Source organism: Papaver somniferum, unplaced genomic scaffold (assembly GCF_003573695.1).
Source record: "Papaver somniferum cultivar HN1 unplaced genomic scaffold, ASM357369v1 unplaced-scaffold_76, whole genome shotgun sequence".
Classification (NCBI taxonomy): domain Eukaryota; kingdom Viridiplantae; phylum Streptophyta; class Magnoliopsida; order Ranunculales; family Papaveraceae; genus Papaver; species Papaver somniferum.
The window spans coordinates 3,205,498-3,277,586 of NW_020650526.1; the positions used below are offsets into that span (position 1 = coordinate 3,205,498).

A 72,089-nucleotide genomic window follows, 5' to 3' on the forward strand; every position below is an offset into this window, starting at 1 on the left:
TGAACTCGATCAATTTCTTCTCTTTGGTTTGCTTTCCTTGTAACGGCTGCAATAATTTTCCTTTTGTTCAGAAAGAGGAGGAGAGGTCAGACAAACAACCACCAAAGTATTACCATTGAAGATGATCAGCAAAAGGATTAATTCATCGTTTGAAAACAAGTCAGGTAAGATTAACAACTTCCAACTTTGTTAGGTTTCCAGATTTTTTCAGTTTCATATAAACATGGAATTATTTTAGAACTCCTGATTTACAGACAAAAATTGTTTCCATGTTTGTAGGACACATCAAGCACCTTCCCTATGATATTTTGTTAGATATCTTTTCTCGGGTACCAGTTGGGTCCGTTTTAGACTGCAAACTAGTATGCAAAAACTGGCTGACTCTTCTTACTCGCAAAAGAACTTACTTTACTGGCATGCACGTGCGGAGGAAGCTTAGCCAACTTCATGATGGTGGTGATGATGCTAAAGTGGAAAGCGGTCTCCTTTGTGCTGGTAGCGTGGTTGGGAACAATCAAAAAGTTTCCCTTTATTTATGGGGGACTGTACAATGATAAGATTAATACTGATGAGAAATACACCTTCAAGACAACACTTAAAAGGATTAGACATCCTCGAATGTGCTCTCATACATCAAGGAAATACTTGGTTGGTTCACGCAATGGCTTGATTTGTCTAGGTAGACACCAGGACAAAATCAATGATCCCATCTACATTTGTAATCATGTTACCGGAGGCTATAATTATCTTCCTAAATTCGACGTACCTGTAGGAGATGGTCCCAGGGTTATACTGTTAATATTATCCTTATTTAAGAATATATATTGTTTCCTAATATATAGGGCATTTTCTTTATCATAATATTGTGCTCTATATATTCATGAGTTGTGTAACCAGAATGATATAATTATCATAATAAGAACTATTATCTCCTCGATCCTATATTTGTGAAGATGGTATCTATGAGCTAGGGTTCTTGAATCATGGGTAGTGATTCAGAATCATCTGACCAAAATAAACCAAAACAAAAAGAGCAGATGGAAAACAAATCTGCTCCTATTATCGTTCAATCTGAAGGTGCAGCATTCAAGGCAGGGATTGTTCTTGATGAAACAAACTATGATTTGTGGTCACAAATCATGGAGATGCATATCGCTGAAAAATAAAAAAGCTCCTTTATTATGGGAAAGACAAAAAAAAACTATTAAGGAAGATCCAAGATATGAGAAGTGGTACACAGATAATCAAAAGGTCAAGAGATGTTTGTCGATGTCTATGTCACTAGAAATCATGAAGAGATATATTCGGTTACCTACTGCTCGAGAAATTTGGGATGCATTATACAAAGCCTTTTATGATGATGATGAGATGCAGGTATTTACTCTAAATCGACTAGCATTTTCGGGAAAAAAAATGGCAGAGCACTCTCGATTTATTATGCGGAACTAACTGAAATCTTTGGAGAGATGGATCATCGTGACAAGGTGGTTATGGAGAATCCAAATGATATTGAATCCTATCGAAAATCAATTCAGCGCCTAAGGGTGCATATCTTCCTTGCTGGATTAGATGAAAGTTTTGAGCAGAACTGTGGTGAAATCTTGAGAAAGGATCATATTCCTGAATTGGAATCATGTTATGCACTTGTTCATCGTGAATCTGTTCGACGTATAACGATGGTAAAAGAATCAAAATAAGTTGAACCTGCTGCTATGGCAACTCGAAACCGGTACAATCAAAAAGGGTCTTTTCAGAGATACTCAAAGACTGAGGTGGACAAGTCATCACTTAAGTGTACACACTGTAATCAATCTGGACATACAATTTACATGTGTTTCGAGCTAGTTGGATATCCATATTGGTGGGATCAACATCTTGAGAGGAAGAATGAGACAAAGAAAAATTCTGGTGCTCAAATGGCTTCAACAAAGAAAGGAAAATATTCCATGGTAGCATCTGCATCAGTAGCAAGGGCAGGTAACGATGGTAAGGTTTTAAATGTTTCTTCACTTGTTTCGAATAATTCATGGATAGTTGATTCTGGTGCCACAGACCATATGACATGTGATTCAAAACAAATCTCTTCCTTAAACCAACCTTAAAAAAAACAGTCTCTATTGCAAATGGCTCACAAGCTCCAATTACTGGTGAGGGGTCAATATCTCTCACTGAAACTTTAAACTTAGATTCTGTCTTAGTAGTTCCTACATTAGATCTCCTATCAGTTTCCCTAATAACTAATACTTTACATTGTGTAGTAATATTTTGGCCTGACTGTTGTGTTTTTAAGGACATCAAAATGAAGCAAACAATTGGTTATGGTGTTAAGCGTGGGAAGCTATATTATCTGGATTTGGTGTCAAGTAATTCGGATAAACTGCGTCAAACTCTTCTTGCTGATGGTTCTGAGGGGGAGAGACAAAAATCTCAAATTTTGTTATGGCATCGACGATTGGGACATGCGTCGTTTGGTTATTTGAAAAAATTATTTCCTAGTTTGTTTGCAAAAATTGATATTTCTAGTTTTCATTGTGAAGTATGTGAACTTGCAAAAATCCATCGTGCTTCTTTTCCATTATCATTAATAAGAGTCCAGTTCCTTTTATGATCATACACTCTGATGTTTGGGGGCCATCTAAAACTACTACTCTGGGTGGTTCAAGATGGTTTGTTACTTTTATTGATGATTGCACTAGGATGACGTGGGTGTGTCTTATGAAAAACAAAAGTAAAGTTACTTCCTTGTTTCAACAGTTCCATAAGATGATTAACACTCAGTACAACAAACATATTCAAGTACTTCGTAGTGATGATGGTGGTGAATATATGGATTCTGTTCTTTAACATTATTTGGAGGGACACGGAATTATTCATCAAACTACTTGTTCTAATACGCCTCAGCAGAATGGAGTAGCAGAGAGAAAGAATCGTCATTTACTGGAAGTGGTCCGTGCTTCATTGATAGAAGCACATATACCGTTGCTGTATTGGGGTGAGGCACTTACTTCTGCATCATATCTTATAAATCGAGTGTCATCTAGTACCATTGTGTTTCAAACACCCCATCAAGCTCTTGCTAAAGCAGTTGTGGCTCCAACTGTTCCGAATCTGCCACCTCATGTGTTTGGTTGTGTAGCTTATGTTCATCTACGCAAGAACCAACGTGATAAGTTGTCTCCTAGATCTTTGAAGTGTGTATTTGTGGGATATGCAACAACAAAAAAGGGATACCGTTGCTATCATCCTCCAACCAAAAGAATGTTTGTTACTTTGGATGTTTATTTCATGAAGATTCGATGCATTTTTCATGTAAGTCTGAACTTCAGGGGGAGTACCATAAGGAAATTCAGAATCTTAACTATGATGAAGATATATCGGGAATTGATGTATTTGTTATTGCCAACTCTGATGATATGGTCAGAGAATCTGTTGATGAAGGTTCTTCAAGAGAAGAAACAGGAAGTACAGTATTGGATCTTGATATAGAGATTCAAGATGAGGTTATGATAGAAGAGATTCCAGAGTCTACGTTACCTCAAGAAGATGAAACACCAAACCAATCGTCTGCTACGGATGTTCTTTAAGAATCAAGGAAACATCTTCCACAACGTGTAAACAGGGGTATTCCTAAACCCAGATATGAACCTGAAATCTGTAGTAAGGTTAAGTACCCTATGAGTCATTATGTCTCTCACCACCGTTTGTCTAAATCTAATAACGCATTCATGAATCAACTATCTACTGTTTTTATTCCTAACAATGTGCAGGAAGCATTAGCTGATCCAAAATGGAGAGAAGCTATGGAAGAAGAAATGATGGCCCTTTTACAGAATGGTACTTGGGATTATGTTGATTGTTCTGACGGAAGAAAGATTGTGGGGTGTCGTTGGATTTTCACCATTAAATACAAGGAAAATGGTGAGATTGAACGTTATAAAGCAAGATTAGTTGCTAAAAGGTACATCCAAACTTATGGGATCGACTATACAGAAACTTCTGCTCCAGTAGCGAAAATCAATACAGTACGAGTCCTGTTATCGCTTGCTGCAAACTTGGATTGGCCTTTGCAGCAGTTTGATGTAAAGAACGCCTTCTTGATGGTGAATTAACTGAAGAAGTTTACATGGATCTCCCACCTATTATTTGAGTTCCAGGATCTCATGGTAAGAAGGTATGTAACCTAAACAAGTCATTTTATGGACTAAAACAATCTCCAAAGGCCTGGTTTGGCAGATTCACCAAATCTATGAGGAACTTTGGATATCGTCAGAGTAATTCTGATCATACTTTGTTCATAAAGAAAAGGAAGGATAAACTTACTGCTTTTATCATATATGTAGATGATATGGCGGTGACAGGAAATGATCCAGATGAGAGGAAATCTTTGCAAAGATACCTATCAAAGTAATTTCGAATGAAAGATCTTGGTTCGTTGAAATACTTCCTTGGGATTGAAGTTCCTCGATCTGGTGAAGGAATTTTCTTGTCACAAAGGAAATATGTTATTGATATGCTAAAAGAAGTGGGCATGTCAGCATGTCAGCCAGTCCATACACCTTTAGAAGAAAAGATAAATATGTGTATTGAAACTGATCAAGTTCCTGCTGATAAAAGGAGAAATCAAAGACTTGTGGGGAGATTGATGTATCTATCTCACACAAGGTCAGATCTTGCTTATGCACTCAGTGTTGTTAGTCAATTCATGCACAATCCGGGTGCATAACACATGGATGCAGTTTTACGTATTTTGAGGTATTTGAAGTCTGCTCCTGGAAAATGAATTTTATTCTCTAAAAATGAAGATTATAGAAAGGTTGTGGCATATATAGATTATGACTATGCAGGAGAAATAGATGGCAGACGTTCTACTGCAAGCTACTTTACCTTTGTGGGAGGTAACTTAGTTACTTGGAGAAGTAAGAAACAAAATATTGTTACGCGATCAAGTGCAGAGGATGAATTCAGAGGTACGGCAGATGGCATTTGTGAAACTTTGTGGTTGAAGTTTCTCCTTAAGGATTTGGGGGTCCCTCTCAAGGATCATATTACTCTGTATTGTGATAACAAAGCTGCGTGTAATATTGCTCATAATCCTATTCAGCATGATCGTACTAAACATGTGGAGGTTGACAAGTTCTTCATCAAAGAGAAGCTAGACAACAACATTATTGAGTTTCCACCGGTTCGGTCTGAAGAACAACTTGCAGATATTCTCACACATGGAGTGTCAAGCAAAGAAGTACTTGAGTTTTCTAGACAAGTTGGGCATGTGTGATATCTATGCACCAAATTGAGTTTTCTGTTAATGAATCTATCTACTAGGTCGAGGGTTCTAACATTTATGCATTCGGTTTGGTGAACGAAGAGTCCCGGATTATTCTGTACCCTCCTTGTTTCACCGATGCTATGAGTGGTGGTTACGAAAGAAGTCATTTTGGACTTGTTGTGTTGGGAGGTAATTTATGTTTCTATTATTAGAATTTGATAACTCCGGATATTGAAATATGGTCCTTGAAGAACAAGATTTGGATCAAGGATTTCAGTATAGTGTACGTGATGACTGGGAAGTATAAGTCAAGGTTTTGGCCCATATTGCTAATGAAAAAGGACGAAATTATATTTTCATTGTTAGAGTGTTGGTTTTACTGTTATAACCTAAGAACAGCGGGTTGGAAACTTCTTGTGGATAAGTCTGCACAAGAACCGAACCAGAACCGGTGAACCATACTTGAACCGGAAAAAAAGATCCGGTACCGGGGGAGCCAGTACAGGGAACGAGAATGGTTTTCAGAATCGGTTGCATACGAGTACAGGTACCGGTTCCAACCTTATTCCCGGCATGTCCCGGACTGCAATACCTGTTAGATTTGATCCACTGTTTAGACTTATCTCAGTCGTTGATGATAGGTCTTTATACTTAACCTATTTACTTATTCTCATCTCATTCTCTGTCTCATAGAGTCACAGACGACTCTAGTTTTATTCTTCTTCTTCTTCTTCTTCTTAATAATCTCTGTTCTTCTTTCTCTGGTTCTTATTTGCATCAATTGAATTGAAACAATCGGTACCGTAAGAAGTATTAGTATCACTTATAATTCTTTTCATTAATTTTAGGTTCATAGATCTAGAAATTTCATGTATGTTCTAATTAGTTTTCATTTGATTAATTGATTATTCAATTAGTTCTGTTGATACGATTTCATTCGATTAGTTTGGTTAATTTTATTTATTTTATTTAAGTTTGTTTGATGAACAAAATATTGATGAGATTATGTTTCACAGGGTACACATGGAGGAATCAGATGGAGGAATTGGTGAAAAATAATTGAAGTTAGGGTTTGAAGATTTGAAGCTCAACAGGTGTGGAAGAGGATGATTCAAGGCTTACAGGGTCTTGGTAGGTGTTGTATCAAGAGAAACACCTATGATGAACTGTATGTAGGGTTTTTCTAAGTCAATTATTGGGTCTTGTTATAACCCATTGTTTCTCTAGTCATCTGATTGTTGAATCTGTTCTCAAATTTGATTTCCTTCTCTTGGTTTTTGCTGATTTTGTTCATGTTGTTTTTTTTACTAGAAAGAAGATGCATAGTTCGTGTTGCTGTGGATGATGGGTTTAAATTAGATCGATTAGGGTTTGATAAATTAGGCATTATATATGAGTTGGTAAATTGCAGGAGTCGTCGGAGATAACAAATGGGTGAAGATGTATCTGTAACTCAATTGGAACATGGAAGAGATGATTCTGATGCTTTTGGTTTGATGATGAAGCCAGAGAAGAATTCACATACTAGTATTTCATTTGAATTAGAAATTTAGAATAGTCTCATAGATTTTGTTATCTCATGATTTTGTTGAATACGCATAAAAGTGTGAATTTTATTGCCATTCAATACTTATCAAAATTATCTGTTAAATTGATTACTCTTTTTTTTTACTCGGTCAATGAATATATTAAAAAGGCAAAAATTGTACAGGGACTAGACTACGCATTAATTAGAACCGGGGCCATATAATACTAGCCTATTTAAAACGGAAATAAACCTCACCCGCCCATTCTACAGAAAGTATAGAAACTGGCCTCCCCTCATAAAATTCAAAAGTATCTTCATCCAGCAAACATGCTTGCTTGGCCAAAGCATCAGCTGAAAAATTAACTTCCCTATATTTCTGTATATAACGAACATTAGCGTAAAAATTCCTCTCCATTTTCCACTTCTACATTAGTTGCCACGGCAATTCATCCTTATGGAAATCTTGAATGCAACTCATCGAATCCGATTGAACACAAATATTCTTAACGTTCCACCTCTTTACCAACATCACACCGTATATAACAGCGCATACTTCTGCATAATAATTGGTCTACCAACCAAGTCCAACACAAAGAGCACCAAGCACAGCCGCATTGGCATCATAAAAAGTAATCCCAGCACCCGCCTGGCCTGGATTCCCAAACGAAGCACCATCGCAACAGATCATTATTTCATCTTGATTAGGAGGAATCCAACTAACCTCTTTTGGGGTAGAAATTCTACACGATCTATGCTGCACCTTAAAATAGTTCAAGATGCGTAAATCCTCCATATTGTTATACATGTGTCCCTTCATCCTAATTGATTTATCGTGAATTACCTGATAAACTCGACCTTTAAATCCTAGCCACTGCACAACCACATCCTCAAAATATACCTTGTTTCTTAGCTTCCATAACTCAGTAACTATAGCTAAATTAGCAACCAGCCACAGATCCTTCACCATCCTGCTTCGCCCTTTGGCAGATTTATATGAAGCCACCAAATCTTCATTAGGCCGCAGATTAAAAATACGTGCAGCCCAAGCCCAAATTCTTCTTGCAAATCTGCAATGCCAAGTAATATGTCTAAGTGTTTCTGAGTCCCTTATACAAAGACGGCACATGGTAGGCATACTCCTACCAGTCTTCTTAACGATATTATCATCAGTGGCACAACACTTTTTAGCCCAAATCTTCCAATATTGAACACTCAAAGTAGGGTGCACAACTGATCTTGTAAATAAAACAGCGCTGGGAATAACTTCCATAAGCGTCTTAATAGCAGCCTTTGTAGACTTAACTGAAAAAATACCTTTATTATCCAAATCCCAAATATTGGAATCCTCCGCGCACACACACACACGCCCTCCTCCCCCCCCCCCCCCCTCCCCGGCAATAACAAACAAATTTTCCACATCAATGTTACATCGAAACATCAAATCTCTCGTATCACGAGGTATAACCCAAGCACCATCGACAATGATATCACTAACTTTAGCCTTAAAATCATTAGGGACTTCGGAAGTAATACCTAATCTTTTCGCAATTGAGAAATCACCACACCAATTATCAAAGTATAAGGAAGTATTATCACCATCACGTATAATTGACCTTGTATGTTGTTGCACAAAATCATAAACCCATCTGATTCCAGGAAAAACCGTAGAACCAAATTTATCATCAATTAGATTACCATTCACCTTGAAATACTTAGCCTTTAAAAATCTAGCCCAGGTCTTGCTAGAATCACATATAGTCACCTACAGTTTCATCAGCATCGCTTTGTTAACATCAGCGAGCCTTTTAAGGCCAAGGCCACCTTCACGCCTTGCACAACACATATTATCATGGAGAAGCGTAAAATATTTACGCTTCTCAGAATAGCCAGACCAAAGAAAAATTCTAATGGCCCTTTCCACCTGCTTAATAATAGTGCATGGACACTTGTATACTGCCATCGAATGAATAACATAACTAGAAATCACCAATATAATCAAAACAAGTCTAGCCTGAAAAGAGAGGAGCTTACCTTTCCATCCAGCCAGCTTATCCGTAATTTTTTCCACCACTTTCCGAACATGAGGAATAATATCAGGCTTCAATTGAACTCTCAAATATCTATCCGCGAATAAAGCTCTTTCCATACCCAAATAATTTGAGATGGAAATACCTCGGGAGCCTCTATCACATCCATAATAAAATTTACTCTTGGAAAAATTCATACATTGGTCCGAGGACATTTGATACATACTGAGAAAATTCTTCAAATTTTGTAAACTATGAAGATTCCCTCTGAAGAAAACAAGAATATCATCCGCAAAAAGAAGGTGTGAAGGTGCAACACTTTTCTTACTTACCATAGTGTGCATACTTCGTCTTGCAAACAACTTAGAGAGATTATGGCTTAAAACATCTTCAATAAGCACAAAAATCAAAGGTGAAAGAGGATCACCTTGCGCAGTCCCCTAGTAATACTAAAGAAACCTTCAGGACTTCCATTAACCATAACAAAAATCCGAGCTGAATTTAGAATGCTAAGAATCCATGAACACCATTGCTCAGAAAAACCATATTGGCGAAAAACCTCAGTTATAAATTCCCAATTAACCGTATCAAAAGCTTGAGCAATGTCTAGTTTAAGGCCAACATTACCAAACTTCCTCGTTGTGCTGATCTCATTGATTAGTTCAGAAGCCAGAGCTATATTCTCATGAATATTTCTTCCTTTCATAAACGCCACTTGTTCTTCAAAAATCAATCTATTCAAAACCGTACCAAGTATGGTAGCTAAAATATTTGTAATGATTTTGAAGAAAAAATTACTCAAACCAATTGGCCTATAATCCTTAATAGCATCAGATTTATTATTCTTCGGAATGAGCACAATAAAGCTAGAATTAATGCCATTAGGAATTTTCCGCATTGTCCAACAATTTGTAATGGCATTAAAAAAATCATCCGAAATAATACTCCAACATTGCCTGTAAAAGGAACCTGTAAAGCCATCTGGGCTAGGAGCAGAGTCGGCCCCCAGGTCAAAAACAGCTATCTTAATCTCCTCCAAAGTCGGCATGGAATCCATAAAAGCACACTCAGTAGGCGTGATGCTCTCATGATCAATATCAAACAACTTCGGATCAATGCTAACTGCACGACCATTGAATTTATCTTTATAATGGCTTACAATATACTCCTTGATTTCGTCCTGCAAAAACAAAGTAGTGTTAGTTGAAACCTTCAATTCTGAGATTATGTTTTGGTTACTCCGCATACGAATGCTATTGTGAAAAAATCTAGTATTTTGATTACCATCCTCCAACCAAGTTACTCTCGATTTCATCTTAAGCATAACTGCTAATTCTGTTCGCACATCATCAACAGCCTTTCTAGCATCCGCCATCTGTTAAATTGATTACTCACTGTAATGGATTTTGGACATTTTTCATTTGAGATGGAGACATAACTGCAGTGGATAAAAACTCGGGACCGGTGTTGTATCGTACCGGTACCGGTCCTCAAAATTAGATACCGGCCAACACCAATTACATGGACCGGTTCCATAAGAGAACCGGGCCGTACCGGACCATGTGCATCACTACTTGTGGATGATGATGGTGCGGATGAAATGGTAACAATCCCTCATGTCAACACCTTGTTTTTTCTTTAAAGGCTGTCGGAGAAAAGCTGAGCAGAAGGAAGAAGTAGCTGTTAAAGACTTCAGTATCCGACAAAGATGGCGGATACTTGTGAAGCTTACTCTTGTTTGTACAGGTTGAACTTGTCTTTGAATTTTAGACTTCAGTAAAATTTATGTTTATCTATTCATGCTGGTAGATAATTTTCACACGGTTTGCTTAGCATTTTTTTGTTTCTCGTCTTACCTAGATTCCTGGCTCCGCTGTTAGTTGTGTTTATGTGGCCAAGTGTAGATTGATCAGAAGTGTCATGATTGTCTTGTATAGCAACATTTCCTTTTCTGGAAGGGAAGACGAACTGCACCACCAAGTGTAGTTCCTGATAAGATAGATTGCATTGTAGCCGACAAGAAATTACTAGAATCTCTTACAGTAGTTTCCTTTATACAGTTGTAGCTCATCCCAGAACTTAGTAGTCAGAATATTGTTTTACAGCGTATGAATGAATGAGCACCAAGAAGAGAAAATCTGAACTTTTCTTTTACTATGTATTTTCACGGCCGTATTGAAAACTATTCATGTAACTTTTCCTTGTCTTAAACATTATACGATTTCTTTTGAGCTCGTATACATGTTGCATAGTTCCTAGAAAAAAAAAAAAAAAAAAAGTGTTGACAGTGGGATTTGAACCCACGCCCTTTCGGACCAGCGCCTTAAGCTGGCGCCTTAGACCAACTCGGCCATATCAACACGCTTGTCCAATTTTGGTTCTAATACTTACAAAACGATAGAATTACATGCAACGGAAAATATCCAGACCACCACATTTTATACACCTCATACAAAGATGACCTACAAAAGCCAAAATTACTTGCATAATCTTTGCCAGATTTACCTCCCATCACCAGCAATGGAGAGACCATTTGCAGCAGTGAAATGCGGTAGAAAAAATGGGATAAAACCAAAAAATCTGAGCTTGGGGCTCGAGATGCAAATTATGAATTCTGTGACATAGGATATAAAAATTCACGGCGGCGCCACATATACCCAAGCCCGTGAGAAAACAGGGAAGTCTGTTTTGTGAAATCAATCCACTAGTTTTTTTTTTACTCGGTCAACAAAAATAGAATAAAAAAGCGAAACTGTACAGGGACTAGGCTATATTAGCGCTAAGTCAAAAGGCTGTACGCCAATAAAACCTATTTAAAACGAAAATAAACCTCTCCAGACCATTCAACAGAATGAATAAAACCTGGCTTACCCTCATAAAATTCATAATTTTCCTCAGCCAACAAACAAGCTTGTTTGGCCGAGGCATCAGCTGAAAAATTAGCCTCTCTGTAGCTATGAACATAACTAATATTGTTGTAAAAAATCTTCGCCATTCTCCACTTCTGCATTAGCTGCCACGGCAACTCTCCTTTTTGGAGAGCAAAAATGCAACTCATCGAATCCGATCTGACGCATAGATTTTTGACATTCCATCTTTGAGCAACAACTGCACCATAGATAACCGCACAAACTTCAGCATAGAAGTTGGTCTGCCAGCCCAGTCCAATGCACAAAACTCCCAAAACTGCCGAGTTAGAATCACGAAAAACTACACCAGAACCAGCTTGGCCCGGGTTGCCAAGTGATGCACCATCACAACAGATCATAAGCTCACCTGGATTAGGCGGCGTCCAAGTAACTTCAATTGGAACAGAGTGTTTGCAAGATCTATGCTTCACTCTAAAGAAATTCAAAATTCGCAAATCATCTAAGGCATTATACATGTGGCCCTTCATTCTAATTGAATTATCATGAATTACCTGATGAACCCGTCCCTTAAATTCAAGCCATCGAACTCGCATGTTCTCATAATAGCCTTATTTGTCCGTAACTAGTTGTGTGACAAATAATGGGGGACAATTTTGATGGATGAGAAGCATTTTCGATAAATTCATGATAAGTTTGATAATTGTTCCTCGTTAAATTTTGTAGATACTATAGAATTTTAGCTCCCAACATTGTATACAAAAATTGTTGAGAAATACTTTACCATCACATCTGGCTCAATATCTAAGAAGTCAGATCGAAAGGAGGTTGCCCAATGGTGTTTTTTGGGTTCTGTTACTGGATCAGATTTGATTCCACTGACTCGAAATTTACGACTCGATGGTTAAATTCTATGTTGGAGGCATTGTATCCCCTGTTTCAAATGGATGCCAGCCAGGAGCTATGGTTACGTCAAATCTGACTCAAATTAAAAAAATAAACGGTCTAATATCGGTCTCATGCCGAATCAAGAGCCAAATTTGATCTTGGCCACGTTAAAAGTGTGCGAGAAAGAAATATGACGACACTTTGTTGTTGGAATTTTATTAAAGACAAGAATAATTAATTGTACGAGCGTGACTTTTCCCTGCCACCGCATACCTATATACAATAAATAAATCCCACCCACACCACCATGCCCACCTTATCTGTTTGTCAGGCCCGGAGCCTACCATACAATTTATGGTGTAGCTGTGCCAAAGAAACCTATTTAAGCAAGGCCTGTGCACACAACTGCATCAGTATCAAATTCCATTCACTACATTCCGAGAACAATTCAGTCATAAAATGGCCAAGTTTTTATCTACTTTGGTTGCCAATGCTGCATTTCTCCTGCTTTGGATTGTTCTTGTCTCTGCTTCTACGGAACAACAAAAGATCGACGACGTTGCCGCTATCTCACCTTCCTGTAAGTATCACCTGAAGTGATTTTGTTATTTTTCTAAAACATAACTAATCCGGGCTGTCGTCTGAATATTTTGTGTTTATTATGCAGTAGAGCAGGTCGCATCTCCTCAGGATACCAACATATGCGGCCCGAACGACGTATATAATAGTGAGATATGGCGTCCAACGCAGGATTGCAATATCTGTACATTCTACTGTGCAGGTGTATGTTCAGGGATGGGTACTAAACAGGTTAAAAAAGCCTGCACGCCTCGTAGACGATACGGTGAGGCGCCTTCGGTGTTTTGTCAATGTTGTTGTGCGAAACCCCGGTCTCCTCCACCTCCACCACCGTCTCCCCCTCCTCCGACTCCTTCAGGTGGTGAGTGTCAAGACGGGGACACAGAGTCGGAAACTACGCTCATCACCTCGAACTGCGCCGATTGTACAAATTGGTGCAAAGAAGAATGTGCAGATTTAGGTGCTGTTGTGGTTAATGACAAGTGCGCAATAGGTGAATCCAAGTTTGTTAGGCGTTGCAAGTGTTGCTGCCGTGCAAGCTCTTGTCCTACCCTTGGTTGTCCTGCAGACGTCACATGGACGGTACCGGGTGTATTGCCTCCTTGCAAATACAAGCTAATATCGTCATTCTCTTCGTTGCCATCATCAGGATTATCAATGTAACATGCTGAAAACTCGTAGATTGATTCAACTAAATAAAAAGCTGCTGCCCCCATGAATCAACGTTTGATTGATCCAGATTGGCACTGGCTTATTGTACCATTGCAATTGCAATTTGAGTTTTTAATGAGAATGTTTTTCTTTTGTCAACTGTTAATCAAGATGTTAAGTCCAGGCAGCTACCTTCCTCGTCGCTAGAGCTTCTGCTTCTTCTGCGATGGTTGCTGTGAAGAATCCAGAACTAGCTTTGCTAGCTTGTCGGACACCCTATCACCTTTCCTATTGATGTGATTAAAACCCGAAACAGTAGAATTTGTTGTTGATGCTAACATGATCTATGTCTTTTTAATTGCACTGAGTTTCCCTCGAGCATAATAGATAAGTCTGTTGCAGTCTGATCCTATCCAAGTGAACTACAAATATAGATGTAACGTCACTCAGCTGCTTTCCTCATCGCTATAGCTGCTGCTTTTTCTGCACTGGTTGCTGTCGAGAACCAGAACAGAGCTGTACCTGAAGAATTACGTTAATCCTACAAAAGTTAATCCAACAATCATTTTACATGAAAGAGAGCTCATCCACTGCACAACAAACAATCAATAACACAAAAAATAATAAAATTAATCCAAACAGATAAAGCTTAGCAACAGATAACCAAAACCAATTAACAACAATTCATGCCTACATCCTTAATCGATGTTTTTGAGTAATGACAGATAACCTTACCACCACAAGAAGAAATGAATCCAATCAGGAAATCAAGAAATCAAAGAGCACTATTATACCTTAGCGTGTAGGTCTTTGCAGATGATCGGATACCTTGCAGCTGCAAGAACAACAAAAAAAAAATCAGGAAACCTAAAGAGAATAAAACCCCTAAAAACCAAAATAAAATCAACATCCACTTCATCCTTGCTTGATCTTCAGAGAAAATATCATAATGCTGGTCTTCATTGTCTGACGGTTCCTTCTTCCAACACCACCGGAATCATCCCACGGAAACTAGGGATGGCCATTTGCCCTACCCAAACTCATCCCCGTGGATACCCGCTTTTATTGGGTAAGGTTTTATCCGTAACGGGATTGGGATTGGGTATGGGTAATACCCGAAATTAGTGAAGCGGGGATGGGATTTTAAGTCCCCGCCCCATACCAGCCCCGTACGTTCCCATTTTAGGATTTTATATTTTTATTAATTATTTATATTATATTTAAATTAAGATATTATATTATATTATATTATATTATAAAAGAAAAGGTAAAAGTATAAGATATCATTAATTATTTATATTATATTTAAAATAAAAAATTATATTATATTATAAAAGAAAAGGTAAAAGTATAAGATCTCATTAATTATTTATATTATATTTAAATTAAAAAATTATATTATATTATATTATAAAAGAAAAGGTAAAAGTATAATATATCATTAATAGACTTCAACGGTAGCTTCCGAATCAGCTTTTAGTACCGCAGGTAGATTTGTGAGTGTCCAACGTAATAACTTCATCCAAAAACGTTGGAAGCTTTGATGTGCGTTCAAGACTGGCTATGGGATATGCTGAATGGTAATGAAATTTTCTTTTTATTGAAATGTTTTTTTTTACATTTAATACATCATTATGGTTATATGATACTTTCTTATTTTGGCTAGGTGGATCAAAATTCGATGGTGAAACATTTTGGGAAGAAACTGAAGCAGACGATGAGGTGATCAACATGGAGGAAGATACTTGATAAGAAATAATTAAGAACTAAAATGAGTGATGCTCGTTTATAGACCAGTTTGTTTTTCTTTGCTTGTTTTACGATGAATTTATGAGTTTGAAATTTAAATTATTATTATTATTATTATTGGTTGAACTTAGGTATTGATTATTAAATTAACTCATCATATTTGAGCTTAATGTTATGGGTAACCCGTAAAAAACACGCCCCGTACGGGTATTTCCCATACCCGCCCCGTCCCAGATCAAGCGGGTATTTCCCATATTACATCTGTAACAAATAATGTTTGATCTATCCTTCTTTTCTTTCCCTTGGTTTCGATCATTCTGACTTGTTGTTCTATCTTGTGAGTTAAACCTTCCTCCCCTTCCTCGACCTCTGTTTGCTCTACCACCTCTTCCACGACCTCTTCCTCTTGTCGCAGAGTTTTGTTGGTAAGAGTTTGTGTACAAGAGTTCTCCTTGAGTTTCTCCATTGTTTTCTTCATCAAGGATTCTCTCTTCATATGCTTTCAGTCTTCCAATTATATCTTCATAGCTAGTCTTCTTTAAATCTAAGACTTGTTAGAGAGAAGCTATGATATGAATATACTTGGATCTTGGTAAACTATTGAGAAACTTCTTTACCAGTTTATCTTCATCAATGGATTGTCCAAGTGACGCAGCTTTTGAGGCTATCTCTGATAGCTTTCCATCAAAGCTATTAATAGTATCAGTGTCTTTCATCTTCACTCTTTCAAATTCAGACATTAAGGTTTGCAAACGGGCTTCTTTAACTCGATCAGCTCCGAGATTTCGTGCCTTTATTGCATCCCAAATTTTCTTTGAAGTTTCCTGTTCACCAACTTGTAGAACAAGACATTCTGGTATTGCTTGAAAGAGTAATCCAATGGCAACATTGTTTTTGTCTGGGTCCAATGTACCAGGATCAATTGTTTCCCAAACTTTGTAGATTTTCATCAGTACCTTCATTCTCATGGCCCATACTGTGTAGTTTGTGGCGTTGAGGATTGGAACTTGTATTGATGGTGGCGTGAACTGTTTTGCACCCACAATGGTGGTGCTCTCGTCTCCCATGGCTCGGTGTAGACAAGCTCTGATACCAATTAATGGCAACTGCAAGATCAATCTTAGCTTATATAAAGACAACTCTCTTTATTGATGTTTAGAAAATCTCTCAAAACTAAACACAAGCTCTAATCTTGCTCATATGATCAACCACAACTTTGGTGATCATATATATATATAACTATGAATTCCTTTTCCTAGTCCTATTACCTTATTACATGTCTTTCATTTTCTTAGAACTAGATGACTTCTAATTCCCTTATGATTACATCAATTGCCTTTTCTTATCCTAACCAACTTGTTAGAGATTATCGTAGGCTTAATGTTGAAGTTTAACCAACAATTCTCCTCCTCTTCTATAATAGAGGATGGTTTGTCTTTGTAACTTTTTATGTTTGCGTCTGTTTTTGCATTTCCCTTTCTGGACCTGCAATGGATATCTGAAAACTTTGATGTCCCTCCAAGTAGGTTGCCGAAATTATGAATAAAATCCAAAATAAAATTTCGAATATGTATATCGGAAAAATATTATGAGCTATTTAACCAATGATCATTGGCTTGTACCATACGTTAAACAACCCAAAAATAATTTGAAAATATTATCTTCACGAATACGGATATTAAAACTATGACGGACCGGAAAATTACGCCTGCTGCGCCAGATGCGTATGCCGTAGTTCCACAACGCGCCACTCTTATGTGTATAACAACGGGTAAACCTTGTCAGTCTTATCGACATTTGAATTCTTTTGGAGAGAGATGGTGGACTGTGGATAAGTGCTCGAATGGAATTGATAATATAATGTTTAAAAATAGTTATCGTCAAAGTACCGAGAAGAATTCAGATGAAGAGGGGTCTAATGCAAATGGTAAGTCATTGAATCATATTTTTTTTTTGAGGTTTAGCAGTGTCAATGTAATTTTGGAGGTGGTAATAGAGACTAGAAATGCAGAAGATGACGCACGAAAATGTTGTGTTTATTTTTCTTTTTCTGGTTTTCGGATTTTTTGTGTGGGTGAAATACTTGTAAATGGCTGATAAATTTTTCCTTAATGTTTCAGGTTTTTATGTTTTAGTTTATAAACATGTAACTGGATATGAAATGATAGTTTTGCCGTTAAACTTAATGAACAGAAAGGTTGTAACTTTTTGAAATACAATCAGATGAAGTCAATTTATTTATAAAACGAGCATAATCATATAAAATGCAAGACTAAACTGTATTGAAAACAAATGCATACCGAAAACAAGTCACTTTAGTGTATCTTAGTAGTTGCCCGATAATACTCTGGGTTTGCATAAGGTTCAGTACCGGGTCTAAGCTACCCAATTCTGAATATAGTAGATGTGAGCCAGAATCTCCTTGCGGATTTAATTCCTATGAGCACAGGAGATTGTCCTTCCGGACCTTCCCTTATAAAACTAGATTTGAGCAGAAACCGTTTCTCGGGATCCCTACCAAGTTCGATCAGTGGCCTTACAAGTTTACTTCTTCTTATGGATCTTAATTATAAGAGATAGTTTTCATCCACCAGGGGTCCCACAGCATTTATCTCTGCCGGGATATCTCAGCCCGACATATTCAGGATTATTGATTTTTATTAACTGAAATGTTAGTAGAAATTACACTCGCACATGGGTATACAGAAATTTTTAACTGTTGCAATTGTGAAAACTTGAATCGTAGAAAATGAAATATTCATAGCGATGGATGGTCTGCATGTGTCCATAAAAGTTAGCATCCCTAGGTAGCAGTAGCACTAGGCATCACGTATTGGTATTTGGTATGCGTTCCTAGAAAAAGTTCGAATTTTGAAATTTTAACAATGGCGGGAAAATATATCATGGAGAACGTGAAATAATACTATATCTCTCTAATTAGAAAGAGAATCTGAGTTCTAAATCTCAAAGAGAAACCAGATCTTATTTCTTCTTCTTTATCATACCAAGTGCAAATTAAAACCTGGGATCTGCTATCTGCTCTTAACAAATCGACTTTCTTCTTCTCATCATTGAAACCCTCTGTGCAAGGGTCCAAACCAGAACACAAGAAGACATTCTCTAATTCTCTGTGAGTTTTTGTTTTTGGCCATGTCGACTTCGATTCTTCTTGGATCATCATCAACTTCTTCTCTAAACCCAAGGAAACAAATACAACTTTTCTCAAGTCTGATGATATGATAGAAAGCTAACATAAGCTTCTTGTCAATAGGTGAGTTCATAGGATTCTTTATTAACAACAACTGATGCTTACTAGGGGTGGTCATGCTCCAGCAATGATTTGGATTTGAGAATGCTGATGATCGAGTATCCTTCCCATTTTATTCAGCTCTGGTATGTGTTAATTAGAACAACCTCTATAAGGTATCTTTACTTCTATTTTATTTCACTGTGGAACCTTTTTCTAACAAACTTATACTAATAATAGTATTGATTGCTTTCAAGTGAAGGGCCCATTCGAACTGGATCACGACTATTGCTCACCATTGCTGCTCACCATTGCCGCTCACCATTGCTGCTCACTCTTGTGTGGTGAAGGTGTTTGGCGAAATGGGGTTTGGTGAAATGGGGTTTGGCGAAATGATGTTTGGTGAAAGGGTGTGTGGTGGATGGTGCTGAACGAATTTTCTTAACATAATCTCTGAATTGTAAGATCATTTCGTGCCTTTTCAATTGTAGTACTTTAGTACTGGGTTGTTGAACCTCATTCTGCTGTTGTTTGGTGATTTAGTGGAACAGATTATTGATCTGCACATTACATGAGCGTTGAAGGAAGTTTTATATTTCTAGAGCACCTAAATCAGATGGTTGTTATTTTTACAATATACCAGGTGGTAATAATAAAAGATTCTCTGTCTTAAGTTTTAACTTTCTTAGAATCATCATGATTCAGTGGTTCTTTGTTGTGCATGCCTTTTATATTATGATCAAACACTGACTACAAATGGCCAAATGTGAACTGCAGAATGATAGCAATTTGGATTAATTTGAGAGCTGCTTGTATTACCCGGGATAAAATTAATGTATTGGCTGCTGGGAGTTCTGTTGCTGGGTAAGTACTTCAGGAATGGAATTTATTTCATCAGTCTGCAAAATAGGTTTCTCAAGTTTTTGGTTGTTACTTGTAGGAGCTGCTCTAAACGTCCATGAAGGTCCTCAAATCAAATGATTTGTTTTGGATTTAGAGGTATCTTTAGTTCAAAAGGACATGGAACCTGACTACTAGTAAATTAGCGAGTAGTGCACAATCTCATCAACACCACTATCAAACAGCAACTAAATCATACTTCTCTCCTTCCGTCAAACAAATCCTCCTTCCTGGATCCCACATTCCTACTCACTCACTTCTTCAGCTTATTAATTAACAAACAGACAAGATGTGAAGAACAAACAAACGCCTGCAGGCAGCTTCATCAATTATTTCTTCTTGTTTTTCACTTCTCAAACTAACTGTTTCATCATCAACACCAGCTAATAGAGAGAAACATCACCTAATTGTTTCATTGTCAAATATTTGAGTGTGGGATTTGATTTATTTCACTCCATGAGGTAATAACAGTTTCTATCCCTGCTATTTAGTTTTGATTTTGATAAGATTAATTCTGGGTTCCAATTGTAAATCTTCAACAAGAACTGAATAAACCATGACTGAATGAAACTAGTAGTCCAATCTATTTTCAGTCTACTTTGTTTGACTACCCAAGACCCATCTAATGTTTTTACAAAAAACTCAATTTAAGCTTGTATCTTTGTTTGGTTATTCATCTTTCTTTCCTTACAGATGTTTTCTTGTTATCTACTTTTCCTTTAGTTTTATACCTATCTTGTTTGACTACTGTGCTGGTGAAATTTCATAGAAATGCATTTTGATTCATAAATGGGGGTTTCTAGTTGTTCCTTACTTCCAATACAAAGATTCCAATTTTGGTTGTTTACTCCATTTCCCTTTGCCTTCTTTTGCAGATTTCATTCTATCTTGAATACATAAGCTAGAGAGACCGAGTTAGAGAGAGGAAGAAACAGAAACATGGAGATGGTGGTTGGGCAAGCCCAAAGCAAGAAGAGGAAGAAGTATAACGAAGATCTGGTGATGGCCATGGAAAACCAACTCAATCAAGATTCGTTAGAGAAAGTACTTCCATGGCTACGCACATCAACTTTCTACCGTTGACGTTCAGTGTGCAAGAGATGGAATTCAGTTGCAGAATATGCATCTTTCAGGCTTGCTTGTCAACAAGTTCTCTTTACGGATCCTTGGTTTTTCATGGTTGATTCTCACCTTGATCTTGTATCCGATACTTGACAAAATAATTGGAAACATCTTAACAATAAGCGCCGAAGGCATCATCGAGTACTCCGACAACAATCAAAAACTTACTCATAGCTGCAGAAGCAGCAATGATTTAATACCTGTGGCTCATCACCGTGAGTGGTTTCCGGTTTACAGCTTCTGGCCATTTCTAGTCCAACCCGGTCAGTGGTGCCTCCTGAGAGCTTCCTGCATTGCCTTCAATGTTGCAGCATCAAAACATTCATGCAATTGCTATGCATTCATCTTCAGAACCCTCTTCCAGACAAATACTTGTCTCTGGTGAGCTACCAGACCTCTCAGTCAGAGTGTAGGAATCAGGGAAAGACTACTGGGAATAAGTTAAAGAGTCAGAAAGCAACAGAGGGAGGAGTGTCAGTGTTACTCAGTTGAGCAGAGAAGAGTAGTGCAATCTCATCTAATCACCAAACAGCAGCAACTTCATATTTCTCTCTCATTCTCACTCTCCATCGTCAAATTAAGCCTCCTTGGATTATTAATTTACAAACAAGCACCTGCAGGCAGCAGCAACACTTTCCTCAATTGTATCTTCTTGTTTTTCACCTCTCAAACTCAGGACTTGGGTAACGAGCATGTATGTCGAGATTTCTTATGTTATTGTGTTATGATAGGTGTGACGACGAGGGATTAGAGACTGCCTTAGCTACCTAGTAATGTGGACGGCTTTCTTCTTCTTGTTTAATTAAGTTATCTTGTCTTCCTCTATAATCAGCAATGATACACGTACAGCAGCTATGTACCGTGATCTACACACCAAAATGATCCAACGGTTCTTAGGAAATCCCTGGGGAGATTTGCAGGGGGTGGGGTTGTTGGTGGGGCCCACCACCTTTTTTTATCTCGTCACGGTGATGAGCTGGGGTAACCAAACATTTTCGCTCTACAATCAGCAATGATACATGTACAACAGCTATGTACCGTGATCTACACAGCAAAGTGATCCAACGGCTCTTAGGAAATCTCTGGGAAGATTTGCAAGGGGTGGGGGGCCCACCACCTTCTTTTAATCTCTTTTCTGCGTAAAATAAATAAAATAACTTTTTCATGTATTACGTTGGTGTTTCCTGCATCGGGAGTAATATCGGACAGCTACGGACGAAAACCGTATCCATATTTTTCCTATTGCACTCCTGACTTCACTAAAGTTTGTGTAATGCTACAACGTCCATTTCCAGTATAAGCATCTACACCCGGAAAACAACACGCTAAAAGAAGTTCTCAGCCCAGCTTTTTGTGATTTTTCAATGCAATCACAACAATAGCTACAGCGACTAGCCGATCGAAACGGCAGTAGAACTGTAGGAGAGGATACTAAGGGACTGTCAGCAGTAGACTGCCTTAGCAATGGTCACCGCACTATAGGATGCAAGTAGGTGAGGATAATATACGGGACCGTCTGCAGCATGCGTTATATCATGATGATCACACCAAGTTGCTCACCACCACCACCACCAACTGTACCCCTATAAATACATGTATCGCAAAACATAAGAGAAGCACAATAACAATGGCTAATATCTCTTCCTTTTCTTCTTTCTCCTTTCTGATCGTTCTTTCTGTTCTTCTTGTTGCAGCTAATAATGTGCCTGTATCTCATGGGCAAACCGTTGCTGCTCTATCCATCACTGACCTCGTTGCCGAAATACGGAAATTGGATATGGCCATTGATGCAGTATTAATTATTACGACTGATGCCGTTAGTCAATCAAGATCTGTCGCACTTGTGCAGATAACTGCATCCAATCTCCTAACAGATGCGAGTAATATACTAATCATACCACCTGGTGCCATTAATCCAATCCTTCGGAGTGCGGTTGACATACTCAATCAGGCAGAGGAGAATTTATGTAACTTGCTTCGATTGTTAGACCGTATTATTCTTCTTATTGGAATAGACCCAGCTGTGATTCAGCAGTTAAATGCCTGCCGCGGCACCTAACCTCATAATCGGATATCTATCTATCTATCTTAATGGCTAAAGATTAAGGGACCATCAAGTTTTCTTATGTTATTGTGTTGTGATCAATATGACAAGGTCGATGAATTAGAGACTGCCTTAGCTACATAGTAACGTGCAAGGCTTTCTTTTTTCTTCTTACTTGTCTAATTAAGTTATCCTCCTCTATAATAGAGGATGGTCTGTCTTTGTAACTTTTTTTATGTTTGTGTCTGTTTTTGTATTTCCCTTTCTGTGTTTGTCACCGTTAAAAAGAACAAAAATAGATAAAATAACTTGTTCTTGTATTAGATTTGTGTTTCATCATTGTGAAGCAGTTGTTAGGGATTTAGTCCGGGCACTTTTAGTATGGCAGCAGCACTACTGATTCTTTTTATTGTCAAACTATTGCACTCCACTCAAGTTTATGCAGGGACGGACCAGACATTTTTACTGGGGCTAACAGTAGCAAGCAAGTGAAAAAAAAAATGGAAGAAATGAAGAAAATCAGTAGACATAGCCTTAAAGGTTACGTGAGCTAAAACTCAGGTTAGCCTTCTCATAAGTCCGCTCTGATCTTTTTTTAGTGTACAACATCCATTTTCGGTTTAAGAATCTACACCCCGAGAAATACATGCTAAAGATATTTCAAAAAAAATTTCAACCCAACTTCTTGTTCTTTGTCTATGAGTGAATTTTTGCACGACATGTCTTTTATGGACAGATTTATGGTACTGGGATGATCATGGATGATGCCTAACATCATAAGTTGTTCATTACTTGGTAGTAAGGACCATTCTATGACTAAGAGAGACAGACAGTATGTGCTGCTATTAGTTCTTAAAAGAAAACAAGGGAAATAAATGCGGTATATACCTCTTCGGTTGTAAAAAATCCGGTTAAGTCCAAACTAGAACAATTGTCCTACGGCACTCTTCAGTGCTGTAGCCATCAATCTAGCAACACATATCGTAAAGTGTTTGTCACATTCTAATGCAGACATAGGAAATTATATTTGACCTCGAACATCCTTCACGTACGTACAAAATTATATATATATATATATTAAAAGTGAAATCCTTGGATGGTTAATACATGTTCATGTTCAATATGTTTTTGTTCTTCCCAGTCACGTTCTTCTTCTTCTTCTTGTCCTAAAGATTCTTCTTACTAGTGTAGTTTGCGTTCGGCAACAAAAATAGATCTTCTTCCCTTTTCTCCAATAGTAGTTATCCCAATCAACATGTTCCTTATTCACGTTGTTTGTTGCGATGGGATTGTTTAATCACGGAAGTGGTTTAGGGTAAATAGAATGATTGGGTTTAACCACGAAATTGGTTTACGGTTAATTATGGTTATCACTAAATATGGAGTTACACTAAATGAGGGCAGATTAGTAAAAATCAGTTTTTTTGTTAGGGGGAAAGACAATTTCTACTCCTTCCCCTTATCGACCGAAAGTCAAAAAATATACCATAGTCAAAGTATTTTAGCTTTCCCTCTAAATAAATCAGCTTTCCCTATAACGAAAATCTTTGATATCCTTCCCAATATGTTGCCGAAATTATGGTAAAATCCGAAATAAGATTTCCAATACGTATATCCGAAAAATATTCTGAGCTATTTAACCGACGGTTATTGGCTTGTACCATCGGTTAAACAGCCTAAAATTCATCTTAGAATATTATCTTCACTAATACGGATATGAAAACTATTGCGGACCGGAAAATCACGCCTGCGTGGCCCAGACACGTATGTTGAAGCTCCACGATGCGCCACTCGTATGGGTATACCAATGAGTAAGCCTTATCAACATTCAAATTTTTCTGGAGAGAGATGGTGGACTTTGGATAAGTGCTCGAATTGAAACGATGATATAATGTTTAAAAATGGTTAAGAAATAGTTATCATCAAAGTATTGAGAAGAATTCAAATGAAGAGAGGTCTAATGCAAATGGTAAGTCACTGAATCACGCTTTTGTTTTTTTGGTTTGGATGTGTCAATGGAATTGTGGAGGTGGTAATGGATACTGGAAATGCAGGAGATGATCGATGCGGGGGAATGCTGTGTTTATTTTTCTTTTTCTTTTTGGTTTTTGGATTTTTTGTGTGTAAGATGGTGAAATACTTGTGAATGGCTGATCAATTTTGCCTTCATGTTTTGTGTTTTTGTGTTTTAGTTTATGAACATGTAACTGGATATGAAATGATAGTGTTACTGTTAAATGTTGCTGAACACTGAATGAACAGAAATGTTGTCACTTTTTGAAATGCAATATAATGAAGTCAATTTATTTATAAAATGAGCACAATCATATAAAATGCAAGACTAAACTGCATTGAAAACAAATGCATACTGAAAACAAGTCACCTTAGTGTTTTTTAATAGTTTCCTTGCAATACTCTGGGTTTGCATAAGGCACATCATGTTTGAAATTGCATCTTTGATTATCTATCCAGTCTAATTCACTTGACGGAGAGGCATGTACAAATTAATCTACAATCTGGTGAAGGGAAAAAATTACGAACATCTATATATGTTTGATCTTTATATCTTTTGTCAAATACATAACCAACAAAAATTGGATTGCGTTGGTTGCGTCATATTCGACTTGCACATAATTGACACAAACACTACTTGGTGGAGGCTTATGCACACCTAATTATATTCTACAATCTGATAATGAATACAAATCGCAAAGATTCCTGAAATTATCTTGATTCCTAAGATGCTGCTTTTCAAAATAGAATACAAGCTTTATTCACTAATGCTGACATCCTACTACCAAATACTATATCTGAGTCTAAGATCATCTGCCAACCGACACATAAAACTACTTGGTGGAGGCATAAAGCATGTGATTGAGATATTCATAATCACCAAAACATTCTCGAAACAGGATACAATTCACAACAACATACAAATAAACCTAAAATCTATAGCCACATATGGATCTAAAAGATACAGATGTTCATAATCGCCGTCATAAATTGCACCATTCAAAATCAGTAGTATGTAACCTCCAATTTGTAAAATTATTAAACCCCCGAATGAATGAATGAATGGGAAATATCTTTGATGAAGATGACCCAGATTTTCATTTACAAAATTATGAATCAGTATTAATAGTTCTATGAGAGATCGATTAAACTTAAATCTAAGTTTAAGTTGATGCTTCACAAAAGAATTGATTGATTCATTGTTGTTGAGGAATTTTTCCGCAGCTGAATCTCCAAATCTCTGAAGCTCAGGCAATGAAGATGAAGTGATAAATCGAAAGAGTTATGTCTCAGGCGTTGTTCCGGTCTTATTATCTTTTTTCTCTTCTGATCTAATTTTCATCCTATTAATGGATTTTTGCGGTTCATTAGTACATCTGAAAAATTGGCCGACTTCGATTTTGTGCACACTCTCTGATGAGTGTACAATTGACATGTTAATATCCACCGTTGATTTAATTTTGGGTGTTATGTAACAAGGGTGTAAATTCTAAATATGGAGGGCAATTGACCCCTTTGTTAACCAACTAAGCAATCAAATAATTATGTCAAATATATACACTGTGCTAATTTTATTTTGCTTGACCGATTTTTTTTTTGACATTTCATCATTTTAGAACTCTGGTATGGATATATCGGTTAATCGAAGATTGGGACCCATTAGCAGTATCTGAGCATTTTTGAAGTATCTGACTTTGATGGATTCCTAACGGAGAAAAAGAATTACAACCTAATATGTGTTATGGGGGGAACATGTGCATTATGCCTTAGCAAGACCCAATATGAAAGAGTATGCTTCGTAGCACCATCGCAGAAAAAAATGCCTTCCGGATTCTTTTCTTCTGTTTTCCCTCGCCCTTCTTACATTTGTTCTAGATCCGGATTCCTTAAGAAAATACTCTCTCTGTCCCAAATTAGATGAGCTAGTTGTGGTTTACACAATTCTTAAGGCAAGGAGGAAAGGAAGTATGTTTAAGTGTTTTTAACAATTATACCCTTACAAATGATAACTAGTAAATCTTAGAAATGATTTATCTCTTAAATGATACCACCGTTTTCCGTAAACTTTATACCGTTGAACAGCATTTTAAAACACCTACATAACGAATATAAACATGACTATCAAATTATACATATTTCCTATAATAATAATAATCAATTAAAATGGTGGTTTTAAAAATATACTCTTGATTAGTAAGATAACTCATATATTTATGGACAAACTTTAATAGCTCTGTTAAAGTCTGCGGACATCGAACTCAAAACCAATTGGCAATGAGTGGAGAGGCCCTAAGATATTATAAACTACAGGATCTTAGATAACCCAACAATGTAGGACTAATAATCTCAACACTCCCTCTCACGTGTATCCTCGTTGGGTCTAACACGTGGACAAATAACTCGGGTACACTCGTTGGGTCTAACACGTGGACAAATAAATCGGGTGACGGGAGTAAAGGTGCGGTCAATCAACTGATTCGACACAAATAACCTGCTCGGATACCATGTTAAAGTCCGCGGGCATCCAACTCAAAACCAATTGGCAATGAGTGGAGATACCCTAAGATATTATAAACTGCAGGATCTCAACAAGCACATCTAATTTGGGATGGAGAGAGTAAATAAAAACTCAGGTACTAAACGAGTTATAAGAAATAATTTCACCTTTAGGAAATGAGATAATTGAATTTTGTAAAATTGCAGCCATGCTGGTGGCTCACACTGACTTTGATGGACGATGGAAGCATGGGGAGACCCACATTTTTTCCTTAAACAATCAGTGGTATATATCCTTATAGCCGAGAGAGGCCGCATAATAATAGAACAGACCCTCTGCAGGAAGATTACAAACAAGGGAAGGATCTAATGACATGGTTATAATGACATAATATTGATATTTTAGTGCCATTTTCTCTACCAAGCCCAATCGGTAATGAATTTAAAGCTAATTTTTTGATGACATGTTCTTCTTATAAGTCTCTACACTCCCGCCAAAAATTAGAGCATTTAGAGATGTATAAGACCATCATCTACCATTTTGAATATCAAGCGTTAAAGATTAACGATTGAAATAAAAATTTGTGGATGGTGAAGTTTCGTATTTCAGAATACTTTCATTTTTGGTAGAAATGTAGAGATTTATAAGAGGAACATGTCGCCAAAATCTTATCTTCAAATTCATTACCAGTTGGGTTTGGTAGAAAAAATGACGCTAAAAATATCAAAATTATGTCATTATAACCATGTCAATAAAAACTACCCCTACAAACAAATATCTTCTCACAAATGAATAATTATTATTTAGAAAGAAAAGATAGAGTGCAACTACAAATACAAAATGAATAAAGGTCTGGCAGGCACATAAAAAGATATGATGAAGGCAATCAACCAAGACAGTTTACTTACTATTCCCCGCAATTCAGGTCCGTCATTACTTGTCCTAAGCCATATTTTAATTATTATAGAGAAGACAATGGGGTGCACTTGCATCTAAACCATCTTTTACTTGTCCTACCAGAGGTTTAAAATTAAACAGCACCAAAGAGTGGACGGCCCAGTAGGAATTAAGTTTTACTCCCAAATTACCTGGGCTTTGGATACTCTAGTCCTACCTCTCAAGCCCGGTACCTTCTAGTCCAAATTTTTAAGCGCGTGTACCGTTTAGTCCAAATTAGAACGGGTTAGACCAAATTTCAACCGATTCAGAAAATACGACTTTTTCTCATTACCTTCATTACCCTTTCTATCTTCTGTATTCATTTTCCAGATCGAGAATTTTTGAAAGATCCGAAAGAGAGACAAATGCGATTCAGTGTTGTTCTTTAGCAAAGATTCGTTCCTCAGGTTAGCATTTGAGCTTTTAGATTTATGTTTATTTGATTGGTTTCTTCTTCTTCGATTTTCTAGGTTGGATCCGTTTCTCAATTTTATTTTCAGTGATTTTTTCTCTTTCCTTAAATTGCTTATTTGTGTGATTAATTAACACGGAGACTTGTCGTATTGCTGATAAACTTGCTTCATGTTCTGTAAATAGTGTAATAATGTTTCCCTAATCCCATGTCTTTCTGGTTGACAGAAACTGTTCCATGTAGGATTAGAATGTAGTCCACCAAATAAACACCGAATTGTGTATATACTTTTTATTTTTTTTCTTTCTTAATTTTGAATATATTTGTGTTTCATTGATGTTGTGTACTTTAAGTAATGTACGGTTGTTTTGATGATGGGAAATTTCGGGTGTACATTTTGCATTTAGGGTGCTTGAAGACTAAATGAGATGTTGTTTCTTTGTGTTTGATTGATTTCATGAGCTTGGTGGGTAAGAGATTTAATTTTCATTTTGCCTTTAAAAATACTGGAATCCGGTGGAAATTTTAGAACAAAATTTGATAAAATGGAGTGGCGCTTGTGATTTATGCGGTTTAGTTAAATGCATATTTCTTTGTTAAATTGGAAATTTGGGGTTTACAAAACTAGTCAAGAGGTCTTATTAGTAGTTTCAATTGCTTCAGAGAGAGAGAGCATCCATTATAGTTTGTTTTTTAAACGAGATAGGTTCCCTTGAGCTGCCAAGAATGTTCATGCATTATTTCTCATTATTAGGCCAAATGCAGCAAGATTACTTTTTTAATTACAAAATGTGTCTTGATTACTTTATATGCCAATTAATGGCGGTTTAGTCCAATTTGCATCAGTGAGAACACCTGGAATTCTAGGTGTGTGATTGTTAATTAACGCACGAGTATAAGGGTTCAATTATCTTCATATGCTTTTGCTTGTAGCATGAGACTGAAATTCATGTTTGTTTATAATTAATTCCCATGCGAGTGCAGCTTTAGCGTGCATCGAGTTAATGAAAAAATGGCAGATCTTTGAAGCCAGTCCCCCATGTCTTTTTGGTGGTTCCATGACGAATTAGTATGAAGGCATTTGTGAGTCCTAACTAGATTTGTGCTATTTTTTCATCGTGCTTAGTGTAGTGAGTGCAAGACTGTTCTATATCAATGTCCTTAGTTTTTGAGAGCATGTGGTTCTCGGGTGTATGTACTTTTGCTACCTGATTGGAGCAACAATGCTAATACTCTTTTAACTTGTCAGATGAATTTAGAAGTGTTCGCTTACCTGTTTATGGCTAGGTTAATAGGTCAAATATTTTTTTCCTTGAAATCAGATTTGAGTTTGCATATTTTGTTTTTCAACATTTGTCATTTTAAACACTTGCTTTACTAATTTGTGCATTTTTTTTTTTGAATTATTAATGTGTACATATTTAGAGAAACTTACCAAATGTTAGAAAGACCACTGGTCCAAGTTCTTATCTCAATATACAGATACTTTAAACACTTTCTTTACTAGTTTGTGCACATTTTGTTTTTGAATTATCAATGTGTACATATATGTACACATGTTGATTATGTAGGTGTACAACATGTGAAGTCTAAGAAATTAGGGACAACACTAATGTGAACGTTATGTTATTTAGATGTACATAGTTGTCCACGTGTTGATAATTTAGGTGTGCATAGTTGTATTTGTGCAAAAATTACAAACCAAAAATTAGGGAAAGCACTAATGTGTACAGGTTTTGGATTTTTTTTAGGTATGTACATAGTTGTAAACCATTGTCGTATCTCAATAATATATGGTTTGTTTTGTGTGTATGGATGTTAGATTTTTGTAGGTGTGTATATAATTGTACATCATTTTGCTTTCTCAAAAGTATAAAAAAAACTAATTCTTAATAAAATCTTAAATTGTTATTTTTCGACATCATGGGATGATTTTAATAGCATGCTTGCTATGTGTTTAGGTACTTTTCGAGGGAGCTTAAGAAAGTGGAGAAGAACAGTGGAGAAGTTTCAGATATTAATGAGGTAGCTTTCAAAAATATTCCTAAATGAGCAAAATACTCATTGTTTGCTCGTGCTTCACTTTTTTTTTTATCTTGTTTTAAGCCCAAGTTATTTTCATAATAATTATAGTTATATTGAAAAGAAATGGACTATCTTTCTGCCATTGTGTGTCCTCAGATAGTGAGCTCACAGATCTATGCAGTTTTGAAGCAAGATTGCACTAATATTACTGCTGCTCTCACTTATGATATTCCATAGTGGGACAACATAAACATCAGGAGAGTTTGTGTAAGTGATATGGTGCCATTTTACGTTGGTTTTTCTGATAGTCGGGGGCATCTGATGATGTTTGTTCTACGGTTTGTTGATTTCTTTATGTTTGGTTGAATCATTTAGGACTGAAACCATACGTTGTCACAGTCGAGGTTCTTTTTACTTTTTTAAGAATTTGAATAGTTCTTACATGATTTTATTTGCAAGTGTGATGTTGAAGATTTTAATCTGGGTAACAATTATTGTAGATAGGGATTGGTAAAGAGAAAGGTGCAGAAATTACTCAAGATGTGCAACGAACGAAATGGAAAATTATTGATCTATGTGAGTTTATCTTCTTCTTCTTCTTTTTCTTCTTTTCTTATTTTCTGTAACTACGGGTACGAAGTTGCCCACATGTGAGAAAACGACACATAGTTGGTTATGGAGATTCCTGAAAGTGTTTTCGCTCACATTATTTTGTGGATACTCAAATGGTTGTCGTGTTGTTGGTGAGAGAAACTTGGGTCACAGGGTTATACACATGTTGATTCTTAATGTGTATATACTTATACACATGTTGATTCCTAATGTGTACATAGTTGTACACCTGTTGATTATTAGTGTGTACATAATTGTAAAATGTAGATTGTTGAAGTATACATAGTTGTGCCGATGTTGATTATTTCATACCCTGATGCACCTTTGGCATCCGTTTTTTTTTCTTCGTTTTATGCATCAAATTTAGGGACTCACAAGCTCAAAATGGTAGAGTGCCCAAGTCTATCACAAGGTTTATGGAGGTTGATGGTTCAAATCCATCTGAGTTTTCATGTTATGTGGTGCATTTGTGTAAATCCGATGAAATAGATTAGTGTGTAGGGGAATATGGTTGTTTGTTCCATGATTTGTATAGGTGTACATATATGTACACCAGTGTATCTTCCATGAAATATAGGTCGATGTGGGTATGTGGGTATGAATGGTCGACTTTATATGTGAGTGTTTTGTAGGGTATAAATATTGGTGCATCTGTGTAATTCCAATGAAATAAATTTGTGTGTGGTTATGAATAATCAATTTTATGCATGTATTTGTACACCCATGAAAAAAAGGTTAGGTGTGGCCATGAATGATCGTTTTTATCTATGTTTTGCAGGGATGTAAATATTGATGCACTAGGGTATTTTCCCATGAAAAAATAAATTTGTGTGTGGTTATGAATAAATAGTTGCATGCATGTTTTGCAGGGGTGTACAAATTGGTGTACCAGTGTAATTTCCATCATGAAAATTAAATTTTTTTAAAATGCAAATTATATAGTCATATGGGTACTCTTTTTGTAGCTATCGGAAAGAGCTTCCCGGATATATAAAGTTTGTGAATTTTGGACGAGCGGTTTGAAAGATAAATCGTTTTTAAATTATTTTTATACTATTGAAAATTAGTGATGTCATCATAAGTCACGGTGGACTAAAATGAAAACATTTGGATTAAATTGCAAATATGAAGGGTTATTAATGTACTTTCCACATTTCAAATAAACAAAGGACTAATTTGTACCTAGTTGAATGGGTGTGGACTAAATTATATATTAGGATGAGGTTTTGGACTAAACCGTATTTTTCCCAAAATAAATTACCTAAAATAGATCGAGAGAGCCCGGGTTGGCCTCCGTGCCATGGCACAACATTATTGCATGTCCGGATTGGGGTAATGTTCGAATTAATTAGGGTAAAATTTAAACACATCCAAATTAGTGCGCAAAGGGGTGTCTAAAAGGTGTTAAAAGACCAAATTGCCCATAATATTAATGCAATAAAACAACTATAATGACTAACACCTATTCAAACAGTTTTCCAAAATTTTCTTCAAAACTTTAATTATACATGATGAGATTGAAAAAAGAACGAAAAATGGGTCATTTGTCAAAATATTTTTAAAACATGGTTCTAATGGACGAGTAAAAATTAGTATGGGTGAAATGGACACCAAAAAAATAGCAAGAATGAAACTGGATTCATCCTAGCTTAAACTTAAAAAAGAGCGAGGATGAAACTGGATGCATCCTGATGTAAATTAAAAATAAGAAAAGTATTTAAAAATGGGTAGGATGAAACTGTTTACATCCTGGCTATTTTTACATTCTCGTCCATTTAAACAATATCAAATTTTACATATCTTTTTCACCCAGGAATTGTTGGTTTTGGTCTTTTTAACCAATTTTTCGAAAAAAAGAAAGAAATGAAGAATCAAAACAAAAAAAAGATCGAGAAAAAACTAAAAATTTAGAACATAAGGGTTTTGAGATTGGATACAAAATCATACCCAACATGAAATCATGTATGATTTCAAAATCCTATGAAAAGTCGTCAGGGTATCTCTTCGTCGACCTTGCCGACTAGTATTAGCCGTTATCTTTGTAGGTTGAGTGTCGCGACGACTTTTCATCTCTGGACGACTAGTGTTGTAGTAATCAAGGTCGTCATGTTTTGAAAACTTAAACCTTGCCGAACTTCCATAAAACGTTTTCTCTGTGTATATTTTTGCTATTAGTCGGCATGGTTGTTTTGTCTATAACTGTGACGACCCTGTTAATAAGATTTTTAGTCGTTGGTGTTCGGAATTCTCGACCTTGGCAACTATACACCACACCAAAAAACCCAAATTTACAACGTTTATTTTCGTTGCTAACAATTTCAGTAACACTTACCTAAGTTTCCCACACGGCGTCACAAATTTTTTGTAACTTATACAAACGTTGCTTAAATTAATTAAAGCAACCTGTTAAATGTTGCTTCATCCGTTGCTGACTAGCATTTAAGCAAGGTACACCAACGTTGCTTAAATTAATTTAAGAAACGTATTTCCTTTTAAAGCAACGTATATAAAACCACGTGTCAGTGGGTCCCACAAAGAGATGGCGTCATGTTTCGCCACTGCAACTTTTATATACGTTGTAAAATTTTAATTAGGTTTTTAAAATAAATGGGGATTTCTACACCTGCATATATAAATTTCTCTACCTTCACACCATTCTAAACAAATATTTCACCTACATACCATGCTAGATGAATTAGAAGATCTAATTTATTCATATATATACAAGAAGTTGCAAGAACCATAACATATTTTTGACTGATCATCATTCGTCACCTCAAGAACATTTGTTACAAAGTATTCTTTTTCTATGCACAAAGTAGGAAGGGTTTCATAACCCCGTGAAAACATAAACAAGAATCATGATAGCTTTAAACATACTATTTTTTTGAACTTGCTGAGTAGCTTATCCTGATGCAGGGTTTTAGTATTGGCCCAAACTTCTAATATTGCAGCACCTGAAAAGAGGAGAGTGCATCTTGTCAACATATGCTGAACATTATTAGATACATATGAACAACAATACAAGTATCTTTAGTCCTTAGGTAGAGCTTAGTAGTAACCAAACTGCAGTAGCACCTGAAAAGAGGAGAGTACATCTATTTGGCATTTAAAAAAAGAAGCAACTGTGTAGCAGTTTTCTTCCTAAATATATGGGGTTGTCGACCATATTTTATATCGAGCTACATTTATATATGTTCCTTTGAAATAGACAATGTCTAGTTTCACTAGTACATGATCCTATTATCATCACTAGTACCAACCCGTTTTCTCTATCCTTGCAAGACTTCATCAGGCGTGGCGCCAAAGAGGAAGAAGTTATCTTCTCCAATTTCCTCTCTTATTGCTACATTAGCCCCATATAGTGTTTCAATTATGAGATATCCTTGTATGTACACCTTTCATCATCCACCACGTGTACAGAAAGAGACACGTGGAAGGTATGTGAAGCGAGACATCAAAACATGATAGCAAGCATCACATCAGAAGATTCCATCGTTCAGTAGATCTGACGGTCAGGGACAGAGGACCACAAAGGTATGATGGCTCAGAGGAGCACCAGATAATACCCCTTGGGTATTAACACACCCAATCCCGAGGAAGATCCCAGATCAACGGCCGAGAGGAAGTTAGGCTGACACAGATATGACCAGACAAAGAGACACTTGTATGACACGAGCATACATCCATCTAACCGCATTAAATACCCAAGAGATATACACGTGTCGATCAGCTCGTGGAAGAAGCAAGGATAACCCTTCGTATTCAAGCTCAGACCGCGGCATATGCCGAAGACCTCTGCGTAATAGGCACAAAGCACAAGAAGATAAGATTACAACGGCACCTCAGAGATGGGACCCACGTTCCATCCCTATAAATACCCCTCTCCACTAAGAGAGGGGAGGCAGACCATTTTGGGAGAGCAATTAGAGGAGAACATAGGAGAGAGAAATAGGAAGAGTAAGTAATCCCCCTACTTCCGCAGACCTATGTATATTCTAAAGTCATTCGACTATCTTTGTAACCATTCAATACATAGTGAAACACCAAACCCCGTGGATGTAGGCCTTAGTGCCGAACCACGTAAATCTGTCTCATTTACATTTCAGCACCTTACATTCAGCGTTAAACTTCATATGCTTTATATTTATACTTGATTCTCGATTTATTCCTTTATACGAACATTATTTATGATAATATTCGACTAGACAATGACAAGCCCGGAGGCTTCGAGTCGATGAATCGATATAATCATCCCGTTACGCATACGACGTATAATTTTATAATTAGGATGTATGCAAATATTGTTTGTGAACACGTGGATGGCTTCGTGATTTATGTGTTCACAATTTGGCGCTAGAAACAGGGACTTTGTCTCGGTAAAAGATTTATCTTATCCTGTGATTTCACCTTAAAACGCGCATTACGGTTGTGCCCTATTCTGGGTTCAGCGTGCTTTCAAAACCATTTTTATTCTGGGTTCATAGTCTTCATTTTCACAAACACCATTTCAAAGCAGACAAACCCGCGGCTATCTATCACAGATTTGCACGTGAGGTGTTTTCCTCAACTAAGACTTAATAATCCAGATTCATGAGTCCTCGCGACGGATCTGCCTTTTCAAGAGTTCTTTTTCAAAAATAGTCTGAAAAAAAGATTCATGATCGTTTATTAGAGGATTTGTATTGCAAAAACTAGACCGATGAAGTCTTTACATTTCTCTTCTATTAAGGCCCTTGGGCAGCTCATTTCCTTCTATTCCAATAGTCTTGCGGGTACGAATGGCGCTAACCCGATCCTCGTGGATATCTTTGGTTCTCCTTATTTATTCCCCTATGCAGAAAAGGATTAAAAATGGAGAAGATACTAGAGGCAGGAAAAACCAAAGCCTCAACAAAGGAGACACCGAGGGTTACCTCGGTCATGACCCGAAGCAAGCAGAAAGGAGACAAAGCTAAAACAACTACTCAGAGGCAGGATGCTGCGGAGATCACTTCACCTATGAACACTAACTCCATTGCAGCCGCGGCTCTCAAAGCAGCAGCCACGAAGACTGTTGCGGTCCTCCAGGCTACAGAAGCTAACAAGACTTTGGTTTCAAGCCAAATCCATCAACAAAGAGAGGGGGTAGCAGAATCTATGAAACATCAGCCCGCACATCCACCAATCTTCGGAATGCCATCAACCAACGGTCAGAATCAAACCATACCAGTGGTTTTAGTACCACAGGTGGAAGCTCAACCGAGGGGATCAAACTTGGAGATACCAACGATTGAAGCTGATCCTCGGCCACCCTTAATACACACTGTAGACGAAGGGGGAACTATGGCCGTAGGGGTACCGGCTGGAACTCCCAATCAGGGATCAAACCAGTCCAACCGACTGATGGTAGATCTCGAAGAATTAAAAAATATCCAGCAGGTCTACGCAGATGCCGTAGCTCTTCTGGCCAGGGAGAACCAAGACTTGAAAGATAAGATTGCCCAAAGCACGAAGACTAGCCAACAACTGGACGAAGCAAATGCTAAAGCACCAGAGCCTAATCGAGACCGAAGAATCATCCTAACAAATGATGCCAGGGGAAGCAGTGCATCCGTTCCGGAATATGCCACCGAAGAGTTAGACTATTATGACATCGAAGATCGAAGAAAGAAACGCTCAACTGAGCATGAGAACGTGGGATATTACCGCGCAATGGAGGAGCTGCGTGATGAGATGATGGCTGAAATCAAACAGTTAAAAGCCAGACAAGGCGGAGGAAGGCTTGAAGAGGTGATGAAATAAGCTAACTCCACGCCCCTAACTCATCGCCTGGCAAACCCCCATTCCGTTAAAGTGCCCTGTCCCAACTTTTGAATGCTATGACGGATCCAGTGATCCCGCGGCACATATCCGGTATTATAACGTATCTTAGCCCGATGGAGTCAAAACGCCGTCCTCTGTAGATATTTCCCATCAAGTCTGAAGGGATCGGCTTTGTCTTGGTTTGACAACCTGCCACCTGATTCCATCAACTCCTACGATCAACTCGCAGAGAAATTCTGAGGACAACATGTACAACAAAGCTGTCAACACTGGAATGGATAAACTTTTTTCTCTGGCAATTGGTACAAGGAGAACACGAGGGAATACACCAACAGATGGCACAAGATCTGCCAAGCCATAGGGAGTGTGGATCCCGTAGTAAGTATCAACTGCTACAAGTGGGGATTAGACCGAATGAGTCCACTATTTGTTGAGATCATGGAAGCGTACCTAAGACAGAAGGAGATCTTCGAATAATTATTGAAAGTACGCTCGTCTTGAAGAAATCCAGCGTGAGAACCCGAGGGCACACGCAGAGGTCTCACCGTACCAATTCCGCAGAACAAACCAGCGGGGCCAAAAGAAATAGCTCAGTGGAACGGCCTCACGAAGATAGGAAGGAACGAAGATGAACGACGAAAAGACGATCGAAAATTCGAAGATCAGGTTTACACGAAGCTCAATGCTAGCTACGCTCGGATCTTGCGAGAGATCAAAGGAAGGGAAAATTTGGAGTGGCCGTGGTCTAAGGGAAAACACCCCCAAGAACCGAGAAGTCTAAAGATTACTGTGAGTATCATTGCTTCAATGGACACCAGACCGAGAAATGCAAAAACCTCAAAATAATGATCCAAAAATTGATTGATGCTGGCGAACTCAAGCAATACATACGAAAGGAGGTCACCGAGGACAGATCCAAACGACCAAGCAAGTCCAACTTCCAGAGGGAAACCGCACAATCAACACCATCTCGTGTTCCGAAGCCGCAGGGCCCTCCTTACAGCGCAGATAGGAAAGAGGCTACGAAGCAATTCGAAGACCACTGCGAATTATATAAGATTGATGGCGTAGAGGTGGACGAGCACGAAGAGTGGATGGACGCACCTATCATCTTCGATACTGAAGATATCGAAGAAGATATGGAAGACCATAACGATCCCTTGGTCCTCACACTACCAGTGGCATGTAACCTCAAAAAGATCCTCATACGGGGGAAGCTCAGTGAACGTTCTATTCTACGACGCCTTCAAACGGATGAAGCTCCATGATGAACAACTAACCTCTTATTACACCATCTACGGGTTCAATGGAGCGCCCACAAAGCCATTGGGAGACATCGTGTTGCAGGTGAACGCCGGACCCATGAAAGTAGAAACACGATTCAGCGTGGTTGACGCCCCATCCCCCTATAACGCCATTATTGGACGAAAGTGGTACATAAACTCAAGGGAGTGGCAGCAACTTACTACCAATATCTCAGGTTCCCTACACCCGAGGGAGTGATGGAAATCAAGGGAGATCGGGTCTCTGCAAAAGAGTGCCAGACCACTCAGGATCGTATCAACAACGAACAGAAGAGCAGCGAAAAACCCGAAGGATCAAAAATAAAGAAGCTGCGAAAGAAAAGGCCATAGACCTGTTCCTCAAGGAAACCACAGGAAGGGTTGACAAAAGATGATAATGTCCTTAACACAGACAAGTACTTCAGCAGCCAACGAAGGACAGAAACATACCAAATAGCAATTAAAGAACGTCCCAGTCCTCGGGGACCCGAAGCCGGTGTTCACACCAGTGGAGCCCGTAAAAAAATCAACATAGGAACGGAAGAAAACCCGAAGATGATCAAAGTAGGGACCATAATGGACGAAAGAGAGAAGATTCCTTAACCAAATTACTTAAAGAATACGCGGATGTATTCGCCTGGAAGTTAGGAGACATGCCGGGGATTGATCCGAAAATAATCCAACACGAGCTGCGCATCAAACCAGGCACGCCACCTTTCAGGCAGAAAATAAGAAAAGTTGCACCGAGTATCATAAGGCAGTAGAAAAAGAACTTCGGAAACTACTAGAAGCAGGCTTCATCAAGGAAGTCAAATACCCTACATGGATCTCCAACATGGTCGTCGTTCCTAAGAAAAATGGAGGGGTTAGGATATGCATCGACTTTACTAACCTCAACAAGGCATGTCCAAAGGACAGCTATCCCCTGCCAGCATAGATCAACTGGTTGAAGCAGTGGAAGGATACGAAGAGCTGTCATTCATGGACGGATATTCTGGTTACAACCAAGTAGCCCTGGCAGAAGAAGATCAACTACACACCATTCTACACCCCGCATGGCCTTTATTGCTACACTAGAATGCCCTTTGGACTTCGAAACGCAGGGGCAACGTACCAAAGAATGGTCGATGCTATCTTCAGGCCATGGATTGGTAGTACCCTAGAAGTCTACGTTGATGACATGCTCGTCAAAAGTAGCTGCGCAAAGATCACCACCAGGACCTGAGAGATATTTTCGAAGCAATGAGGAAACATCACATGAAAGTAAATCCAGAAAAATGCACTTTCGGTGTCACCTCAGGGAAATTCCTCGGATATCTGGTAACAAAAAGGGGCATTGAGGTAGACCCGAAGATTCAGGCCATAGTAGAAATGCCATCTCCGAAGAATTTAAAAGAAGTGCAGAAGCTCAATGGGTCCATAGCAGCCTTGGGCAGATTTATTGCCCGATCCTCGGACAAATGCAAACATTTTTTCAATATTCTCAAAAAAGGGAGTAAGTTTGAATGGACCGCAGAATGCGAAGAAGCCTTCCAAAGAATCAAGGAACACCTGGCTTCAATTCCAATCCTGCAGAAGCCTGATCCTGATGAGGTTTTGGCATTGTACATAGCGACAGAAGACGCAGTTAGCGCAGTGTTGGTCAAAACCAATACGAAGATAGAACAACCTATTAATGTCAGTAAGACCCTCAATTCTGCGGAAAGGAACTACACGAAGATCGAACAACTATCCTGGCATTGGTATGGGCTACTCAAAAGCTGAGAACCTATTTCCTAACTCACTTCATCCGCGTCCCATGCAAAGCACCACTGGAAGCAGTCCTCAAAAGCGGGAAAAGTAGGCAGAATAGCCAAGTGGAACACCCACCTGGACCAATTCAACATCATTCATGAAATTCAACATTCCCAAAATCCCAATCGGAGTTTTTGGCGGATTTCTTAGCAGACCTCCCCTGGACAACGAGAAGAGATTAGGGGAATACCAGAAGCCGACGAGAAAGCAAGGATCCAGTTGATGTCCTCGAACCCGCGAGTCAAAGACAATGGGAAGTCTTCGTTGATGGTTCCAAAAATAAGGAAGGGGCAGGAATAGGCATTGTCATCACCACCCCAACTGGAGAAAGGATCGTACAGGCACTCAGGTTAGAATTCAAAGAGCATACTAATAACATCGTCGAATACGAGGCAGTCGTACATGCCCTCCGCTTAATAATAGAGATGGGGGTAACTGATGTAAGACTGACAAGTGATTCGCAGCTTGTCATACGACAAATAGGGCTCGAATACAATGTGTACGACGACACCCTCTCAGCTTACATGGCCTTGGTCCAAACATTGGCATCACAAATTCCGAACATCAAGTTCCGGCACTTATGCAGAAGGGATCTCAGGCACGCGGATGCCCTAGCATATATATCATCCATGCTGAAGGACAAGAGTATCGAAGCTATCAAAATAACAAGGGTATACGAGCCTCGATTGCAACACAATTTTCCTATACGAAGATCAGGTGGGAGAAGACATCCGTGACGATTTTGACGAAGAAGATATCCTGTCAAGAGCAAATCAAGACGAAGATTTCAACAACGAAGATGATTGGAGAATGATGATCCATGCGTTTCTCAAGGATGGAACCTTACCCGCGGATCACAAACAAACAGGAAAATACTCTCCAAAGTAGGAAGATATGATCTTCGGGATGGATCCTGTACAAGAAATCTTTCCTCGGACCGTTACTACGTTGCTTATCCAGGAAAGAGGGGCATCGAATTCTAAACGACATCCATTATGGTGACGCAGGAATCATAGCGGCATGAGATCACTAGCCGACAAAGCAAAAATGCAAGGATATTACTGGCCCACAATGATACAAGATGCGCAAGAATGTCCCGACGATGTGAAGAATGTCAGCGTTTCGCCAAAAAGATACATGCACCAGCAACAAGTTGAATTCTGTGGATAGTCCGTGGCCATTCGCAAAATGGGGCATAGATATCGTTGGGCCTTTCATCGAAGGATCAGGGAAAGACGATTTTTGATAGTAGCCACGGACTACTTCAGTAAATGGGTGGAAGCCAAAGCCTTAGCCAGGATCAGAGACGTGGACGTGTTTACTTTCATATTCCAAAACATTATTTGCAGGTTCGGCATACCAGCGGAAATCGTGTCCGATAATGGTAAACAATTACAGGGGAAAAACATAGACATGCTCTTCGACACTTTCAAAATAAGGAAAAACAAGTCCACCCCCATATACCCTCAAAGCAACGGACAAGCGGAAGCTACAACAAGACCCTCGCCCTTATCCTCAAAAAGCAATTAGACGAACACAAGGGGCGATGGTGTGAACAGCTACACAATGTATTATGGGCATACAGGACAACACGAAGATCTGCCACTGGGGAGTCCCCATTTCTCCTCACTTATGGAGCTGAAGCAGTCATCCCAACAGAGATCCTCATGCCAACCACAAAGACCGAAGCATGGGAGAAAAATCTCACAACAGACATGATGTTAGAGAGACTGGACGACCTGGAAGGAAGGAGGGAAGCAGCATTGCAAGATGGAAAATTATCAACGGAGACTAGCGAGAGAGTACAACAAAAAGGTTAAGCTTCGAAATTTTGTAGAGGGCAGTATGTGCTAAGAACAATCCCGCAGTATCAACGAGAGAAGAAATGGGGAAAGTTAGCACCTACATGGGGAGGACCTTTTATAATACACGACATTGCGGGAAACGGTTCCTACTATCTTCGCAATCTGAAAGCGAGGTCCTCCGGCACCCTTGGAATGCTAAATGGCTCAAACCGTACTACCCATAGGAGCAGCAGCTTTGCATCTGCGTGAGAATACCAAGAAGAAGGCAGCGTAACCGCTTTACATGTTTCTATCTCTGGACGAGGAGTAGCAGGCCTCAACCTATCAATCAAAAACTTTTTGGGAAATCTTCAAGACGAAATGGTCAAAAGGCCCGCTGGATGAACGCATGTACATTACATATAATTAACAATATTGGGGAAAGTAGTTAATCTACAATCTCTCAGGGCTCCCCTATCAGTGTCTATGAGTGTAAGACCAGGGGAAGGCACCCAGCAGAAAGAGATACCCAACCAATTTTAAGGCAGCGGGTCGACGGAATGGGTGCATGTAAATATTTCAAATAAGCATTCCATATCCTAGAACGCTGCCTCGGCCCCCACCGTTTGGGAATCCTCTGGCCCAGGATTCGCCAGCGGGGTGACAGGTCTCAAGACGATCACGAAGGTATTTACCTTCGGTGTCGCACTCAAACACTCTCAACTTTTTACAAACAGTTATTTCTAGTTTAACACTTCACAATACTTTAAAATAAAAAGATGAATTGATAACGCAGGTACGCCAAAAGGATGATCCATTTCATAAAGAGTTGATTACAAGATTCAGCAAATAAGATAAACAGGAAACAATCAAAAAATGATCCGAAATTATATAATCAACGGATCAACTTTCTATGACTAATAAAAGAAATCTACTTGGACGATACAGCTCCATCAACGGGTTGTCTCTGCGAGATGAAGGTACGCTACCACCTGAAGAGGGCCCAGAAGAACCAGGCAAGGCGCGGGAAGGGGACGCGCGGATAATTCTTGACAAGACCATGTTCGACTTTAAGCCAAGTTCAATCTTATCCAGGACTTTGTTGGTCTCTTCAGCCAACTGACATCGAGCCTTATAAGTGATAACAGCGGTCCGCTGGTTGGCTGAGACACAATACAGATAGGCGTTCCGCCTCTTTGGAGGCAATCTCCGCTGCTTCCTCACGAGACGCGGCCAACCCTTTGAAATAGTTGGTTTGTCCTTCCTGCTGCACTAAGGCAGATTGAGTTTTTTAAGCTCATCATTTGCTGCGTGAAGCTGTCCCTCGAGTGCTGAAAACAAAAATACCAAGGGGTTAAAACGAAGAAATAACAGAATCACACTCGATAAAACGAGGTTATACCTTCGACATTAGCCGAAGCCTTCATACTCATTGACAACTGCGTCCCGAGCCTCATCAAGAAAGTCATATTCGGTGGATAGTTTCTTATAATCCGTTTGAAGGTTCGTAAGAGCAAATTGACTGGCGTCTAATCTACCTGCTTCATCGAATCCAAGTGACGAAGATGGTTGACTTCATCATTCACCTCCCCCATCCTTTTATGAGTCGATACACATTCACTCAAGATCTCTTTCAGACTCCACTTGGCGAGCAACATCGCTCGAGACGCTGCTAGGGCTTTACTAAGAGCACCAACCTCGGCCCTAGCATTATCTCTTTCCTCGGAAAGACGCAGCATACTATCCCTAACCCCGGGGCCTAAGAAAGAACGAGCCTGTTGTAACTCTCCTTCTAAAAAGCGCACTCTAGCCTCTAAGTTGAAGCATGTTCTCGAGCATCACGCAGGTTGTCACGCGTCCATAGCAGCGTACCATTAAAAACAACGGTCATGATTGTACTTATTTTGCATATCAACCATCAGTGTTCGCTTTTCACGCCACTCAGCTGTTAAGGCGTTGTGCTCATCAGCACGAGCATTCCACTTTACGGCTTCGCTCTTCAACTTACCCACCAACTCTGCAATACGATTTCTGTCGTTCCCTTTCTTTCCGAAGCCATATCAACTCGGGGATCCACCCACTGAAGATAGGGTGGGGAGACTCAGACAGAACACCAAAATACAGATAGGGAATCACAAGGAGTGAAAAATCCGTAAAATACAAACCTGTGAAGGACGAGACACTTCTACGAGTCTGCTCCAATTCGTTGCGGACTATAGCAAGTTCTGAACGAAGATTCTCCTCTCGTTACCCAACTGTTCTTTTTCCTTCAGACGGCCCCTCAGTTCATTTATTTCCGCTTCAGCCGCAGACAGTTCCTCTTCCCTATGACGAAGCTTGGCCTCCAACTTTAAAGACTTTGCTTTAAAGAATTGGTATAGAACATGGTTAAATGTTCTCCTCATCATCTACGTCACAAACAACAAACATTATTATACCAAAGGGATCAGATATCACGAAGAACACAATGCGCGGATATCATAAAAAGAGTACAAGGATTTACCTCTAAAACACGCTGCTGGGGAAAACCGTACTGGTACCCATCAGCTATGGCCATCATATCAGCAACAGAGGAGGGAGGGTCAACCACTAAATTAGCTTCCGAAGCTCTAAGATTCTTCTCCCACATCTCAGCAACGCGGGCTTCAGAAGACAGTTGCATCATTCGACGAGTATAAGCGTCGGAATTCTTCTCACCAGTGACCACGGGGGCAGGGTTAGGGACGAACATCAGGTTTTCTTCTTTACAAGCCAAAACATCTTCACCTTCAGGCATTAGCGAGAAAGGGAAATCCTCGGAAGGAGACTCAACCGCAGACTTCCCCTTGGCGGTTATCTCCTCACCCGCGCAAGTCTCGACATTACCACCCTCAGCATGACCACCTGCGTTCTCAGCTTCTGATCAGTGGTACCTTCTTTGCCAAGGTCCCCAAGCACATCCCAATCATCATGTGGGGAAAGCAATGAGAAGTCCTCGGCAAGACCCATGGCAGCAGTCACATCGAAGGATTCCCCCGCGGAATATATCCTACCGAAAGAGAACTCTGGGGAAATTACGGGCAAAGTACCCACACCAACAATGTCATCCCCAACAGGGGAAGATCCACTCCCACCAGTACCACCGACGGTAATATTACCCTCAGCCTCACCATCACCACCCGCGGCAATTTCTTCTTCAAGATCACCACCCGCGGCAACTTCAGCCTCACCATCACCACCCGCGTCAACTTCTTCTTCACCATTACCACCTTCGTCATCAAGGTAAGAATTGTCGGTACGCTCTTCTCCGTTGGACATTTCTTCATCCTCACCATACCCTTGGTTTACGGGACTTGTAACCTCCTCATAACCCTCAGCCTCACCAATAACCGCAGTAGAAGATTTTTTGGGTCCAAGTTTCTTCTTCTTCGACACCTACAAACCAGTATACATCCCACAAAGGCTCATTTTTTCCCTCACTTCAAAAATGAAAATTATTTCAAGCAAGGAAAAAGGGGCAAAAATATAGAGAATATAAGAAGAAACTATATCTTGGCAGCAGCAGCACTCTTTGATGGATGGATAGCACCAGAACCCTCCTCCTCATCTCCATCAACGACATCAAGATCATAAGGAAAATTCATGCCCGCGAAATTAGGACGCCAAGGACAGAAATCTCCATAACGAGCAGGAGGAGTTTCACGAGACTTGCTATTTCATAAGGACGCCAACCACGTGGACCCAGAATCCATCCGTAAGCCCAATAACAGTAGCATGCCATTCATAATCATGGTCACGCTTAATACTTTCACGAGCAGGAAAGAGTTTCCGTTTAGCAGATCCCTCAGTACCAGGAACATACTTCAGCTTGGCATCACTCACCTCACTCAAAAGACGAATTTCACCACGGGGAGCAGCAATATTACGAAGACTAACACTCCACGGCTTACGGTTTCTGCTGTTGACATAATCCCCAAAATAACTATTGAAGTTCTGAGGAGTGTACCACTCTCTCTCAGCAGGATTTGGAACATAGCAGGTCATCATAGTCTCTCCCTTGCTCCGCTGATAACATTCCTTCAGTGAACGAAGATAATTCCCAGATAGTTGTGACACAGAACGATTATGGAAGATCCTTCGCGACTAGCCAACACGTCATAATAAAAGGAGTCACCCGACTTATATAATGGCAACATAAGACCCGCCTCAAAGGCTCCAACCGTAGTCAACAGATGAAACTCGTCAAACTGATAATTAGCAAGGAGCTCGTAGGTGATATCATCGTCAGGAGCATAGAAGCGAACCTCAAAAGCTTGGAGTTCATGTTTTTCCTTGAATATCTCAAGATCAATATGCTTGAAAGTGACCTTCTTCTTACCAACTGAAATGCTGCGTATCATGGGGACAGTTTCTTCTTCGTCTGCGGAATCAGAAGTAGGACCCAATTCCGAAACTTTCCTTTTAGAAGGAAGATTTGTAGACGGATAAGATCTCGACATAGTACCCTTGGAGTACTTCCCTTTGAAAGAAACCGCGGGAGGAGGCGGCAAAGATTTCTGCGGAGGCACTGAAGGAGGAGCCATTGAACGAAGGGGAGGAGCATCCACTATTTCAGTACGAGGAGGAGGAGCCCGCGTACTCCTAGAGTCATCACGAGGAGGAGCCTGCGTACTCCTAGAATCTTCACGAGGACGAGAAGGGGCGTGGTTAACGGCGTACCTAGATCCAGAAGGACCCTTCGGCATATCCCCTTTCTTGGAAGGCATAATCTTCGCACCGGAGGAAGATGAAACCCTATGACCCCGAGGATCCGATAGCGAAGACTTGTAAGGACCTTCCCCAAGTGGAGATCTGTCAGGATCTCTACGCGGAGGGGATCTTGGCGGACTAGACGGCGGAGTTTGGTAAGGAGCCGGCGGTCGATCAGACATATCTACAAGGAAACATAAAAACAGTTTAGAGAAGAATACGAGGAGATCACTAAAGATCAAAAAACCCATAATTGATGGTTCATCCGGATAAACATGAAAAACCCTAAGAAACTAAAAAATACTCCATCCGACTCCAGGGATAATACTCAGATACAGACTCACAGACGCTGTAACAAAGAACAGGGGCAAGCATATATGCGTCGACATGTATGATCAAAACCAAGAACACAGCAGCAGGAGACAAACGGATAGATACATAGATAAATCAATGATGAACAACCAATGAAAAACCCCATACCTGTATAGAAGAGGACGACAAGCACCAACCGCAGTCGAAGAAAGGAGGATCGGAGATAACAAAAGATACAGGGGCAGCAACAATCAAAAACGAAAGAAGCAGAAGAAAGAAACAGAAAATTGAATGCTATATTCCTCACAAGAAAGGTGATAGTAAATGACTAAAGATCAAGAATAAGAAAACAAGAAGAGAATGAACACTGACAAGAAAAGGATAAAAGTTTTTTCACATTCTCTTTCCTATTTATGAAGCTAAAGAAGACAATAACTGCTCCTCGTACCAAGGAGCAGTTATGGGAGAAGTTAATGCAAAGTGGGAAACGTGTAGAAGAGGGGCAAATTGTATCTACACCTTTCATCACCCACCACGTGTACAGAAAGAGACACGTGGAAGGCATGTGAAGCGAGACATCAAAACATGATAGCAAGCATCTCATCAGAAGATGCCATCGGTCAGGGACAGGGGACCACAGAGGTATGATGGCTCAGAGGAGCACCAGATAATACCCCTTGGGTATTAACACACCCAATCCCGAGGAAGATCCCAGATCAACGGCCGAGAGGAAGTTAGGCTGACACATATATGACCAGACAAAGAGACACTTGTCTGACACGAGCAGACATCCATCTACCCGCATTAAATACCCAAGAGATATACACGTGTCGATCAGCTCGTGGAAGAAGCGAGGATAACCCTTCGTATTCAAGCTCAGGCCGCGGCATGTGCCGAATACCTCTGCGTAATAGGCACAAAGCACAAGAAGATAAGATTACAACGGCACCTCAGAGATGGGACCCACGTTCCATCCCTATAAATACCCCTCTCCACTAAGAGGGGGGGGGGGGGAGCAGACCATTTTGGGAGAGCAATTAGAGGAGAACATAGGAGAGAGAAATAGGAAGAGTAAGTAATCCCCCTACTTCCGCAGACCTATGTATATTCTAAAGTCATTCGACTATCTTTGTAACCATTCAATACATAGTGAAACACCAAACCCCGTGGATGTAGGCCTTAGTGCCGAACCACGTAAATCTGTCTCATTTACATTTCAGCACCTTACATTCAGCGTTAAACTTCATATGCTTTATATTTATACTTGATTCTCGATTTATTCCTTTATACGAACATTATTTATGATAATATTCGACTAGACAATGACAAGCCCGGAGGCTTCGAGTCGATGAATCGATATAATCATCCCGTTACGCATACGACGTATAATTCTAGAATTAGGATTATGCGAATATTGTTTGTGAACACGTGGATGGCTTCGTGATTTATGTGTTCACAATCCTTTTAGTGAAAACTTCATGTCGCTTGTACCACTTGCCTCTCTTATTTCATCTACAGATACATTGTAGTTTGGAACGAAAATAACCTGCATGTACATAAATTTTTCAGTTCATTGACACAAGTTAACATTTTCCTGAGAGCGATGTTAAGATAGCAAAACTGGTGACTCTTAGAAACTGAAGACTTTGAGATATTTCCTGCATCTAGGGAGGAGAAGAAAAAAGGAAGGAAGCTAACCCTATGAAAAACTGTACTGTACCTTTAAATAGTTATTGACCTCAAAATCACTATTGACCAAGGACCCAATATCGTTCACCAACCTCACTATTCTTTTGGCATTTGTGTAAGTTGCAAATGCCTTTCCTCCAATCATGATGGTGCGAGCTATTGTCTTGGCCCGTTCTTCAGGGATTATTTCCTGTAAACAATCAATATGAGGTGTCATTCTAACGGTAACTTGTAACAATGATGTTCCCATAATATCATCAGCTACCTCTTGTACTCGTGAATGCGCTTAACTTGTATGTCAAAGAGGCTGTCAGGGTCAATGGTTGGTCACCTGTAATTGTGATCTGCTAGGCCGCGTTTATGAGCCATCTTTGCCGCTGCCCACACAGCTTGCAGCTCCATGTTATCAGCAAACTGGTTGACCCATTGTAGCCGCAATTCGTCATCAAAGTACGAAACACTTTATGAAAACAATAACTTGGGGATTAATCTAAAACAATATAGTGAAAATACATACTTGGCGAAGTTTAACAAGAAGATCAAGGTTGGTAACCCATTTGTCAGTTTTCAACCATTTGGTGATTATGCTGCTGAGCTACGGGCTGCAAAATCGGAGCCGCCTGCGAGCAGTAATGCCATTGGTTACTTGGTGCGCCATATAGAGACATATATGTCTGCCTACCCCTGAGATAATCTTTCCACCCATCAAAAATATTTATTTTGCATACCCCTGATAAATCACGGATGTCTATTTATTCAGAATCATATAGACTGTATTTCGTCAACCACACAAAATCTGATTTCAGTAAAACCCGTCAAAATCTTAAACTCTCATTTCAAAACCCTCTTTAATTTCCGTCAATGAAACCCAACACAAAATATAATTTTGGATTGATTAAACGCCATCTTAATGCCATTGAAGCTAACCTATTTGCAGAACTACTGCAGGTGATTGGAGAGAGTCCCCCTAATATTGATGATGGCGAAGACACGCGTAGATGGGGTTTGACAAAGTATATAATTCCAAAATTGTTTGGCCTGATTGAACAGCAATAAGTATATCATCATGAGTTGTTATATTAACTGCTCCCTCCATTATAATATCTTTCTTTCTTCTTCATTCTCTATCTAAAAAATGGCCAAGTCTGGAGTAGTAGCTTTATGTGCAATCACATTACTACTTAGCTGTGTCATGTTGAGCTTAGCAACAGACTATACAGTTGGTTGGGCTTCAGGTGTGGATTATACAAAGAAGCTTAATTCTATGGACATGTTAATCAGAAAGGGAATGGATATATCAATCACTGGAAAATTGTTTGGCAGCTTATTCCTGCAGTAGTAACATGGGTAGTTTGGACCGAAAGAAATAAGAGGTTTCTCGAGCAAAATTGTGTTTTCAAAACTGTCATAGACTTTGGTCTGTTATCTAGATCTCCATTGCTATCTTGGGCAGACGCAGCTGGTCTTTGAGCACACATGAACTACTCCCAGACGGTGCTCAACTGGGAATTTGGGATCTTTCGTTTTTGTAATTTTTTCATCTTCTTTTGGTAGGGATTTTATTTGTTTATCTTTGCTGATATTGTATATGGTTATATAACAAATTTTAGAGAGGGGGTATTGGTATACAAAATTTGAAACATTTTAAGAGTTCTCATATTAACGGAATCATAACTAACATAATTAACTGTGGGGGTACAGTTAGTGTTTCTAGGGGTATATAAAGGAGCACCCCCAAAAAATTTGAAAAAAAAAACAGATAAATATATAAAAGCGTTTGAAAATAACGCGATTTAGAATAACCGTAGGATCATAAACTATATCAACAGTGTAAAAATAACGCTCAACTATTAAGAGTTAATTTATAAATGATGCAACGGATAATTTATTGTGCAACGTATATTTCTGTTGCTCCATCTGCAACTGTTATATCCGTTGCACAACAAAAGTTTTTGGTTGTCGACCCTGCTGACGTTTCATACTTTCAATTTCAAAAGTGTGCATTTCTTCTCAAATTTTGAACATGAAATCACTCAACAGCTTTACAATCTCATCTTTATAAGTGTTTCCGTAGTGTGGTTTCATTTCCGTGACAAACAAAATTCTCAACAAAAAAAAATCTCAAAAATCTTCCCACATAATCTATGAGTTCAATCTAAATAAAACCTAATTTCAAATTTTAATTCAACTAATTAACTAACTAAATTAATTAACCTAAACAGATTAATTATTGTTAATTAAATAAGAAATAATTAGATATTTTAAAAATACATAATTAAAGGTTGTTGTGGTTTACTTCGTAATGATCCGAATTTTGTTTTTTCACATGTATTCCAAATAATCTGGGTATACCCCAATCCAATCAAGTATTATAGTTTCCTGTTTTGCTAATCGGTAAGGAAGAACTAACCAATGATTGCGTTGACTAGCAGTTGTCAACAGCATTTATTTGTCATGCCTCCAAAATCACAAGTCACAACTCATAAATAACTAGTCCGGACCCCTGGCAATGAGTATTTTCTGACTATTTTGTATCTCATTTGTTGGCTCATTTTTCTCATGCTGTCGTCTGTAATGAAGAGTGTCCGGTGTCGGCTGGACAATATTGTCTTTTCATGTAATTTGAACAATAAACTCCCTTCCAAAAAGAATTAGTCATTTTATTTTTGAATGTGATTGTAATAGTGATGCGAGCCACATAATAGCGTAAAATAATCTTTCAAAACTAGAATTATATACTCCTTTTGTCCACTTTATGTTATTGGTATAAATTTTAACACAAAATTGGTTAAAAAGACCAAAATCAATAATTTCTGGGTGAAATGGACAATTAGATTTTGATACTGTTTAAATGGACAAAAATGTAAAAATAGACAGGATGTAACCAGTTTCATCGTGCCCATTTTCAAATTTCTTTTTCTTATTTTTAATTTACACAGGATGTATCCAGTTTCATCCTTGCTATTTTTTAAATTTAAGCTATATTTTATTTCGAAAACTGTATTTCGTCGATTTTAAATTTAAAGCGATTTCGAAACGATTTGAAAAACGCTTTAGGGTTTACACAGGATTTTGATATAGCTTACGGATACATCCTGTGTAAACCCTAAATTATATTTCGAAACGATGAAACGGTTCGTAACCAGTTTCATCCTGCGTTACGGATACATCCTGTGTAAACCCTAAAGCGATTTGAAAAATTGATAATCGTCGATTGAAAACTATATTTCGAAAAGACCCAGTTAGGGTTTAGTTTATTGTGTTTGATTTAAGTTAGTTTTGTATCAAAAATTAGGGTTTTGGCTCAAAATTGAAATTGAAAGTTATGTCTTGCATGTGCGTTACGGTTGGTAATAACTCCAATTGGAACCGTAACTGTAGATTTGGTTGATGTTACGGTTCATTTAACTTAAATACCAACCGTAAGTTCTTGATCTTGAGATAAAATGTTCAGTTACGAATCTTCTTTTGCAACCGTAAATTACTTACGGTTGGTCTCGTTACTTAAATTACGAACCGTAAGTTGTCCTGGATGTTTCATTTTTTTTTACGGTTTGTAATTGCATCACTGTTATCAATCGTATTAGTGTTACGATTTGTAACTCAAATTATCTTACCAACCGTAGGTTAGTTACGGTTGATTCCGATTTATTAATTACCAACCGTAGGATTGGTTTTATAACATATGAAACAAGGCGACAGTTCAGACGTGTCCAATCAATTAAGGTTGCAACTGTCCATTTAGTCCAACCTTTTTGTAAGGTTGCGATTGTTTGTTAATTGACTGTCGTCCATGCATCTTGTTTCACCAAACTAAACCTCTTTGTTTAGTTAACCCAATTTTCATTCATTTTGGAAATAGTCTTGAGTGGCCAAATTAAGACCGTATTTCCTACAAGGACTATCCAATGATTGCGTTGATGGTTTTCAAATATGCATTTATTTATCATACACCAAATCACAAGTCAAGAGTAGCTCGGACGACTTAAAATTAGAAGCTTAAATTATTGACAGCGGGCGCCAGCAACTAATATTTGCTTACTTTTCTCTTTCATTTGTAGATTTTTTCATGCTGTCATCTGTAATAAAGTGTCGGCTGTTGTGTTCTTTGTTCAAAATTAGTATGAAGGTGTTCTTTTTTTTTTGGCAAACTATAATTGGGCCGACCGACCGGAAGGCCGGGACGGTCCGCAGGAAGGAAGGATGTCCTTTTTATAGCTATCTTTTTTATAAAATGAAACCTAACGCAGATGTGTAATTCGATTAAAAGGATTGGATTTAGTGTCCATGGTTAGTCTTTTACACTGGACAAAATTGTCCCTCTTTTTTAGTCCAATTAATATAACTCTTTATTGGATACTTTTATCCCGTTTTAAGAAAAGTGATGCTTTTATCCCGTTTTAGGAAAAGTGATACTTTCACCCCGTGTCGGGAAAAGTAATATTTACACCTCGTGTCAGGAAAAGGGATACTTTCACGCCGTGTCAGGAAAAACGATACTTTCTCCCCGTGTTAGGAAAAGTGATAATTGCACCTCGTATCATGAAAAATGATACTTCCACCTCATGTCAAGAAAAGTAATACTTCCACGCGGTGTCAGGAAAAATGATACTTCTATGCCGTGTAAGGAAAGATGATAGTTACACTCTATGTCAAGAAAAATGAAACTTTCGTTTCTTTCTTTTTTAATTTGGCATATTTTTAGTCAAAAATGAAACAGTCAAAAAATATCTCTTTTCCAGAAACGAATGTAACATATGCCTAAAAACATCATTCCAACAAAAAGAAGAAGATACATAACGAATTATGAAAGTGACCACAAAGGAAGGATAACAATTTATACAGTCGTATTTTGGTACATGCATCCACTAATTTGGTCATGTAATCACTAAAACGATGTATATACCTCAAAGACAACATTCAAACAAAAAAAGGATGTAAATCTTTCAACCATTTTCTTGAATTTAGCATGATAAATTTGTGCATATTTTAGGACAAGCATATGGTAAAAGTACAAATGTACATTTCAGATGTGCATAAGGTCATCTGAATTATAGTTGTACGAATCTAATATGATATTATGAAAAATAACCTTCTAAATTCAGAATTACTTAGAGATGCACAAGAAAACCAAGCAAACGGAAAAAACCGACTGAATTTGAGGAACTGGGGCCGAAACTGAGCTGAGCTGAAACCATTGGCTTAGGAAAAACCATAGATTCCCGAATTAGGTAACGGTTTCATTATCAACATCGACCGATCCGAGACGACAAATCCAAAGATTATTAATTGAACTTAATCTAACGGTCTTGATTAATTTGACTCCAACCCATTACTTAGTTTATAACTCGAGACAACCATCACCGCTTCTTCTTCTTTGGTCTTAACAACGAAGACAGCCACCACCATCACCACTCACACAACCAATCACCACATTTTGCATCTCTTTTCTATTTTACTTATTTAGTTCTTCACTTTTCTTTTTCTCCCCGAAATGGCTATATTCAACGGTCAATAGGTAACACCTTTAATATTTCCTCTCTTGGTTTAGGGTTGGAAAAGAATAAAATTAAAATCATATAAAATATGAAGCAACTTAAGTTGAAATGAGCAGAAAGACCCTAGTTTAGATGCTTAAATAAGATTTTGCACAAAGATTAAGAAAAACAAAGAGAATAGTTTTTTCTCCACAAATACCCTAGGTTCCTAGTTTTTAGATATCTAGATTTTTGTTGTTTACTTGGAAATAAATCAAATTAAAGGAAGTATACAGAGAAAAGTATTTAAGAGTGTGTCTAGAAAATTGAAATACACAATTCTCTATGTTGTGGGCTGATTCCAAGTTAGAGGCAAATCAGGATGAAAGGTGAAAAAATATGAAGTATAACAAGTATTTTAGGACCGATAAAATCCCTATTTTGATATCGAAACTAGGACGGAGGGAGTATATAAGTATAAGTGGATTTTTATTGCATACTAAGAAAACAAATTAATATTCCTTCTTGAAATTCAAAGAATACCTATCCATATGGATGAAAGAATCTGAAAATTCAAATTATGATTAAATAAAGACAGAATGAATAAGAAGTAAAATTTATAATCCCAGACTCCTAGCCAAAAAAAAGAAATAAAAAAGAGAAGAGATCCTTTTCTACAAGAAAGTTATTCATCTTTGAAAAACCCGATAACATGGTCTAGGGGGGAGCCTCATTGATGAATAGGTGTTGCATCCCCTCAAATATGAGCTCAATTTGAACTATTGATGACTTGTTCTCCCATTCTTCAAAATCTAGCTCCCACCTAACATGAATTTTTATTTCTTTAGATAACAAATATCTCAAGATTCACGACTCTTTCCAGAACCAGAAAAACAATCCATTCCTTTTTGTTCATGTCCATGTACTTTAAGTCTTAAGACGTACAAAATTTTATAAAACACATGTCATTTAATGTAAGAACAAGATAAGTATACCTAGTTAAGCAATAATGCTACAACACTACTAATAGATTTATTACTTAAAAACCCTTGGAAAAAAAATTCAATAAAATTAATTCTTACTAAGATGTGGTTCACCTGGAAAGAAAGGTGCAATAGATCCTTTGAAGATAACGCTAAAACACCCTTGAAACTGGCCTCGGAAATTCAAAGACAAATATATTTTGTGTCTAGAAAGAAAGTTATACCTAATAAGAAAAAGAAAAAAAAAAGACAACCGAGAAGACATCTACTCCCATTTAGCTGGCTCCCAAAAGAAATACCTTAAAAAATCAATGTGGATGCAATATGGGTCTCAGAAATTCTCCTATCTAGCTTTGTTTTGATTACAAGGAATAATGCAGGGACATTTGCAGGAGGAAGAGAAGGACCCTATAGGTTCAAACCCACAAGAAGCAGAAGCTATAGGAGTCTTACATGCAACAATTTAGGCTAAGGAGAAGCATCTCAGAGATTACAACATTGAAGGAAATTGCGAAAGCTTATTCAATTATCTTTAAGGAAATAACTCAAAGATTACTTGGTGTAGTAAAGGTATTTTGGACGAAGCAAATAGGATAACAAGGCAATGCAACAACTTTTTGGGTTTTCTGTTTGTTCCTAGATTAGGAAACATGGCTGCTGATACGTTATCAAAATTTCCCAGGACTTCAAATTCAGTTTTAGACTGAGAGATTACCCCTCCAACCTGTATTCAACATAACTTATCAGTATATCTAATATTAGGAGGGTTGGCCAAATCTTCGAATTAGATGGCTCTATTCATTCTGTAACCAGACTCCTTTAAAGTTTTAGTCTTTTAAGAAATACCTTATTCATAAAAAGAAAAATAACTTTATTATTTGACCGAAAGTCAAACTCAAAGGTGGTGACTTGAAATAGCAACTTTGACTTCTTACGTCTTCGAGCAGCGGGATGTTCAAAACAAAGTCAGTGTGGTGGCATTTATGAGTGAGGATCGAAATAAAAACCATAAAATTTAATTACTTAATGACAAAAATTACCAGTAGTTTTTGTTTTAACAAATTAACTGTCTTATCCCGAAAATATTTAGTTTCCTATGTAAGTTAGAATAACTTTATAGCTTATGAATGAACAAATGTGAATACATACAGTGAGGAAGAATTAAAAGCGTACGAACTCAGTTTACCTTTATCCTTTTTCTCTCTTTCATTATTATTAACATTTTTCAACAACATATAACTTACATTAAAATTTATGAGTATTTGTTAGACAATATTTTTGAAAATAATGATGACAAAACAAAATAGTGTATTTGTATTATTTTAATTTATTTAACGTATGTATTAACATTATTACAATTATGATCTTTGTGATAAAAATAAAAATTTACTCTTCTAATAAAAATGTCGTTAAATATATAAAATTACTTTTGAAGTAAATATTTTTTTTGTTATGGGATTGTGTTAGAGGGAACATATGTCATGTGTTACATCAAATCCACAAATGGGTAAGACCGATAGAAACCCAACTTTATTAAATATATTTTATGGTTAGTTTTTTATAAGGAAGAATCTATTAATGAAAAGCAGAAGATTGAGAAAACATACTTGAAAAGGAATATCCATTTCTCTACTCTCGCAACTCTTTTTTTTTCTTTTTTTTATTCAACAAATCTAACTAACAAACTATAATCTATAATTGTATCAAACTCAACTAATTTTGGACTTTGGATTCAATATTTTGTGTATCATAGCCTAATTAACTGTTTTTCGATTTTTTAGCTTTCTGACACTCACAGATTTGCGATGGTGGTGCATAGAGCCCACAACCTCCCTCAAACTGAACCGACAATTTTCATTTCAAGGATTTGGAAATCCGGAGTTCACAACTCAAAAAATACTGGGTTCCGATCCGATTTGGAATGAGACATTCTTCTTCAGCTTCAGCTATAAATCTGACCCCACAGACCTCGAATTCAGTGCTTCCATTTACTGTAGCGGTTGGTTCATCGGTGAAATTACATTAGGGTACTTAAATTTTACTTCTCCAGGATTTGTGACTAAAGGACTGAAGAAATATGGTAAGGAAATATTCAATATGGAGATGATCTTAGAGTTCATTGGTGATACTTCTAAGTCCGAAGACAATATAGATCAACCGGTTGTAAGACCACAAGTAATTAGAGTTGAAATGCATAAGGATTTAAAAGTATTGCCGAAAAAAAAGGGAAAAGAAGTCTTTTCGTAGCTGAAGCATCACAAGGAAGTCGTGAATGTGCTTTCAAAAGCGATAAGTGTCTTGGTTATCTTTTTTCTTATCCCTTAAACTAAAAGAATAAATAAGGGAACTATATATATATATATATGGAGAAAGGCGTGAGTTGATTTATTCGGATTGATTAACAACATATAACTTACATTAAAAATATATGAGTATTTGTATGATGCAAAACTAAATAGAGTATTTGTATTATTTAAATTTATTTAACGTATATATTGATATTATAATAATTATGATCTTTGTGATAAAATTAAATTATTACTTTTTTTATAAAAATTGTTAAATATACAAAGTTACTTTTGAAATAAATATTGGATTGTGTTAGAGAAAACGTATATTATGTGTTACACTGGATCCACAAATGGGTAAGACCGATAAAACACCAACTTTATTAAATATATTTTGTTGTTAGTTTTTGATAAGAAAAAATCTATTAATGAAAGAAGAAGATTGAGAAGACATGCTTGAAAAGGAATACCCATTTTTCAATGGACATTTTTCTCTTATTGTAACTTTTTCTTTTTTTATTCAACAAATCTAATTAGCAAATTATAATCTATAACTTTATCAAACTCAACTAATTTAAAATAATTCAATTAGTTAACTACTAATTAAGCAAAAGCTTGCTTACTAGCTTCAAAATGAACCTATTTTACCTTATCAAGCTCGTCTCCAATTAGCTTTAGCAACTCCTATTTTTCCACGTAAAAGTACCCATTAAACAAGAGGGTTTTTTGGGTATTAAGGCTTAATGTTTTGATGACGGACTTTGTCTTTCTCAGAGGAAGTATAATATGGAACTTTTATACCTCACAAAGATGGACGGTGCATGTGACGGACCGGAAAATTACGCCTTTGGCGTGTTTCCCCGCAGGTCGTAACTTCCCCGATGCGCCATGATGAAGCTATGATCCGGACCTCAAAGCTAAACAAATGCACGTTCAATTGCCCTTGCAAGCATGCTCATGGAGCATGATGCAGCTAACTTAGCTTCCACACCGTTCCAAAACTTACCCATTGTCCGCTAAAGGGTTTAAGGCCATAAGGCCAATGTTGATGCATATTGCATGCATCACTGGCTTTGCCTCAACGTAGGGAATTCATCACTTAATTTCCTATCTAGCTGACCAACCGTCATATCGTCGATTTTTGTCCAGGCATAAGTCGTGGACTTTGGCGTAGGATGCACCAAGCCCTTTCCATTCCCTACTTTACCTCACCTACCAACTCTTATTGACTTGATAGGAAGTATGAGCATCCACTTTCTGGCATGCAACTAGCCTCATCAAGTCTGGCCACAATCATCTCTTTCGCCGAGCTATCGAGCTTAGATGATATGAGGGGCCAACGTGCTGGACCGGCAATGCTGCAACTCATTGCGGCTATCTAAGTACCCTTCCTTACTCTAAAGGGATCAAGCACAGACCGTAGTTCATCCCCGAAGGGACAAAAACTTAAGCTAACTCGTTTCATGGCCGTGGACAAGAAATAATGGAAATGGCATAGTCCGTATAGGTCGTTCCGCCAAAATGCATCCAGGTGATGCATGTTTGGTCCGCAATATGGCATAACGATGCCTAAGCATCAAATGCCCTCTTCGCGAGGCTACGCAACTATAAATGATCCTTAGGCATCATTCATACTCTTCCGGCTAAGCTATGAAGCTTACTTGGTGCGTAGTCTACATATGCACCATCAACCAACTACCCCTCCCTATATATGTTAATTTAACATTTTTAGAACTCAAATTGGGGGAGGAAAAATCATTCATCAACTCCCCAGGCCATGATGGCTGCACCTTACCATTCTGGCCAACAATGATGTACGGCTGTGATGGCTATATTTCCGACTTTGGCACATAGGCCACTCAAATGTCAACTCGATGTTCAGCTAGGATGGTTGTATTATAGCTTTGTCCCGTAGGCCACTCCTATGCCCAACCGTGATGGTTTTACATTACCAACTCGATGTCCCGCCATGTTGGTTGTCTACTGCCAACTTGATATCTAGCCATGTTGGCTGTACATTTTCCACCCGATGTCCAGCCATGTTGGTTGTACATATTCAAGGCCATCTAACCAACTGGCCTAATGCATCATTTGATGCAAGATTGGCTCTTGGACAATGTAGCCTCTAACTAATGCCATATTGGCCTTACCCAATATGCATACGCGATGTACCTTACTTGGCACCGGATATTGGCCCTGAGCCAAATGCATCTCATGCAACGGGATGAAGCTTCATCTCGATCAATGGCGCATCTTTTAGCATGCGCCATGCTAAAAACACGGGGTGTTACAGTGCAAAATCGGTTTCTACACCCCCTCGATACAAGGGTATCACCGGAATAGTTTAACAAGGTCTCCAAGGTCGATTTCTCAGAAATTACTATTTGCTACTCGCTAAATTACCTTGGTGATTTAAGATTCCAAGATGAATTTGATTTTGACCGATTACATAGGTCTTTAAGGCCGATTTTAGGAGATTTTGTCGCCGACTCTGTGCCGGTTTTTTCCCCTAAGTTACTTTAATGTTGAATATATGTTATGTTAGACTTATACATAGTTTTAATTATATTGGTGTTGCTAAGTCAATAGATGATAATACTAAAATTTTATTGTAATAAGGTATAAGTCACATTAATACCAATCTATATGATCAATGGGACTCGAGGCCTCTAAAAAGTTCATCATAGTATTGGGACGAGTTTAGGTCCAAAACCGAATCATTTCTCCAAGCTCCAAGATTACCGACCGAGTAGGATCTTGGAGTGAGTTAAACTACTTTGGTTGTCACTTTCAGAATTTGTTAGTCTAAAGTTGACTGATCCTACTCTATATCCCAATGATGTTGGAGCACTTCATCATTTAATTTTTTACTCGGACGGATATTTCGTTCACGGTTAATCATTATTATCAATTTATGCATGATCCAAGGGATAATCACTAGGATGTTGTAAAAAGTACACTTCATTATCTTTGTTTATAAAAATTACGTACTTTTATGCACAAAACACGATTGATTTGATGATGATGATGATAATGTAAAATTAGGGTTAGAAAGCATATTTAAGATGAGTAAAGGAGACAAAAAATCTGACGTGGCTCCGAGAGCTATGTCCACAGATAAATCCCTTTGCGTAGAAATGTTTTAATAATTATATAAGATTTACAATGGTTTTCTTGAGGTTAAAAGCATAGATCGGTTGAAACCACCAAGTGTTGGTATGTCAAGTTTGGTTGTCATATTTTAGTATCAAAACACAATTAAAGTCGCTTGACTAATTACTAGAGACAACTTTGTTTAGGTTAGACTAGAAAGTGTAAGCACGTTGTCTTCCCATTACTTCAGTGAGATATTTGATCATATTCACAAAACATAGAGTATTTAGAGAGTATAAAAAGCATTCAAACGCCAACGCACTATAAGTTATAAGAGTAGATGAGTTTTCAAAACCCTTATTTACAATGCAATAAGAAGCACATATCAATGGAGTTTAATCAGAATATATACAAATACACAGATCTAGAAAGGCAGATAGGAAGAAAATGATGTATTGAAGAGTTAATCATATACACGTAAAAATAAACGCAAAGCTAACCACCAAAAAAGCATATGTATGTACAAGCTTAGGGAAAAATGAAAATATCAACATATAACTGTAATATGAAAATACCTTTTGCGAGTCCATGCCCCAACTCTCCCTTTCTCTGTTTTTATGTATTCAATCCCTAACTTGTTAAAACTACGTAGAAGAAGAAGAGGTACTTTTTGGCTATTGAAATCATCATGTCTTATACATCTTGGGAGCTGTTATCTTTCCCGATGTTTCTGGTTCCCTTGTGAATGCCAACTTTATCCAGCTGTTGCAACCATTTGACAAGATTAGCGACTACTCTTGGGGCTTTGCCATCCTTGGGATATCCTCTACTTCTTCCTCCTCACCCAGGGGAAAGTCATCAAGGAAATACGCTACCGCATGTGCTTTGATTGTTGTTCTCATTTCATAGAAGACGTCAAACTGTTTGATTTAAGCAATCCACTTGGATATCGTACCCGATCTAGTAGAGTTGTCTAGTACCGACTAAATAGAGGACTTTGTTAGCATCCTAATTTTGTGTGTCTGGGTATGTTCGCAGGTTATGTGTTGCAAATACTAACATAAGTATCAATGGTTAGACTTTAGTATAATTCTTCTCTGCTGGACTCATGGTCTTACTAGTGAAGTATACCGGTCTTTCTTCCATTTCGACATTCTTGACTAGTACTGCATTGATAGCACAAGTTGTGGCCCCGAGGTAGAGTGTGAGTACTTCCTCGGTCTGTGACGATGTATCCCAGAAACTTACTCGAGGTCACCCTGAAAGTGCATTTGGCTGGGTTAACTCTTATTTTATATTTTCTCATTGTTTGAAAGATGTTTCGAAGGTCTTCGACATGATCAGTTGCAACTTTTGTTTTGACTAACATGTCATATAAATACACCTCAATCGTGTCATGGATCTTATCATTGAACATGTCTTCCACTAATCTTTGATACGTTTCACCAGCATTCTTTAGTCCAAACAACATCTTGGTATAACAATAGAGTCCTATCGGAGTAAAGAAAGACGTGTTTTATGATCCTCAGGAGCCAAAGAGATTTGGTTGTATCCCGAGTATCCATCCATTAATAATATCGCATTATGTTCCATGATTGATTATACAAGTTGATCGATGTTAGGGAGGGGGAAGCTATCCTTTGGTAAAGCTTTGTTCAAATCGCTGAAATCGATGCAGATTCCGACCCTCCGGTCTTCTTAAGTACTACTACCATGTCCGAGGTGCATAAAGGATATTGTGCCTTTCGTATGATCCCCGATAATTTTAATTTATTTAATTCCACTTCTACTGCCACTTGCAGCTCGGGTGCATTCCTACGCATTTTCTGTTGGAATGGCTTAAACTTCGGAATCATTCTTAAGTGGTGACAACATACATCGGGATCGATACCTTCCATATCATGCATTTTCCAGGAAAATACATCCATGTGTTCCTTTAGTAGAGTTATTAACCGATTTGATTTTTCCTTCGATATCAACGACCCGATCTTTAAAAGCTTCGGCTCTTCCTCTATTCCCAAGTAAATCTCCCGAGTAGGTTCTAGAGCTGTGAAGTTCGATTTTGGATCTCCGAATGGTGTTGCTACCTTTGATTGCTATGCGATCTTATCCTCTCCTGCTTCATATGACATAACATCTTGTGAGATTATTCTCTAACTCTTGAGCGGCTTTGATTTCTTTAGATTTATTCTTGTTTCAACATAATCTTTTCTCGCCTATCTTCGTTTTTCCGAATATCCATTTGAACACAATTTCTAGCGGCTTGTGGATCCCTGAGGACCTCAACGACACCCTTGCAAGTTGGGAACCTTGAAAAGACGAGGGTACCAAAATATAACTCAATCTAAAACTTTTCAACCTATAAGTCATTTATCCGAAAGTGATTGTCTATGGACTGAGTCGAGATAATACAACGAATCGGTTCACACTTTGTGTGACCGTCCATGGATACGAGATCGAGACAATACGACAACACGATAACTTGTGTGATTGACTATGGATACAAGATCGAGACAATACAACAACGAAGTATGATTACTTGATAATAAGTTCGGACTTAACCAAACACAATAGGATTTCTACCAAGTAATTAGGAATTGACATTTGTGTATTTTACTTCTAATTATAATAAAAACGATTATAATTGTTGAAATAAAAAAGTAAAAGACACGGTAAGATTTAGTTAACGAGGAAACCACAAATACAGAAAAACCCCGGGACCTTGTCCAGAATTCAAAACTCTCAGAATTAAGCCGCTATACAAAATCTAAACCAACTTCATATAGTTGAGACCAAGCAACTAAACCTATAGTTCACCTAGTTCCCTCAGTATCCCTGCGCCAGCAACTTGCAATAAGTCACACACTTGGAACAATTCCTTTGGTTCGTATTCCAAACAGTAAAGGAACAACAAATCTGTTTGGTAACAACTCTTTTCAAACAACGTGATATGAGTTTGACAAAAGGCTCTTCTGTTTATCCCAATAAACTCCTTTGTCAGGTTCTTAGATCTATCTATTCAACAACTACCAAAGTAATTGTCTAGACTACGTAATCAATACTTTGAATCACAAAGAATTGTATTGATGCCGATCTACTCAACTAATCATTCAAGGTTATCACAAAGATAAACCGATTATAGTTGGATCCCCGGTTGATCAAGTTTTGTGCACACCAAAGATTATGAACTCAAATAGGAAATCTTCTTTGTCTTAAAATCTTCTTAGATCTTCATTAAACACCTACACACAAACAACTTGAATCTCTTGTGATCAATCACACACAAAACGAAGTTTGTTAACGATGGATTATCACAAGACGTCTTTAGATCTAAAAACAGTACTAAAGATCCCCGTCGATACTTCGATCTAGTTTGAGTGAATCTTATATCAGAAGATAAGATTCTCAAGCATAAACAAACTAGGTGCAATCAAAGTTCAACAACCGTTAGTCAATCAAATCAATCGAAAACTAATAATAAACAACAATTATCTAGTTTCCCACCAACGGTGCTCGTAGAGCTTCCCAATCCCAAAGAAGTCTTTAAAACAAGCGGTCGTAAGAGATTTCGCCTAATTAGGATACTTTCCTCTCCGAATAGACGGCTCCACCAGTAACAACATAACTTGTTAGTTTTGCTGGCTCTGAGGATTAGTTGCTCGAAATGCAAACTTCAATATTTATAGATCAAGGAAGTTTGGACACCAAGGAATTTCAAAAACCTAATATTCTCAAAGATATGCAACAAACACAAAAACGGTTTTCATAATTCCTAGAAATGCACCGTACAAATATTGACCGAAATTTCAGTAGAAAATATCCAATTAATAAATGCACATTACCAATTTTTATTTTCTAAAGATATGCATTTAATTGCTGGAAATTAAAAGCATATAAAACTAAAAACCTTAATTAAAAGATTCTCAATTTATTCTGATCCAGGATTCTCCTTTAGTTATTAAGGAATATCTTTGAACAACAAAAGATAAGAATTACTGCACATGTTCAAAGTATGTCGACATCTTTACTTTGTAAATCCTTTTTCATATTTACAATCTTGGAACCGATTTGCCACACTTCCAAACGAGTTTAGAATTGGTTCATCTGACTTCCAAGAACTATGTGATTGATTATCCTATCAAATCATCATTAATGGGTTTTACTGTTCTACCAAAACACAAAGCTTCGGATCTACCTCCATGTGGGTACTAGGATCGGTCACACTAGCTTTCCAAAAATTGGTTGACTAGGTACTAGGATCAGTTACCACATAATTATGATATTTACTTGTAATCAGTTGCACAAGTCATATGATCGGTTACCAATTACTAAGACTTGTTGTACCTTTTACAAGGTTCGATTAAACATACTTGTTATAGGTTGCACCTCTTACTAGGATCGGTTCCCCAATGTCTAGAGTTGGTCATACCAATTACAAAATATCGATCATACCATCTCAGGTGATTACTTAAGATCAGTTTCACTAATAAAAGTCATACCAATACAAAAGTCAGGCATTGTGAATAGTTTTACCAAGATACATAAACAAATTATGAGCGGTTATACTAAACACACATATTGGTAATCCAAAGATTTGCAATGAATAACAATACCAATAAGCCTAGCGATTTCCCTTTCGATTCACGAAACAAGTTTATGAATTGTACTTCCTTAAAAAGAATGTAAAACATTGTTTCCTATGACGAAATATTCACCCATACCCATACATAATCACAATAGCATTCATACGATTACGTCGATGTCTTATATACGAAGTTCAAAAGATAGACGTTATACTTCGTATTGTAATTCCTTAATACTATGTCTAACTAGAGTATAATCACAGCTTCGCAGTTATATTTTCAATATGCACGACTTATAAGATACGTTAGGAATGAAACAGTTCAAGTCAAATATTACTAACCTCAAGAGAAAGGATGATGTTGTCGATGTAGCTCTTTACTTCTTCACATTCTTCAAGTATTCGAGTAATACTTGTAAGTCTCATATCCTAGTAACTTTCTAGCTAACATGTACGAAGTTGACTCTAGTAAATAATCAAGCGACTCTTTAAATGAGTTTTGATTCACTAAAATATGACAACCAAACTTGACATACCAACGCTTGGTGGGTTCAACCGATCTATGCTCTAACAATCTCCACCGGTCAATTTTAGTAACAAAACTCTTACATCATATGAATAAACAAATGACAAGAATTCATCACACATACGCTTGATTCCAAGTTTCAACATCACAATAACCTGTATACATTCAATCCATAAATGCCGCTGTTGACATTATAATAACAAAGCTAATACTCCCCCTAAAGGTAAAATAGGTAGATTTTCAATCCAAACGTCTTTGTTATTCCCTTTGTATTTAAGATAACCACAAGTATCAATATGATATGTTACTCCCTCTTAGTCTATGCTTTACTCTAGCTTTCGTTAGATATAACATTTAAACACCATTGTCCTTTCCTTAGTGATACCAAATCACTTGTTTACTCCATATATTTCTCCCCCTTTTTGTCACAAAATAACAAAGGTACGAGCAAATAAAGGACAAACCGAAAGGATCTTACAAATCGTAAAAGACTTGCAAAACCTATAAGAGTTAAGCACGAGGGTTCCACACGCCATTTTAGATAACCAATATCACAAACTACAAAGTGATTTTGTTTTGATATGTTACCAAGGAAACAATTTCCCGAAGTAATTTTCCCTAATAGTTTAACAAATCAAAAATTGACTAAGCATCTTAGTTCTTTTGCTAAACTGATTGTACAAATACAATCGCTTGTTCGATGAGACCAAAATAAAGATCAGAATTAACTTTATTTTTCTCATCAGGTTCTAATTATTCGAACAATAACTTAGACCTTTCTCTTGTAAACAAGACAAGTACTAGGTTAGTTTACTAGCATTTCTTGTTAAGGCATTAGACTTGAATAACCGAAACCTCCACTTTGATAAATCTAAGTAAGATCAAAATTAAGTTAGTTTGTCTTACCCCCATCACAATTGATCCCGAAAACCTTTTTGTTAATCCATAAACAATTTACACGAACCAAATAAATCAACTTGCACAACTATTTACCTCAACCGGAAGCAATTGAAACAAACATAGACATTATAGTACCACAATTGCATCGAAATTTCGTAAGCTTAAACAATTGATACCAAACCATAAAGAAAGATAACAATAATTTTTTTTTAACCTGAAATAATTAAATCACACACATATCCATACACAAATAATGGAATAAACATCAATTGTACCGAAATTTTGCTAAGCAAAAGCAATAAATATATGCAATAAAATCAGGCTTTTCTTAAACATGCAAACGATTAACTAACAAATTCGTTACCTCAAGTTCTGCATCCTCTTCTCCCCAAAGATATGTCATTAAGTGCAAGTTCACATAGAACTCTCCCCCGTTGTATTGTCATCCCACAACAACAACAAGGACCAACCCTTATCCAGAGAAAGGTTGAAAACCGGTTTTAACTAATGCATAGCAAAAGTTGAAACCCCGAAACACATATGCTTTTATGCTAAACCAAACTATTCAATATATTGTGACTTTTTCACATATTAGTTTCAATCAGAACCTCTTATGATCCTTTGATAAAGCCTACCAACATGGGCTACAACTTAATACTGATAAACCAAAAAGTCACCCAACTCATAAGGGTACACACAATATGAGATCGAATATTAAGGTTATGAAAACCGAAATCAAACATCCCATAAACATTCATAGCAATAATATAATGAATTCAAGCACAGTCATGTAATCGAAAACTATCACAAGAAAAATTATAAAATAATAATTTTATTCATAAATAATAGTTTTATTCAAAATAGACTTTATTTAAAGAGATCAAAACTAATGTCTATTTCTTGACAGATCTTTAAAAAGTTTCTTAAAGGTCATCTTCAATGTCCTCAATTTTTTCAAGATCTTCATCAACAACATCTCGATTGATATCTCGGATTCTGCACACAATACCTTGGTTATGTTCACAGGATAAAGCATTAACCTTTCGATTAATATTCCGACCATACTCTCTATTGCCGATTCCAAGTTTAATGAGTTTCCTTTGGTTACAGATAACAATTCTTAGTAATGCTTCCTATCTATGATGAGTTTCAATAGTATTGAGGAGGACTTGTCGGAGATTGAGAATATCAATCTTATCATCCAAACTGTTTTGGACAAGGAGATGAGTCACATCTGCCTTTTCTTTATCTTCACAACCAGATTTCTTGAAGGAATCAAGATCAATAGTTTCATTAGAAGCCATTGCACTTAGCGCTTTTAGAAGATTATCTTGAGATCCGGTTAGAGAATACATCCTTTAGCATAGGTTCTCAAACATGTTGAGTACATATACTTGAAATATCTTTAACACATACCAAACATAGATGTCAGCCTTAAATAAATAATTCTAACAAGATTTGAAAGGATTTTCGCATCTTATGTGTTACTGAATCACAACTTTCTTTGAAAAGAAATTATCTTCTAGATCAGTATCAAGAGATACTTTATATAGGAAACTTATCCTGTTTACACAAGTTGTTTGCAAGATAACTTTTCTATACATGGAGACAGATTATGCATCTCCAGGAAGATTGTGTAAACTATTTATGTTGAATAAGAGATTATTGACAGGATACAGATTGCCCAAATATGTGTGCTTCCTTACGTCAGTAGATTGGGCATTGTAAGGATGCACATTCCAACGCGATTAAGCGTTGGGGTGAGGATCTTCCTCACCAAATAACTTTTGAGGAATTTCTTCCTTCTTACTTTTAGGGACATTATCATGTTCCCTTGTGTGGGTTTTAAATCCATTCTCTTCATTAGAAATATTGTGATATGCTATATCCTTGGTTACATCTTGTGCCCAGTATGGTATGTTCCTTGAACTTGAACCCGTGTGATCTTGATCTGCCATAAACAAATTGTTGATGTCTTTTGTTCAAGACATTCTATATGTCCTATTAAGGTGTCCATTCCTTGTTGGAAATGTTTTTCTAAACACTTGTCTAGATATACCTTTCGACGTTTCACTGCAAGAAGATATTCAATAAGGATCTTATTCCTTATTTGTGTATGCTCCAGCGATTGAGTAAGAATTTCACACTCTATAATCTGTCGACGCTACAAGAAAATCTAGCTATTGTTATACCATTTATTGCCACACCTTCAATATATCGCATTACTTTTCAGTTGCAGCTAAAAGCTATAATTTACTGTTACAAAATGAAACTTTTTCCACACAACTGTAGCAACAATATGAAAAGAGTGTGGCAAAAAAGTATAATCTTTTGTTGCAGCAATAAAGATTGGGTACGGAAATAGACTTCTTGCTACATAGGTTATCGCGACACTGGTAGGGGTTTATGCCATAACCATTGGGTACTGCAATACATTAAGTTTCTTGTAGTGTGATGAACTCCACTTAATAAAGCCAATTTTTGTTCCAAATAATTTTCCAAATTATTTTTAAGACTGAGTGTTTCTCGTTTTTCTTCACAAATTCTTACATCAAATTGAACAATAAGTTCTAGGACATCATCTATACTATCAATGATTTTTTTCCTTTTCTGAATAGTTTTTAGCATGTTTGAAAAATCTTTCTAACATTTTACGAAATTCAGAACTTGGGCAGACTAGTGAATCTAATCGATTTTCACATTTGGAAACAGGCGATTTATCACTAGAGATTGGAATCGGATCCAAAACATATTTCTTGAGTTTCAGATTCATTCTTTTTTTACCAGGAACCTGAATCTCAATCAAGTTATTATTCATAGACTTTTTCTTTGATTTTCGAAAAGACTTACGAGACCAATTTCCATTGACCTTCTCTGGGAACTTATTCTCATTATCTTGACATACGTTGACTGAGTCCTTCATAAGTTTAGCTTTTCTTTTCTTATTTTGACTCATAACTTATAGGTTGAATCGAACCAAACACAGATTTTTAGATCTTTTCATGTTTTCCTGCTCTGATACCAATTGAAAAGACGAGGGTTCCCAAATATACCTCAATCTAAAACTTGTCCACCTATAAGTCCTTTATTCGAAAGTGATTGTCTATGGACTGAGTCGAGACAATACAACGAATCGGTTCACACTTTATGTGATCTTCTATGGATACGAGATCGAGACAATACGACAACACGATAACTTTCGTGATTGAATATGGATACAAGATCGAGACAATACAACAACGAAATATGATTACTTGATAATAAGTTCGGACTTAACCAAACACAATAGGATTTCTACCAAGTAATTAGGAATTAACATTTGTGTATTTTACTTCTAATTATAATAAAAATGATTATAATTGCGGAAATAAAAAAGTAAAAGACACATCAAGATTTTTTTAACGAGAAAACCGCAAATGCAGAAAAACCCCGGGACCTTGTCCAGAATTGAAAACTCTCAGAATTAAGCCGCTATACAAAATCTAAACCAACTTCTTATAGTTGAGACCAAGCAACTAAACCTATAGTTCACCTAGTTCCCTCAATATCCTTGCGCCTCCAACTTGCAATAAGTCACGCACTTGGAACAATTCCTTTGGTTCATATTCCAAACAGTAAAGGAACAAAAAATATGTTTGGTAACAACTCTTTTCAAACAACGTGATATGAGTTTGACAAAAGGCTCTTCCGTTTATCCCAATAAACTCCTTTGTTAGGTTCTTAGATCTATCTATTCAACAACTACCAAAGTAATTGTCTAGACTACGTAATAAATACTTTGAATCAAAAAGAATTGTATTGATGCCGATCTACTCAACTAATCATTCAAGGTTATCACAAAGATAAACCTATTCTAGTTGGATCCCCGGTCGATCAAGTTTTGTGCACACCAAATATTATGAACTCAAATAGGAAATCTTCTTTGTCTTAAAATCTTCTTAGATCTTCATTAAACACCTACACACAAACAACTTGAATCTCTTGTGATCAATCACACACAAAACGGAGTCTGTTAACGATGGATTATCACAAGACGTCTTTAGATCTAAACACAGTACTAAAGATCCCTGTCGATACTTCGATCTAGTTTGAGTGAATCTTATATCAGAAGAGAAGATTCTCAAGCATAAACAAACTAGGTGCAATCAAAGTTCAACAACCGTTAGTCAATAAAATCAATCGAAAACTAATAATAAACAACAATTATCTAGTTTCCCACCAGCGGTGCTCGTAGAGCTTCCCAATCCCAAAGAATTCTTTAAAACGAGTAGTCGTAAGAGATTTCGCCTAATTAGGGTACTTTCATCTCCGAATAGAAGGCTCCACCAGTAACAACACAACTTGGTAGTTTTGCTGGCTCTGAGGATTAGTTTGCTCAAAATGGAAACATCAATATTTATAGATCAATGAAGTTTGGACACCAAGGAATTTCCAAAACTGAATATTCTCAAAGATATGCAATAAACAAAAAGCGGTTTTCATAATTCCTGGAAATGCACAGTCCAAATATTGACCGAAATCTCAGTAGAAAATATCCAATTCGTAACCGCATATTACCAATTTTTATTTTCTAAAGATAAGCATTTAATTGATGGAAATTAAAGGCATATAAAACCAAAAACCTTAATTAGAAGATTCTCAATTTATTTCGATATGGGATTCTCCTTTAGTTATTAAGGAATATCTTTGAACAATAAAAGATAAGAATTACTGCACATGTTCAAAGAATATGTCGACATCTTTACTTTGTAAATCCTTTTTCATATTTACAATCTTGGTACCGATTTTCCACATTTCCAAACGAGTTTAGAATTGGTTCATTTGACTTCCAAGAACTATGTGATTGATTATCCTATCAAATCATCATTAATGGGTTTTTACGGTTCTACCAAAACATAAAGCTTCGGTTCTACCTCCATGTGGGTACTAGGGTCGGCCATACTAGCTTTCCAAAAATTGGTTGACTAGGTACCAGGATCGGTTACCACATAATTATGGCATTTACTTGTAATCGGTTGCACAAGTCATAGGATCAGTTACCAATTACTAAGATTTGTTGTACCTCTTACAAGGGTCGATTCCACATACTTGTGATCGGTTGCACCTCTTACTAGGATCATTCCCCAATGTCTAGAGTTGGTCATCCCAATTACAAAATATCGATCATACCACCTCAGGTGATTACTTAAGACCAGTTTCACTAATAAAACTCATACCAATACAAAATTCAGGCATTGTGAATAGTTTTACCAAGATACATAAACAAGTTATGAGCGGTTATACTAAACACACATATTGGTAGTCCAAATATTTGCAATGAATAACAAAACCAATAAGCATAGCGATTTCCCTTTCGATTCACAAAACAAGTTTATGAATTGTACTTCCTTTAAACTAATGTAAAACATTGTTTCCTAAGACGAAGTCTTCACCCACACGCATACATAATAACAATAACATTTGTACGATTATGTCAATG

The 72,089-nt window shown here is 37.6% G+C and overlaps 1 protein-coding gene, 1 long non-coding RNA gene, 1 other non-coding gene and 1 pseudogene across 3 annotated transcripts; 2 read left to right on the top strand and 2 right to left on the bottom strand.

The window, feature by feature from the left end:
- Positions 1–11,100: 11,100 nt before the first annotated feature.
- On the bottom strand, positions 11,101–11,181 carry TRNAL-AAG. Its single transcript has one exon. It is a non-coding gene; the product is annotated as a tRNA-Leu (tRNA).
- A 1,818-nt stretch (positions 11,182–12,999) lies between these two features.
- On the top strand, positions 13,000–13,969 carry LOC113344280. Its single transcript, XM_026588283.1, has 2 exons — positions 13,000–13,156; positions 13,244–13,969. Exons 1-2 carry the CDS (start codon positions 13,036–13,038, stop codon positions 13,816–13,818), a joined length of 696 nt encoding a protein of 231 aa, XP_026444068.1. The 5' UTR covers positions 13,000–13,035; the 3' UTR covers positions 13,819–13,969.
- Positions 13,970–18,646: 4,677 nt separating this feature from the next.
- On the top strand, positions 18,647–21,630 carry LOC113344343. The gene is made up of 7 exons (XR_003357772.1): positions 18,647–18,826; positions 18,872–18,948; positions 19,065–19,262; positions 19,346–19,445; positions 19,580–19,666; positions 19,743–20,163; positions 20,578–21,630. It is a non-coding gene; the product is annotated as an uncharacterized LOC113344343 (long non-coding RNA).
- Positions 21,631–34,638: 13,008 nt separating this feature from the next.
- LOC113344414 lies at positions 34,639–56,431 on the bottom strand (annotated as a pseudogene).
- Between the last annotated feature and the right edge of the window lie 15,658 nt (positions 56,432–72,089).

What these genes read in the sequence shown, in the direction of transcription:
- LOC113344280 (XM_026588283.1), top strand. Translation starts at nt 13,036, where the DNA reads ATGGCCAAGTTTTTATCTACTTTGGTTGCCAATGCTGCATTTCTCCTG. An exon ending in TGCCGCTATCTCACCTTCCT is followed by an intron (nt 13,157 to 13,243) that starts GTAAGTATCACC and finishes TTTATTATGCAG; the next exon opens with TAGAGCAGGTCGCATCTCCT.